This window comes from Hesperophylax consimilis, chromosome 12 (assembly GCF_061612785.1).
Source record: "Hesperophylax consimilis isolate HC1 chromosome 12, BYU_Hcon_1.0, whole genome shotgun sequence".
Lineage (NCBI taxonomy): Eukaryota > Metazoa > Arthropoda > Insecta > Trichoptera > Limnephilidae > Hesperophylax > Hesperophylax consimilis.
Window position 1 is genome coordinate 5,154,139 of NC_142847.1, and position 71,167 is coordinate 5,225,305.

The following is a 71,167-nucleotide window of genomic DNA, read 5'->3' on the forward strand; positions in this document are numbered from 1 at the left end:
ATAACAATACCCTTCATGTTTCTAACTAACTAGTACTGCGGCTGATTAGCCTTATTACTATCACCACATTCTTAACTGGATAAAAAACCTCATAGCGGCTAGTACGACTCACCCATGACCATAAATAAACCACTCTCCAGGGGGGTATAACTCCGAGAAAAAAGTGGGTCAGAAAAAAAGACACGGTAAATCTCTATGGCTGTGTATCTGTGACTTATATTTTCCACAAACCAGTGCGAACTTCATGCATGTTTATAAGCCGCTGTCAAAACATGAAAATGTCAAAAAATGTTAAGTGCGATGTGAAAGGATGTACAGACAATACATCGATTCGACATCGGTTTCCGAGTTTTAAGGAGTACCCTAGTCTTTTTCGCAAATGGTCAATACGGATTGATAGATTAGAATTTATTACGAAGTACCAAAATCTTCTTTGTTTTTCATTTTTCTGTTAAAAGCAGAGAAATATCAAAATTCGTTACTGTAGTAAAAAACATGGGTAAAATTCGGTTTATGGGAGTCACTCGAATAACCGAAATTGAACTTGATTTAGACTAATTTAGGGCTGGGGAATCCGAATCTGTAAGAATTAGGTGGGGGTCGGCACTATTAACTGAGTTATAGGGTTTTGAAATTTCGTATGCGATACATAGAAACCATGTTTTATTTATCAATTATGACATAAGAAAATCAAATTAGTGACGATTTATTAGTCTCACATTTCAGAAGTGCCAACCAAAAAATAAAAAGTGTTGCCATATAATAATAATATTTTTTTACAAAATAGGTTAGGTTTTTAGTTTGGGTTAGAGTAGGCAGAAGAACATGGGAAAAATGAATTAGAATTAAATCACAAACCAGTCTATACAAACCTAGCGTAGCCCACAAACTATTTGAAAACTGGGATGTAACTCTAAAGGGGACGCGAGCAGGCGTTATTAAAGGGGCAATTTTTTGTGACAAGAAATAACATGGAAAAAAGGTATTAGAATTAAATCACAAACCAGTCTATACAAACCTAGCGTAGCCCACAAACTATTTGAAAACTGGGATGTAACTCTAAAGGGGACGCGAGCAGGCGTTATTAAAGGGGCAATTTTTTGTAACAGGAAATAACATGGAAAAAAGGTATTAGAATCAAATCACAAACCAGTCTATACAAACCTAGCGTAGCCCACAAACTACTTGAAAACTGGGATATAACTCTAAAGGGGACGCGAGTGGGCGTTATTAAAGGGTCATTTTTTTGTTATAGAAAATCACAGTTAGGTTAGGTTATATATATTGCTAAGATATGGTATAACCGGAATCGAACCAGGTAATTAGTTGGCTAAGCTCAGTAAAAAGGTAGGCAGATGAAACTCGTGTGCTATCAGGGGTAGGCAGTTCCTTTAATCATCAGCTCGTCCATCGGTTAGGAGGTCGGACAGGTTAACACACAATAATTACACAAGAGTAGAAAGGCACAAGGTATATTAACCATCTCGAGAAATTACAGGGTTGACATAGATCTCTCTACTCTCTTCTCTAAATTGACGACGACCGGATGAAGCGTGGATTCTACATGAAGTTACAAGAATTGAACACAAGAAAGGGGATAGGTTGAAAGCTTACGATTCGCCTTGAGATGTGGTATGGTACATCATGTTGACCAGGTCTTCCCGCGCTCAGAGGCCACGGGACTGTTGAGGTGATGATATGCACTCGGGATTTTACACGGAAACGGGACTCCATTGAGTTTAGTTCGAGCCGAGATAATAATCATGATTGGAAATTGATAGCGAAATGCATCTAGTTAGGAAACTGGAACGAGATCGCGTAATTATGCAAGTCATGTTCGCGAGTAGTTTTTGCCTTCGCAAGCGACAATGCTGCTATGACCAAGGTCGGTTCTGGACTGGGGAAGCGCGGCGGGGTCGGCCCGTGTTGAGCTGCGAGCACCCTGGGTGGTCCGTGCCGATCACGTGGTGCTGTGTTGAACACGCCGCGACTAGCTGTGAGGGGAAAGTGAGGCTAGTGTGCATCCTTTTTATAGGGTGACTTGTATTACGTAACACATTCCCCCTCCGCCAGTAAAAGGCGACGTGGTAATGAAGCTTTAGGCGCTAAAAATCCTCTTCACCTTGTCGTGAGGGAAGTAGAGAGAGAAAAAAAACAGTGTTGATTTACAAAAAAAACAAAGAAGAAAAAATACATGGTTATGCAATGGTGAAAAGACAACATACAGGGTTATGCAGTGATGAAAAGGCAAACATACAAGGTTATGCAGTGATGACAAGAACAACATACAAGGTTATGCAGTGATGAAAAGACAAACATACAAGGTTATGTAGTGATGAAAAGACAAACATACAAGGTTATGCAGTGATGAAAAGACAACAACCTGACTCTAAAATTTCATTGGTCTGTAAGCTAAGTTTGAAGAGCGTAGTTTTCGTTGAGTACCAAGTAGACGTAATTTCACTGAAGTTATTAAAGTTACACTTTCACTGTAACTTGACCCATTTGAGATTGCACTCAAGTATCACTAGGGCCATAGAAATTGAACTGTGCTTCTTGGTTGTGGTTGAGAGATGGTGATGCTGAGGGCCAGAAGTATCCGGGTTCTGTTGTTGTACCAGCGTGAATTCCATTATGCTGATGTGGTGGGGCAGTGGTTGTCAAGGTGAAATGAAGTTGGTAATAACATGGAGTAATACCAGTAAGTTGATTGATGCGTGTGATGGCTATTATGTTGAGTTTGCGCAATGGCAAGTGGTTGATTGGTACAAATGGCAAGTGGTTGATTGCACAAATGGCAAGTGGTTGATTGCACAAATGGCAAGTGGTTGATTGCACAAATGGCAAGTGGTTGATTGCACAAATGGCAAGTGGTTGATTGCACAAATGGCAAGTGGTTGATTGCACAAACGGCAAGTGGTTGATTGCACAATCGGCAAGTAGTTGATTGCACAATGGCAAGTGGTTGATTGCACAAACGGCAAGTAGTTGATTGCACAATGGCAAGTGGTTGATTTGTACAAACGGCAGGTAGTTGATTTGCAGGAACATAGCTAACCTTGAGCTGGCATGCTCTGAGGTTGGTTCTTTTTTAATGTGTTTTGAATGATGAGACAACTTGATTTGCAACTGCACGCACGACTCACACCTAATTTGGGTGCGGTCGGGTGTTTTTGGTACGCAGAGATTGGAGAGAAGTGAGTGATGGAAGTGAAGGCGGCAAAGAAGTGAAGCTCAGCTTGCAGGTGATGAGGAGGGCTGCTGGTCTTCTTTTTAATCCGGGAATTGGTTATTATTAGAGCCAAAATTCTTGAAGTTTACCTGCCTGGTAGACCAATGATGAAAAAAACGTTTGGAGAGAAACAAATTGTGTTCAAGAGAAAAGACAAAAAGACAAAAAAAAACGTTGTTGGTTAGAGAGGAGAGAGTAGAGAGAGATCTAATATGCTGATTATACCATGAGTATCCCGAGATTGGGGAGACAAAAACTATCACGACTGGCGTGAGGTTACCTATTTGATTTACAAGGTATAGGTAGGTGGTTGTACCGTAGTAACACCAAGTTTCTGAAAGAAGTTGGCCTTCCATGGCCGGTGTTAGCGCTTGAGCGATAACAACTTACGACTTTCAAAATTACAAGAAATGTGTTGATTACCTAGGAATGGGGTGAAAAAAGGAAGTTTTTTGAAGCAAATTTCATGGATAAAGATTGTCTTATAGACAGACGATACGCTATGTGCGTAGGGTACACCTTCCAGATTCATGAAATTAACCTCAAAGATAATGAGGGATGAGAAAAAAAGCGTTGAGCGAGAAGGTCTGCTGGTGATGGAGCTGATTCTCCGTTCGATCTCTTTCAGAGAACGAAATGTGGTCAACCAGCAGGTTTCCTAGCTTCTTACAAATGTACATGAGTTTGATGGAAGGGTGAAGGATGGAGGGTTTGAGCAGTGAAAATTGATAGTGACTGAGCTAATTCTCAATTCGATCTCTATGTGAGGACGAAATATATCAACCAGCAAATTTCCTAACTCTTTACACATATACATGAATTTGATGAAAAGGTGAAGGAGAATACACAGTAATAACAATCTAATCTTTCACGTGTATTTGGTGAAAGATTAGGGGTCGTTTTTAATCTTCTACAGTTTGTGAGAACATGACAGACCCTTGCTCAAGCTTCACAAACCTGGGAGTTTTTCTTATTCGTCTCCCGGACAACGATTTAGGTGGTTTTGTGTCACTGTCTCGATTAACTCCCACGACACGATACCTCATAACCAACAGTGAAGCTGATGGCTAGTCCATGGTCAATGGATAGTGGATGGTTCTTGGGTCCGCTTGACAAGAAGTCCACAGGTATCAGTTAGCGTAAAAATTTGCTGAATGCACAGCTTCATGTTTGTTTGAAGAGAACAAAAATTCTCACTACAGTGAAGGACATTTCCCTCAGTGTCATGAGTTATACAAAAGGGTCCCAATTAAGGGCGACAAGTCAGGGTAAAATGATCTACGTCCGGTAGAACAAGTACATAGTGTCAACTTATTTAAAGAAAACAACAACAAGATATTGTATCGTTCGCACGAATCATGGTAAATATTATAACGTTTCCACGTCTCGTGTAGAAATTGAACGAATTACGAAAGAACCCTAGTATTGAAAGGACGGTACAACATAGATATTTATAACCATTTATGGAACAAATTATCTCTTTGGCCACAGTGTATGTGAGCCAGTAAAAAAAGTAATTATAACGAACTTCTCGTATCATGGTAGATATTGTAACATTCTCATGTATAATGTTAGATTTTATAACGATCCCTCGTCTCATGGTGGATATTGTAACATTCTCATGTATCATGAAAATAACATATCGTCGTTCAATAATAAAAAAATAATACCATTTCAATACCGGAAAAAAGATACATACACAATGTCAAAAACAATCAAGTAGTGGCTATTGGTATTATCAAAAAGACGATGGCATAACCTTTGGTTGGGTTTATGCGTTTAGTAGGCAATAATACAAGACATATGCCTAAAGATGTCTTATACAAGACACACAATATAGCAAAAGAGACCTAATCGGTTTTACTTACTCTTTGCTTACAAAAAAGGTTTGTAGTGGTTTATTTAAGACCTTTTAGGGTTTTACTTACTTAAAATGACCAAACAAAAACGGGAAACACACTTGGTGTTGCCAAAATTGCCACGAACACGAATGTTGTGAACTTTATGTTACAAATTGATACAAGAGGCACCTAGAGACACAGGATGACTTAATTATAAGTGACCTGGCTCGGTGTATTTGACAAGGCAAATTAATGCTATTTAAGTCAGAATATAGTACATAATATAACAAATTGGGGTCAGAAAGTTGAGATCTTAAGATTTTACATACTCAATGTGACCGAAAGGTGTTATGTATGATACATTGTTATTGATGAGGAGGGCAAAACGGCGTTTGTTCTCCTTTACAACAACCTTTTTCAGAATTGACGTGTCAATATCAAATTCTGAAAAAACAACAGATTAGAGCAAATGGGAATGTTGAGCGCCATTCAATTTTTTAGACAAAACTGAAAAAACTTTAAAAAAGGTAATTGTAACTTTTATTTGTTACACCTATGTAAACTTGAATCAAATGACGATACCAAACTGGAATTTACACACGCATTATGATTACAAGTTACAGGGGTAGAAAATTCACCTCAATTGGGTGTATGTTGCAAAGGGTCATTGTTTTATGTACGATGGAGCCCAATGGAACAAATGTGACGAACAAATGTGAAAGAACAATGTGAAAAAAAACAATGTGAATAACAGAGAACATGAGAGAATTAAAAAAAAAATTACATACAATGTTGTACGTGACTTTTTGTGGTAGTTATGACAAAAAATAGTTATGTATTTAGTGTCGTAAGTGTCAGAATGGTGACGACTAACAATTAATGTCCAGGGACGCGACTCCGGGAGCATCAATTGTTTGGGAGGCGTAAAAAGTCTCTTGACTGGAATGATCAGTTTCAGAGAAGAATACGTACAAAATATGAGTACAATTTATATACATTACATGGTGAGGTGTGACAAAGAAACTAAAATAACAAAAGGTTTATACAAAAGAGCATAGTAGTACATGTATGGGTGAGAAATGATTAAAAAAAACCACAGTTGACACTTCTGTGTTTTTAGAAAAATGAGAAGGTTACCTTGCAGAGGTCGAAATGCGAGTTTTTATATGAAACTAACGCGATAAGTCATGCTGTTTGTCTGCACGAGGGCCAAATCTCGTGGGACAAAGGTAGAGCCAAAAGTTTGTTAGTTAAGAGTGTAGTGACCTAGTGAAGGTGGTGTCCATTGTGTCCACACTTCCTAGTTTGACAATATCTTTCACGTGGTAGTTACCGATGTGTTTACCAGAGGCGTCCGATAGGGTATATACTACATCTGAGATTTTTCTCAGCACTTTTGCTTTAACAAAGCGAGGAGCTAGTTTTGCCGAGAAGTACAATGCACCTTGTGAGTGTGTGTTGTTGCGTCTCCAAACTGTGTCGTTTTCCTTAAAGGTGACATGTTTTCTGCGTAAATTGTGTCTGTTTGTGTCAGCAATTATACTGCCGGGTTGAAATTGCAGCCCTTTTATGTATTTCCTGTTGTAAAATGCTGCGTACTTAATCAGGACGTTTTTGGTTTTGTTGAAAGGAGAAATATTCCTGTCTTTTAATTCCTTTTCTAAACTTTGTGTACTTTGAGAGCAGATGTTGGCTATTATGCCTAAGGTGTTGTTTTGAGGATTCATTTTGTGGAAGTTGATTTAGACTTTGTGAGAAGAAAAAGAATTGTCTGAGTGTGTGGCTGGTTGTTTTTCAAAAAAAAATACCAGGGGTTTGCTTGTGGTGGTAGGTGAAGAATTTTGTGAAATTTTTCAAAGTCCCAGTATGGAAAAAAAATGGCCAGTGGTTTCCTTATGTTTTTAATGGAAAAGTCCCTGAGATGTGCGTTTTTGAAAAATTTCCGAAAAAAATTTCAAAGTTCTAATTTTGGAAAAAAAAATGGCCAGCGGTTTCCTTGCAATTTTAGTGGAAAAGTCCCTGAGATGTGCGTTTTTGAAAAATTTCCGAAAAAAAATTTCAAAGTCCTAGATGAGTGAAGAAAATTTTTGAAAAAAATTTCAAAGTCTTTGATTTGTGAAAACAAAACGGCCAGGGGTTTCCTTGCAATTTTGGTGGGAAAGTCCCTGAGATTGTGTGTTTTTGAAAAAATTTCCTAAAAAATTTCAAAGTCCTTGATGAGTGAAGAAAATTTTTGAAAAAATTTTTCCAAGTCTTTGATTTGTGAAAACAAAACGGCCAGGGGTTTCCTTGCAATTTTGGTGGGAAAGTCCCTGAGATTGTGTGTTTTTGAAAAAATTTCCTAAAAAATTTCAAAGTCCTTGGTTTCGAAGAAAAAATTTTGAAAAAATTTCTTCCGAAAAAAAACAAAAATTCAAAGTGCAGATTTCGAGAGAGTATTGTTTGTTTTTTCAACAATTATTGGAGGGTTTGTTTGTGATTCGTGACCAATTGTCTGAATTTAAGCAGAACCAGTGTTTGGTTATTTACTCGTAAAATTCCCTTTCACTGGACAAACGACTGGCTCATTTGCGCAGAAGTGCCGAACGTCAGGGACTTACGTCAATCGCGAATCTCAATTATATGTAAAGGGTGAGTCGGCTTTCAAGACTTTTCTTTCAAAAAGGATACTCTACCCACCTTTATTACATATAAAGCGGAATTATCAAATGGCAGAAAGGTTTAAGTTTTCTTGGTTGTGTATTTTGCAGAACGAGCTGGCTGATGGTTCCACGAACAAGAAATTTATTTTGTATCATGTACAAGATTTGAAACTGTTGAATTGTATTTTATTGTAGCTCATTCTCTCTAATAGTTGCACTTGGAAAGTAAACCATTGTGGTTTTGGATCACTATGTGATGTTTGAGATGTCCGAAAAGAAGTAAACGTTGATTGCGCACTTTGTGATAGAATACCGGTACTTAAAATTTTGTCGAGTGACGATTCGTAAAACTTGTAATTTAACACCGAATAGTTTTAATGTGACACGGTTGTTTTAGATTTGACGCGATGGTTTGTAGAACAGCTATGATTTATTGGAAGAAAACATTGTTATACAAAGGTTAATACAAAACAAGGCATGAAAACAGAGTGAAGGAGTACAAGATTATTTCCAATTTGACCTCCCGATGGACGATTAATTAACCAAAGAAAACCCACGTTTTTGCGCCAGTGCTAAGATATGGTACCCGGAATCGAACCAGGTAATTAGTTGGCTAAGCTCAGTAAAAAGGTAGGCAGATGAAACTCGTATGCTATCAGGGGTAGGCAGTTCCTTTAATCATCAGCTCGTCCATCGGTTAGGAGGTCGGACAGGTTAACACACAATAATTACACAAGAGTAGAAAGGCACAAGGTATATTAATCATCTCGAGAAATTACAGGGTTGACATAGATCTCTCTACTCTCTTCTCTAAATTGACGACGACCGGATGAAGCGTGGATTCTACATGAAGTTACAAGAATTGAACACAAGAAAGGGGATAGGTTGAAAGCTTACGATTCGCCTTGAGATGTGGTATGGTACATCATGTTGACCAGGTCTTCCCGCGCTCAGAGGCCACGGGACTGTTGAGGTGATGATATGCACTCGGGATTTTACACGGAAACGGGACTCCATTGAGTTTAGTTCGAGCCGAGATAATAATCATGATTGGAAATTGATAGCGAAATGCATCTAGTTAGGAAACTGGAACGAGATCGCGTAATTATGCAAGTCATGTTCGCGAGTAGTTTTTGCCTTCGCAAGCGACAATGCTGCTATGACCAAGGTCGGTTCTGGACTGGGGAAGCGCGGCGGGGTCGGCCCGTGTTGAGCTGCGAGCACCCTGGGTGGTCCGTGCCGATCACGTGGTGCTGTGTTGAACACGCCGCGACTAGCTGTGAGGGGAAAGTGAGGCTAGTGTGCATCCTTTTTATAGGGTGACTTGTATTACGTAACAATATATAAATTTAATATTTACAAGATTTTAAATAATAAACTACAAATCTGGCAAATGATATTTAATTTTCTGAATTTTCCATGCATTGATATTATTATTATATGGCAACACTTTTTATTTTTTGACTGGCACTTCTGAAATGTGAGACTAATAAATCGTCACTAATTTGATTTTCTTATGTCATAATTGATAAATAAAACATGGTTTCTATGTATCGCGTACGAAATTTCAAAACCCTATAACTCAGTTAATAGTGCCGACCCCCACCTAATTCTTACAGATTCGGATTCCCCAGCCCTAAATTAGTCTAAATCAAGTTCAATTTCGGTTATTCGAGTGACTCCCATAAACCGAACTTTTTCCAAAAACATTTCATATTTGATAATCTTATAAATGTTCTTCCTTTATTTAAAGGATTTTAAGTCATTTTAGTTTATTTTTACGACAGGTTGATTGTTCATCTCAGAACAAGATTTTAGGCTAGTGAGTGGGATTGGCTCCGAATGAGAATTATATTGTCTATGGTTACGCCTTTTTTATAGTTTCTATCCTAGTCGATGGTGAGTATGTTTAGTAGTGACGTATATTTTTCAGTTACAGACTTTTATCTATGGCAAACATTAGGACCCATGGGCTCAGTACTAAAAACCCGAAGATATTGATCTAGTGAGTGGTTCATTTATGCAACTCTCCCATGACTCACCTCTAGTCATACATAAATAAACCACTCTCTAGATCGATATCTTCGGGCTTTTTGTATGGCGCCATTTTGTCACCCCCTTAACCACAGACGACCACAGATAAAACGGTCGTTTGGTCCAGACAGGTAAATATATCGTGGACCATAAATAAATCTCAAGGCCATTTAAAAAAAGTGTAACCATAAACAATATAACTACACCCAGCGAACATCGTTCATTCAATAGCCCACAAAAATTATATTTTAAAAATAAAAATATTGGAATGCAGGAAAAGGAAAATAAAAAAACCCACAGCTATGCACACATAAAAATACTTTTTATTTTCAAAAAGACAATGGACAGTAATACAAAACAGGGTCAGTTTAACCGATGTATTGAGCATTGATTTATCATTGAAGTAGAAGATAAAACTAATATATCTAAACAAAACATGAAACAGAACAAGACACAGAAAAAAAAATAACGGTCTCAACTAGGAATCGAACCCAGTCTTACTGCAACAACTTAATAGGATTTAATTTGACCTTGCACAAAAATACAAGAATATATACACAAAATACATATTCAACAAATTTAAGTGTTCATTATTATTGCCACAGCACTAGAAGTTATTCAAATTCTCCTGCAAGGGTTTCATATAATTTCCACAGCTTTGTCGTCAGCAAACATCATGGAAAATGCTGGTTAAATCTGAATACTTACATGATGCAATTCTGGAAAGGTTTAAATGACCTTGTATGATGTAATCGTGGCTTTTTTAGCAGTTTTAGCATCCTAAAGGGATGTGGACACGGTCAAGCGGCTTGATCGCAAGCACGTAGTTTTTTTGTCTATTGTTGTCTATTGTTGTCTATTATTGTCTATGCTTAGCGGCTTGACAGCCCGCATCAAGCCTCTCCGTCAAGCATGGCCACGCCTTCCTGTGATTTCGTGGTGGTCTATGTATATGTACTTCTATGCCTTCCTGTCATTTCGTGACTCGCGGCAAAATGGAATCTGTCAAAGACAAAGCGTTCTTGGCTCTTACGTTAGCTTTATGTTTGAATAAAATAATAAAAAGAAACGAATTTGGTGTCAAGAATGGTACAAGTTAAGGTACCGCTTTACCCATGAGCATTTGCAAAGTGTATTACAGGCTACAGCTATTTTTTGTATGAATATCTTGTGCGGTATTCATACAAAAAATATGTTTTCTCCATTGAAAATTCAGAAAATTATTTATTCTACAGTTTGATTATTAATGACCTTGAAAACCGCTGTCATAATTATTAAAAAATACTAAAATACTTCCAGAATTTTTAAATTAGATGGATTTCTACAAATTGAACACAAAAACAATAACTAAGTACATATTTTATAACAATTTTATTCAATTTATATCATGGTTTATGATACGTGATATTTATTTGTCTATTGTCGTTTGTCTATTCCCCCAAAAATATAAATTCGCATCAAGCCTCGCCGCAAGCACGTAGAATTGCGCAATGCTTGCAAGCCAGCTTCGGTACACGGTCAAAATGCTTGACACAAAGTGCCATAGACAATAAACTACGTGCTTGCGATCAAGCCGCTTGACCGTGTCCAAGTCCCATAATACGTGGTATTGTATCGCGTCGGAATACGGGTATCAAAGAACGAGAGGTTAGTACCTGTATTTTACAACGGTTTCGGGTCCTTCTTTCAATTGGTGGAGATAGACCGGATAACACACTTTAACACAACACGGCATTAATTTATCACCTTGAAGAATTCTAGCACGTAACATTATTTTTAGATGGGGGAAGAAAATTCAAAATATTTACGTAAAAACTTCAACTGACTTTTCAACTTACGAAATGGCGTCTTGGAAATTACCGTTAATTTTTATCGGAGCATAAAGCATGCTTAGCTTCTCTTTCTGTTACACAAGTCGCTATGGTAGAGAGCGAGAGATCAAACTACAATCTTTGCTCTAAGCCAATGAGATCTGAGCTTTCAGCCACAACAGCTTTGTCTATAAGAATTTGGGTATTGAATAACTCCTCCCATCAGGGTTACAAGGTCATGCGGGAGTTATACGCCCCTGCCTCTAGTGCCTCTAGTTCATAAAGAATTTTGTTTGATAAAAAATATAAAACATTGTCTATGGATTTTTTAAATACTGTTTGCAACTGTTTGTGTCTGTGGATTATTAAAAGTCTATGAAATGTAGAGCCGAACCGTTTTCTTCAAATATTTGAATGTTTTTGACAGCTTTTGTGATTGTCGAGAGTTGGTTTTCATTGTTTTGTTGAGTTTTTATAGTACAAGATTTTCAACGTACTTAATAAGATTAATTGAACTGTAAATAAATATATTTATATCGCTTGTCGTCGAGTGGTTTTGACTTCAGGTATTATTCTGTGTGGTTTATAAAGTACATTCTTACGAACATCCTTCGAATATTTTATACTTTCTAATTTTCATGTCATCACTGTCACTACGTCAACAATCAACTTTATTTTGGCAACAATGTATCCTTCCTGAAACAAAGCAGCAAATTAGCTACCTAAACAAAGCAGCAAAATAGTTTTCGATGGTCATTTACAAAACTGTCAAAACCCCAATCGCTATAGAAATCCATGAAAAATGTTGCAACAACCGCCAATCTTCTTAAATCTGGAATGATTTACTGGAGAATCTTATTTAAAAATGAATACGATTAAGTAATTTAAAACCTGTGTTGCTCAATTAATTTTAGAAAAAAATCTTAACTCATCAAAGAACACAATATAATATATGTTGTAGACAATTAATAATTTTCTTCTTTGTAAAATCGTAGTATACAGATATACAAGCTATTAAGGTTGGTACGCTTATAGTAATATATTTTTCTTTTAGAATAATACATGCAATATGGATGACAAACGGAATTTTAAAATGCTCCAACCTCCAAAAGCTCGAAGATCGATAGAGATGACCAATCAAATTAGGGAAAAACATTTGAATGATACTTTGGAAAAAACTCCTTGCCCTAAAGCCACATCCACAGTGGAACGAAGAGGTCGTGAGAGGTACCTACTTTATATTAAAAAAAAATATCACAATTTTATATCAATTGGTTTATCTAAATTAGTTTATTGCTTTTTTTACATTAGCTGCACACAGGAGGCCCTGAGGAAAATAAATTCCCTCAGGGCCCATGTCATCTCTGAGGATGCTGTGTGGAGGGTATGTTTAATGAAAGGAAAGAGAGGAAGATCTGCGAAGGAAAAAGGTGTGAGGGGTGGGTAGGAATCTGGGGCTCATAGCGGTTCAAGGTGTGGGTCGAGAGAGTCCTGCTGGATAGGTAAAAATATCTTCTTCAACCAGTATCTCTGAATCCGGTCTGCCACACAGTAGGTGGACAAACTCATCCGCTGCCAAGACCCAGATCATGGGTGGCCAACCTTTTCAGCAGCCGGGCCAGATTTTAGAAACTATACTTTTGTACTTACTTTTACAAGTAATGGTATACCGAAAGGAATTACGATATGGGGTATTGCGGTATTGCTCACTCGGTGCTGAATTCCCCACAGTAATTTTTTGAATCAATGGGGGAGTTTGTTTGTTTTGAGGAGGGGTTGTTAGAGAATTTCTAAGAAAAGTAATTCCCCACAAAAATTTCTGGATGCATTTCCGATGTATGATTCCGCACACAGATTTTTCAAAAATCCATTGGATAGGGTGGCTAGAGAATTCCCTGTCGAAAACTTCCCCACATATGTCCTCTGGTGGTGGCTTTGCGGATAATCCGTATTTCGGTTATAGAAATACTCTTCTCAGCGTCTTGCGGCTGGCGAGTATTGAGTATACTAAGCGCAAGACGTCCCAGACTTGAAAGACTCGCAGTACTCGCAAGAAGTGGAAGTCTGATAGTTGAATCAATGTACTGAGATACTTCCATATACGAGATATGATACGAACGTTGGAATGTTTTTTTGGTGGTGTTATGTACACTAAAAGAATAGAAATGTGTCCATATGTTCCGCGTGCCACAAGTAGACACCCAGCGGGCCGCGGGTGGCCACCCTTGACCTAGACAATCCTCTCGCTAAGTCACCAAACGTAGCGAACCACTTGGGAAGACCTATGTCAGAGGTGTTGATTATCTGCCAGTGTTGTTTGATCACTCCAACGCATCGGTGATCTTCCACTGCTTCTCTTGCGTTCCACTTTGCCGGTGACTATTGAGTCTCTTCAGGTTTGTGTTCTCGATTTGGCAAGCAACGCGTTCAAAGTATCTTAGGATACACAGTAGGCAGTCAATGGAATCCTGAGTATTTTTCTCCAGCATCACATTTCGAGGGCGACTATCCGCTTCTTTCCTTCACTGGCTCTAAGGACGGGTTGTTTCGCAGAATTTGAACAATTCATCAAATTTCAATGTTGATTTTCAAGTTCTGTGAAGGTTCTATTCAATTTCTGTTATTATATACAAACGTCAATACTTCCTACTCCTAAATGTAAAAAAACAATAGGACAGTTCAACCATGAATATCTCGGAGTTAAATTTTTTAACTCATTACCAGAAAAAATTAGAAACATGATGCAAATATAAACGAATTCAAAAGCCACCTTAAAAAGTATTCCGAACAGTTGAACTGAATCATATCAAATATAAACCAATATAACAACACCCCCCATACACACAAGCCCTGCTTATTTATGGGGGTACATCAAATACTTATATTATATTATATAATTAATAACTGTACTATATTGTGTAATGTAATTTGTGTATCTTTTTTTACTAATAAAAAAAAAAATACCATTATTGGCCAGTTGTTTTACAAAACTGAAATGACGAAAAAAACTTGAATAGGACCTTCACAGAATTTGAAAATCAAATTGAAATTTGATAATTTCTTTGTTCTTAGGACGGGCTGTTTCACAGAATTTGAACAATTCTTCAATTTACAATGTTAATTTTCAAGTTCTGTTAAAGATTTTGTCAAGTTCTGTTATTATTTCAGTTTTGTCAAGCAATTGGCCTATAATGATATTTACAAATAAATAAATAACAGAACTTGTGATAAGACTTGAATAACCCGAAAATGAATGTTGGAATTTGTCGAATTGTTCAAATTCTGTGCAACCCGTCCTAAGTCTCCATGTTTCTACACCGCATAAGTGTATCATCTTGGTGGTCTTCATTATGCCTCCTGTCATTTCATATTATCTTTTGTTTTTTTTTTTGTGTAGTTATCCCTAAACTGACCATGTCTTTTTTAAAATAAACTTTAATTTTTTCGCTAAGTACATATATAATTTTTGCCTAGTCGTAGGAACCAAACTCGTCTGTTATGTGAGTTTTTTTATTTTATTTTAGCCTGGTGGATCCATACTATGCTCAGAATGAAGAAATTTTAAACAGAGATGCAGCCCGTAGTTTTACAGGAGCAAGTATTGAATCCTCTTTGGGACTTTTGGATATTAAACGTACGTTCATAAATATTTGAAAAATCTTGTTACTTACATACAAAGAAATCTATTTTTATCAAATTTTTGTCCTACAAAGAATAAAACACTTTTTGTGATATACCTCAAGTAAATTATTTTATTATCGCTGTGTACGCCAGAAGAAGATGTTAACTTTGTATTTTTCAGGTTTGGAATGTGACTTTAGCCAAACGCAAAATAAAACACGTGAAATGAAATCGGTAAGCGGATTTTTAACAATTTTAAGTCACCCTAATTTAAGTTTTAATTCATTTCACCAAATGTTATTGACTAATCAAACTACCCCCGAAGTTATAGCACTTTACCCCCGAACACCCTGTATAGGTCCAGTTTCTCTTCCTGGGAATAATACAGCGGATCGCTTATGAGTGTTACATATAAAAAATAAACTCATTGATTTAAATTTCAATTATGGATGTGTACTAATCTATATAAATAAAAATTTAAATGTTCGTTTGTTCAAAATCTTAAATAAATAAAAATGTAAATGTTCGGTAAGTTTTTAGATTTTCACGGCCAAAAGCATTTTTGTTGTTTGTTTTTGGGGTGTTATGCCGTGTTGCGCTAACTCCTTCTTTAGCCGACGTTTCGGACAGCGTTGCAGTGTCCATCATCAGGGCAGATCCGGTAGATCCGAAGATGTGTCACATCTTCGGATATAGGCATAACACCCCAAAAACAAACAACAAAAATGTAAATGTTCAATGTTCAAAATCTTAAATCTCCGAAAGTTCTTCTCCGATTGCTTTTAAATTTTGACACATTCGAATATGCATGTGTTTTTATATACCTATATTATATAAATGTTACCTATGACAGGTAAAAACATGCTCTTTTGAAAATTAGCGCCATCTGTTGAACAAACATCCTTAATTGCACATAACATTTAAACTGGCCATCTGTCGGACGTTAAAGCAACACGCGCTATTGTTTTTCTATCTGCACAGACAGACTGAACCACAGCAAGGCGTGGCGAGGTGCAGCTAGTCAATAATATATATAAATACCTCCCCAAGGCCCCATTCTATCTTTTCAATACTAAACATTACATTCCTTCAACTTTTATAGTGAATACCTCACAAGAGTCCCAACTGCTCCCGTCTGGAGCCAGTGAGACTATGGCATCCCCAATTGGGGGATGTTGTGAGGCTGAAGGTAAGTGGGGAAGGGAAAGAGGAAGGTGGGGAAGTACCTGGCTATTCAGATCTAGTCACTAAACACGGCTAAAGCCATTTGGAGCAACGTTTCAATTCTGAATGGTGGTCTTACACCAGGGCGATACTGGTAGTATCTTCCACTCTGGAACGTGCAGCAAATATACTATATATTATTTTTAATTAATTAATTGTGAAATAACACAAATTAATCAAATAAAATTTATTTGCGCACGCCGGGTTCGAACCCGCGACCTTCGGAATGGCAGTCCAATGCGTTACCACTGGACTATGCCGGCCGTCAACTAATAAAATTGTCACATTAATTACAGCTTTCATTCAATCCACGCGAGATTTCCGGAAGATCGACATACCTCCCCCCATTAAATGAAGATTCCAAAGAGAACTCCATTCCTTCATTCTCCAAAATGTCTCTCGGGAATGCAAGAAAGTCCACATCCACTTTGGAAGACGTTCTACGGGATGCCAAGATCCAGAGTCAGGCTGTTGATGACTTTCTGAAGACCAGCGATGACCCGACTGTGAACAGTATTCGCATGTCGCTGGAGTCCTTCAAACACAGCATCGGCAATAACAGGGATGTTGGTAGACCTTCTTCCTCTAAAAACGATTCTTGGGGATATAAACCCCAGGATTTCGGAGCCAACAACGCAAACTCTCCGGGGATGAGGGATTCCATGTTCACGCCAGCAAACAAAGTAAAATAAAAATTTGTCCCCTTTTTTTTTTCACTTTGATGACTTTCTGAATGCATCATGTTCATTTTCAAATCTTTTCAGTACCTAAGCTGTGCACTAAAATGCAGCTTTGCGTTCATGTTTATTTGGAAATCAAAAGTAGTTAATGAGACTATTATTTTGTGTTTTTTTTTTTAGATGGACTTGTCAAGAGAAGAACTTTCTTGGATGAAAGAGCACGGAGCACTTCCTTGTTATCAGCAGTCGACAACCATAGACACTGATTCTGATAAAACCTCTTCTAAGAAATTTTTGTCTCCATTTAACGAAACAGCCAATGATTTTCAAAGCTTGAGGTAGGTGTTTTTACTTTCTGTCTATGCTTTTTATTTTTTCATAATATGTTCTTCTTATGAACGTTTTCCCCCTTGCGTTTACAAATATTGTCTTTATTTAAAAAAATTTTAGGTCGGATGTAACAACTACTGCCAATGCTAGTAAAGTTTCCGTGGGCAATTATTTTAAGAGAAGGAGCGAGAATATTAACCAAATGCTACCGGCACTTAGCCCGAAGAAAACGGAGCCCTATCCACCCTTGTTTGTTCCAGGTTTGATGTCCATTTTATTGTTTATTTGCACTGGATAGAAAATACGCACTAGAAATGCCTTTAACTTAGCCCATCTAGCGCCTTGTCTTTCTTACACTGCCTAACTCTCTGTATCGCCATTCTATTTGATGCAAATGAAATTTCAATTTTTTATTCTGTGTTTATTTATAATATATATTGTGTTTGTTTCAATTCGATGTTATTTTATCAATCTATTTATTTCCACCAAAAATTTTATTTTACAATCTGAATGTAAGTTTTGATTACCAAACTAATCTATTATTTCAAATTGAATATCATGATTATTGTTAAAATAAAATGTCTTGAACTGGGAACAACACAAATCTAATTACGTAACACCGTTTACAGGCAATGAGACCAGTCCTCGTCCACCTCAAGCGAAAGCGAAACCAAAGGCCCTCGCTAAAGCCGGTGAAACATTCAGTAAGTCTCACACTGCAACCAAAGAGCTGCCGTTCCTGACGCTCAGCGATGACTCGGAGTTATCGGACTACAGGCTGAATGAGCAAGAGTCGCACATGGACTTGGCGGTGCTGTCCCACGTCAATAATATGTACACCCTGCCGGCTAAAGAGTCCAACGTGTGCAGAGACCTCACTAATATTATAACCATTGATGATTCGCTGAATAGTACACCTTTCAGTCTTACTCAAATCAGGAAATTTATGGGTAAGTTCACAGGTGTCTAAATTTCCTCTCAAGTCATCCATCTGATCTGTAAGTTAATAGAGTAACAATTAGTTTTCAAATTCTATTATTTCAGGTAAACTTGATACAGAGAGACCTTCAATACTTTTGGACAATATGCTTGCTATGAACAAGAAAAAGAATGTCAAGTCAGATTACCACAAACCCATGTTTGGCGAGAAAAGTACTATTGACATTCCTCCTTTTAAGCCTAGCAAAATCACCAGTCCAACATTACGCGATAATAGTTCTTTTGGCTGCGTATCAAACATATTTCACAGCACAAGACACGGAGAAGAAAATGATCTTCAAACTCCTGTGAATAAAAATGGAAGAGCTCCTTCAAAAATTTCACCTGTTAGCACTATTAAGCGTTCTCCTCGAACCAACAAGGTTTCACCATCGTTTAGAGATACCAAGTCTCCGACATCAAAGAAGTCTTCGAATGCCGGCTCAGCACGAACGCTTTCGTCTTTTACCACACCGAATAACACCGGTGACAATAATTCAGGTTCTGTCTCTACTTTGAAGAACCACGGCAAATCAAATTCTGGCAGTAGCGGTCTAACGGAAAGCTCGATCAAAAGTATGAATACTGTTGTTCATGTCAAACCGCATAGCAATTTGGTTCCCATTGATGAAAATCGATCAGAAAAAAAGAATAGAAAGAGTCAAAATAATAGTCAAGATATTAATCCTAGAGATAACCGTTCTCCATCGATTGGAAGGTATTCCGTGAATGCTTTGACTCCCTCGGATTCAAGCAAAGAGATATTCAACTGTATGTCTCCTGCCTCCAATAATGAGGTTTCCAATAATTCCATAACTCCCAAGAGCAGCGGTCGTCCTAAAAGATTGTTTGATCAGTATAAGTATTTGAATTCAAAGGATGATGGGCAAGGCTGGATTTCTCCAGCCCAAACAACTAGGAGCAATGATATTAGTAAGTTGTATAATTTGTTTGTTTACCAAAAACACTTAAAACGGGTTTTTTCGGAGAATTTTAACAATTCTTCAAATTTAAAAGTTAATTTTCAAGTTCTGTAATTATTTCAGTTCTGTCAAGAAACTAGCCTTTAATGATATAATAACAGAACTTGAATAGGACTTTCACAGAACCACAAAATGAACGTTGAAATTAGATGAATTGTTCAAATTCTCCGAAACAACTGCAAGTTGCAATTCAGCCAGATAGACATTTTCAGATTTCTAATTGGAAATTTCTGGCATCTTTCTGCATCTTTTTCCAAAGAAAGTTATGAGAGAGTGTATGTATAAAAAAAAAAATATATATATATATAAATAATTCAACTATAATTCAACTGTAACATGAAAACATATAAAATGCAACTTACTAAACTGATAACTTAATTTTTTATTTTGTGAAATAATCCTATCATCTTAGTTTATTTTATTGTTTTTATTATAATCACGCGAAAACTGTATTACTACTAACTTTCTTTAATTGTTTTATAACATTTTGTAATTCCTTGTTTATGTTTATTTTTGTATATTTCTTTTTCATTTATAAATATATTGCATGGGTGCAAATGTTCAATCAACAACCAGAATTAATGGAACATTATTGGTCTAATATTGTAAATAATTGCTGTTTATGCTAAATATATAAATGACTGTTTCCTAAATAAAATAAAATAAAATTTATGTATGTATATTATGTATTACAAAACTGGGTTAGAATCAGCTATTTAAATTTAGCATCGGCGATCAAAAAGAAAGGAAACCGAAGGGGGAGTTTGAAAGGTAGATTATTGGCGAGAATATGATAATTATTCTAATAGTAATTCATAATTCCAGAATGTTAGGTGGCTAAGGTTAGGTTAGGTTGGGTCGGGTCGGGTCGGGTCGGGTCGGGTCGGGTCGGGTCGGGTCGGGTCGGGTCGGATCGGATCGGGTCGGATCGGGTCAGGTCAGGTCAGGTCAGGTCAGGTTAGGTTAGGGAAGGTTAAGAATATACTCAACATTTTTATAATAATTCCGGAATATGGTGAGGTTAGGTTAGGAACACACAGAGGAGGTTAGTGCAATCCCACAAATGTAAGTTTCTGTTACACCAATTACAATTTACTATCCTTTTTTGTTTCAATTTAGGTAAAGAGTGTATTGCTGGCCAAACACCATTTAGAGCCAATCACAGCGATATCTCTCATGGTTTTAGCTCCTCGACGAATGTAGAGTACGGGCAAGCTAACCAGTCGGGAGCTGCAGATCATACTCTCAATGTGCCTTCTCCAGGTTAGTTTCACTACTTTTACCATCTTATATTATAACACTTGGGGCGGGAAGGGTGGTTTTTCCTTTCACTCTGGTCCTACTTGAATGGCGGAAAAGGCATTGCTGTATGATAATTTTATATAAATATTTAATGTCAATCTATTTGTAAGGGTCACAAATATATGTATTTAAAAATATAAACCAAGTCCCCATCTTCAAATTCTTGTCTTTTGCGTGGATGAATATTTTATCAAAAGAAAACTATTTTCTAATACGTTCTTACACTTATTGCACCGGAAATGCGGAAGTGTTTTTGTTTTTTTTTGTAATAATATGTACGAAAATTAAAAAAAAATTGTTAATGTAATAAAATACATACATTTTTTACACATAAAACATCACTAAATGGCCCAACACTGACTTTATCTTCAGTTTATGGAGTCGTATTACAAAAGTAAGCTTATATTTCAAACAATAATTTTATTATTTTACAAGCAATAATTATTCGCCTGAAACACTCATCCACATTGAAAAATCTCCTGATAAGAGATACATGACGCCAACGGGACTCGAACCCGTGTCCCTTCGATTTCCGGTCGACAGCTCTTACCACTGAGCTATGTCGGCTTATCTCTTACCCGCGAAATGATTCAATATATACTAGTGTTTCATTCAACAATTGAATGTATCGCCCGAATAACGTTGCAAACAACAAAAACAAGATTTTTCAGAAACAAGAAAAAACGTTTTTTAAATGATTTTTTATTAGAAAACATCCAATTTTTACAATAAGTTTTACATTACTTAGACATAAACAAGGGTACATGTGAAAAAATATTTTAAAAAACCATTAAAATAAAGGAAATAATCGACATAAAACAAAAAAAAAAGTGGAATAACGTTGCTTAAGCTGCCACTTGCAACGTTTTTCCACTGTAGTGCATACATTTACTGAGCCGGTAGGTTTTCATAAAAGCTTCTGTTGATTTCTGGTAAGTATTTGACAAAGCTGACAGCTTTGTCTTTTTGATACATTTTCGGGTACTATTCTTCGTTTTGGCTCCAGCACTTCAATACAGCTTTGCAAAAAAAGGCTCTGCTCATTGTATGTTTTAGTGTAAAAAAGGTCAAAAAGTTCCTTTTTTTATGCAACGTCATAGTTTTACAATCTGGGTATCGACATTTACACATAAAGTCCTGTAAAAAACAGTTAAATCAATATTATCAACAACAGTAAGACGTCAAAAAAAACATGTCAATAAGAAATAAATAAAAACATATTGAATAACTTGACAATGGACAAGGAATTGTTTATCTCTCAGATAGAAATATGTCAGTGTTGAAAATATATAATATAATGAAGTGGATACTTTGTTTAAAAATATTTGATAATGTAAATAATAAACAAAGTACTTAAGAAATTTGTACTAAAACACCAAACAAAACTTATTTACATAAGAAATATAAGTGTAACGTTATTCCACTAACCTGTGTTGGGGGTGATTTGCCGCTAACCGCTTTGCCTTTACGACTTGTATAAGGTTTACCCGAATTTCTTAATGCCTTCTGTTTATTATCATTCCAGTTTTCAAAAGAAATTTTACGTTTTTTCCCTTTATTCATATTATTTAACATACGCGGAGACACCGAAACTACCTGCTGTACAGACGGCATGTCGGCTCGCGCAACGTTATTCCACTGAGACTGGCTCCCCAGCGCACTTTGGATGCTACTAAAAGAGGTAGATAGATTTTTTTTTCATGATGTGAAAGAGTAGGATAGATAGGTGTACACATAAAGAATATTATTCCACCAAAAAATCACTTTACGATTTTTTGTTGTTTGCAACGTTATTCGGGCGATGCATTCAATTACTGCTTGTTACATTTTTTCACCTGAAAACAACCAACTTTATTTTATATGAGAAAGGCATTGTAAGTGCTAACTCTCTCACTAGATGGCGTCGAGACAAATTGTCTACATTTTTAGGTGAAATACTTGAACTTGTCAAATATTAATTATTATTATTATTATTATTTTTTTTGGTAAACTAATGTTTTAAGACAAGATTTTTTATGCATAGCACTTGGCATTGGCATTGGCGTCATGTATCTTTTATCAGGAGATTTTCAATGTGGATGAGTGTTTCAGGCAAATAATTATTGCTTGTAAAATAATTGTTACCCTTTGTGCTATGCATAAAAAATCTTGTCATAAACATTAGTTTACCAAAAAAAAAAAATAATAATAATTAATAATTTTATAGTTGGGGTGTGGTGAGTACTATGTAAAATAAATTATATAAATTAAACTTTGTGTTATTTTCAAAGGTTATTTTTAAGGTGTTCTCGAATGGGATCCTTGTTTTCGCCCGCATGAAATGTATTCATGTACATGAATAGGTCTGTCAAGAGATAGTAATTTCAAATTATTATTACGTTTTAGGTGATTGGATTGTTGCAGAGTCCAAAGAAGAAGATGTTTGTGTTGGTGAGTTGATATTTACATGCATATTTGAAATACAGTGAAATCTCGATCGGTTGTTACTCCAATAATCGTTTTCCCGCGTGTGTCCATTATTTCTACCAGTCCCAAATTAATTTCATACATCACTAAAATAGGTTGCAAAATACTTCCATGCATCTTCGAACAAATTTCATTCACCGATGAGCGACACTTTTTATGATCGTGCTCGTCGCTTACTCACTGGTCAGCGTTTCGTATACCATTCATGCTGAATTTTTTTGAGATGCAATTTTAACCTTTATGCTTAAAAACTGTATAGAGAACAAAGTCAGAATCGCTTGCGCTAATAACACTGTTGTTGCTACTTTTTATTTTGTAAATTATTATTTGTGGACGTCAAAATTCATTTACCTTCATCGGCGTCTTAAAAATGAAAATATTTTAATTTTCAATGGTTCAAGATAAAGATACGCAGTTTTTGTACGATTTTACTTTTTTTTAAAATTTTAATTTGTTCATTCGATCACTGCCGGCAGCCGCTTCTGACATTCGTTGTCATTAGACATTCAAATACGCGCGCGTGTAGTTATCTTTTTTATTTTCTAGCTTTTGAGCGTTTCAAACTTAGAAATGAACAGTCCGGTGAAAAAGTGCATCTTCTTCAGAAAAATTGAAAATTGACGAAGATGTTGAAAAAATCCTGCTGAAAATCGTGTTGATGTAGGCAAGCGCATTTAGGTATCATTGTAATTTTTATTTGAACACATACATTTTATCTGTGTTTTAAAAAAAAAAATTAAACAATTAAGATTAAATGTAGATCTTTTCTATAATCGTGCATCCATTTTTTCCCGCATTCGTACAATAGGACCCTTCAAAAACGAGAGGTAGAGGTTTCACTCTACATAATTTATTTATTTAATAAATTATTTATTTGTTTTCTCTTTTAGGTGTGTCGCATGACTTAAACATAAAACTATCCTCCATCAGTTCGCGTTGGATATCTGTAGAATTTGGAGTCAATTCTGTGTACGTGGATGGTCAACTTCACCAGGGCGACATATCTGATGTCATAATGCTACAAGCTCCCGTCGCTAAGATATTACTCAAAGCCGACTCTCAGAACATTTGCACGCTAAAAGCCACGGCGCTGATTCCAGACAAGGATTTCAACATCAATATCAACATCAATTTAGTTGACGTCGTAACTAAATCGGAATCTAGCGTGGAACATGATATTAAAATATATTCAAAACGTCCGAAGTTGATTGTAATGTTAGCAAATGCAAAAGAGGACTTCTCTCCGGGAAAAGGAAATAACTTAGGTTTAGAATTCCCGGCAATTCCCGAGGAATGTGATATGTGTCTGCCTATGATATTCTGTAACGATTCTCCAATTGATTTGTCCGTATCTCTCGACATTAAGTGCGAGTGTAAAAACATGTTCGCAATTGGAGGCATTACAATTATTTCCAGAAAGGATATAAATCTAGTTTTAACTTCACCTGTTAGACTGATGCATCTAAAGAATTATGGTCTGAAGCAGATCGAAGAGAAAACGCTGAAGAATTTTTCAGTCTCCAATAAAGAGCTTTTTACGATTCCCAGCGATAAGTCAACGTGCTTCAAAGTTTTGATTTACTTCAAAGCACCTCACCTGGAAGATGAAAACCGTGAGTAAAATTTGTTATTTCCGACTTTAACTCTAAATTGAATTTCTCTCGGTATTTGAACCTGCGAATTCTGGATTCATAGTCGAGGAACTTATCCACTCACGAAGGTTTCTTCCTTATTGGGACCTTCAGGGAACCAAGGAGGAGTGGAGAGGAGAAATGAGACCTGGGAATACACATTGTGGAACCAGAAGACATAGCCACATATCCAATAACAACCCTGGTGAACTTTATAAAAGGGACCGCGTGACTGTTAAAGGAATGAGGTAAAATGGGAGATATTACAATGGGCCTATGACCTAAGTGCTCACGGGAACTACGTGTAAACCGTCTCCGCTCTATAAAAAAAAAAAAAAAATAACCACTCAACCACGGAGGTCATCATGCCAATGAATGCACAAAATGTAACTCTTACAATGACAATAATATGAATAGTCATAAAGAAATGAATTACATATTGTCATCTCCTCAGGCCTCAGGCATATTATGTCTGAAGGTCGGAATATTTCCTAATAATGGAATATTTCTGAACATATCCGAAAACTGTTTTTGAAAGGTGATGAAATACACTTTCAAAGTTTGTTGTTTGAAATAAATTTTTTTTGAAATATTAAAATTTTTAATGCAAACATAAAAAATTTACATAATGGCTCACGGTTTTTTGTAACTAAAATTACTCATTACAGTAATTTTTTTTTCAAATTGCATTTGGAACCTTTAGTATCATAAAGGTGCACATTTTAATTCTTCTGTGGTTAACTTCTAGATTTGAATATAAAGCGTTGTGTTTTTTCTTTCTAACATCGTTTAGATCATATTTCTCACCATGACAGTAAGGGAGACAAAAGGATTTCTGTGAGACCATATTAGTTGTTCTCAAAAGTGAACAAATTAGCCTGAAGTTTTAACCCTTAAATGCATACTGTTGCAAAACTGCAACATACCCTTCAAACCACCTTTAACTCTTTGGTGTATACTTAATGCATGCCGTTTAAGAATTATCAAGTTCACGGTAATATATTTTATCGAGTGGCATCACCTTTTTTTTCTTTCGCGAATGTCAAATGTCACTTTTTCTTTAAAAAGTGAAGATTCTCGAAAATTGGTTGGAGTTTAGAATTACAGTTTTGTTTTGCTGTTATTATTTTGATTTTCTTAGGTAAGTAGATACAATAATATAATACTTATATGTAATAACTCGTATTTTTCCGGTACACTTATTAGTTTTGAGATTTTTTTTTAGGTTTTTTATTTTTTTTTCATACGTAAATTGTTCATATTAATTTTTATTAAATACATGGTGTTGTAAACCTGCAACAATTTTTTTTTAATCGGATATCATTAAAAAATTACAATTTTTTTTTTTTTTTTTTATATTTCCTTGCATATGCATGTAAATATCTACAAAATATTTTTTTTTCCAGAAAAAATAATAAATCATGCATTTAAGGGGTAATAGGTGACAGTATAATATTATTATGTATAATGGTTCCCATGTAACATTGTAGGTCAAAGTCTCCAGATTGAACAGTTTGAGGCGGCCCTGAACATATCGCTGGTTTCCAACTCCCAGAGGAACCCCTTCATTCACATCGACACCTACCCGTTGCTGGCCAGCGTTGGTGTTTGGAAACTTATGCTGCGGAACAAAGATAAATCCAACGTTTTAATGGTCAAACAGGGTAAAGATATCTTCAATTATTATATACTAGCTATACCCCGCCACACGTTACTGTGTAGTCTAGTCTCAGTCTATTTTTTCAGATAGAGAAACAATAGCATGTTCTGCTTTTACGTCTAACAGATGACACTGTTTTACAAAAAGAGATTGTTTGTCCAAGAGATGGCCCTGTTTTTACCTGTCACAGGTGACATATATATAATATTGGTATATAAAAACACACGCATATTCAAATGCAACGTTGTGTCTTTAAGAAAAACACTGGTTCGAGTGAATATTTTGTCAGAGTTCAGAAATGGAAGAATATGATTCGACAACAATTCTAAGGAAATTTAATATTTAATCTACTTGTTATTTTTAACACCATCTTAGCAGGATAATAGCATAGAAAAGTGTTTCTGGTATTTTTAAATTTAGGTACATATCATAGAAGCCAGTTGTTATGCTACATATGCATACGCGAGCCAAACTGCCGAGCTGAACCTCAACTTATGGGAAAGGAACGAAGCAACTGCAAATGGTGTGAAATGCCGCTTGCAGTTGCTTCGTTCCTTTCCCGTAATTCGTCGCTCGGTTCGCATTTCGGTTAGCATATTTATTAATACCATTAGATATTAAATCAATATAAAAACTATGTGGAAGAAGTGCGCCCTTTTAGCATTTAAAAGAAAGATTGTTTATGTAATTTTTCCTGTCTCAAATTCGCATGTAAAACTTTTTTTTTTGTGTGAATACCGAGTCCCAGCTCCTTCCAACCATCTAGAGATAATTAGACTATGGTACCCCCAATTGGGGTATGTTGTGAGCCTGAAGGTAATAGAGAGGGGAAGAGGAAAGTGCGGAAGCCATTTCAAGCGACGTTTCAATTATAAATGGTGATCTTACACCTGAACAATACTGAGAGTTATTCCACCCTGGAACGTGCCGCAAATATACTTTATATTATTTTAAATGAATAAATTGTGAAATAATACAAATTAATAATATTAAAATAACCTCGCATTTGAATCTACTTTAATTTGTTTTAAAATCAATGTTACCATAGTAATGAAAAAGTTTAGTTCAATTTTATGAAATTTCTGGAATTTTTCTACTAAATTTAGTTTCTTCTATTTCCAGGTTGCTCCGAAGACTTTGAGATGTTCAATGCCGGCAACATCCCCATGCACCTGAAGCTGTTCATGTCCGAGTACTACGAGGGGGACGAGTCGCCCTGCAACATGGTGCCCTGTGACAACCCCATGTTCACCATAGACAAGCCCACCCTCAGCATGGAGCCGGGCTGCGGCACCAAAGTCAGGATTGGATATCCGGCCGGGGATTTGGCCAATCTGAGCCTACGGAGGTCGGTAACCTTAACTATACTTACATTTACTTTCCAAGTATTAAATTGTTATTCCAGCAATTTTGTTGAACTACAATGCTCTTTAAAATGATCTGAATAAGCTTAAATTTTCAGACAGTATATAGTTATATCTATATAAAATTCTAATTGACGCTTGGAACTGCAGTCCATTTTAAATTTATTTTTTATTTTTATCAATAATCTCCTTTAAAAATAGATTTTTTTTTATTTGCTGCAAACGAAAACGAAATATAGTGCATTCTCACAATTTAAAAAAATATTATTTTTCAATATGGTTGTATAATCAAGAAATGCCCAGATTCCTCAAATTTTCCCCACAAAAAACCAAATGCTTGAAAATCTTGGAAACACAAAAAAAATTTCTCCCAGCAAAAAACCAAATTAATTATAGATTTCATTACCATACTAACACATTATCTATTTAATAATTATACAGTACAGCTACTTCATTTTATTTAAAATTATTAAGAGTTACCCCACAATGCATGTACTTTGGTTTATTTGGGATAAGAATACATTTTTAATTTACATTTATTTTTGTTGGAATTGAAGATATTTACTTCAGAGTATTGTGACTTTTATACTTATGTTAATAGCACACGTTGTGCCGTAAACTTTTAAATAAATAAATTCTTGAAAATTTTGGAAATTCCCCGCATTTTCCACACAAAAAGTACTCCCTGCAAAAACCAAATTCTTGAAAATTTTGGAAATTCCCCGCATTTTCCCCACACAAAAGGTTTCCCCGCAAAAAACAAATTCTTGGAAATTCCTCGCAAAAAAGTTCACCCCACAAAAACCCAAATTCTTGAAAATCTTGGAAATACCCCGCAATGTAGGAAATTCTCCACAAAGTGGCAACCCTGATGTCGATGTTAACCATAGATATATTACTCAAGTATACTTGTTATGATGAAACTGCAGACTCAGCCGTACCAACCAAAAGGTGTGTTTTATTCGTTTTTAAATTATGATTATAAATTATAAATTCTACATTAATAAATACAAAATATAATTGCTGGGGCAGTTCAGTTCCATACAAAAAAAAACTTTTTTTTTAGTATGCCTATCTAAAAGCTTCCAAAAATTGCATTAGTAATAGCAGAGAATCTGTGCAATAAGTGAAGCGGAATAATGATTCAAACCTGCACATAATATTATTACGTAACACTTTTTGGAGAAATATAATATAGCCAACAATTAATAACACTCGAGCGATGGAGTATTTACAAAAAAAGCCTTTTAATAAAATTCATCACTAAATGGTCCACCACTGACTGTAACATCAGTTTATGGAGTCCTATTACAAAAGTAGGCTTTAATTTCGGACAGTAACTTTATAGGTGCGGTAACAATGTAAAAAATTTCATTCATATCATGTATTATTTTTAAAGGTATAGCTGTTTAAAACAAAATCCATTTTCTCCGACGGGACCCTTGTTTTCGCCCGCATGAACGCTTTATTTAAATAAAACAGGACATAAGTTTTTAAATTTTGTAGATAAATTTATTCACTGACAATGAACCCGTCTGTTTTTACTAGTTAACACTTTCATAACTTGAAATTCTATATCTTTATTCTTATCACAATTCTAAGTAAAGAGAATACTCTTTATGGACTGTGTAATTACAAAACCGTTTAAAAAAAGACAGTTTGAAAGTAGAATTGCCTGTATTATAATGCAAGGTGTGTGTTTAAAGGTCGCTGGTTTTTGACAACCCGTTTTCCACTGAAGTGATGCACGTTGTTGGAGTTCCTGGTTCCAGGAGCGGTTCTCAGCAGTCCACCTACAGCATGGACAGTGCCGTCTCCCATTCACAGGTATACCAACTGTTTAATATTGAGACAGCTTTATAAGATTACTGTTTCTTATTCCTTGCTTCCTCAATATTGACATCTTTCAACTACTCCTTTCCCTCGCAAGAGCCTACTGATAATCAAGATAGATGACAAAATATACTTTGTGGCTTTCACTCTATTGCCACTATTTCATTTGAATTATTGTCATTCTCGAGAATGGTTGATCCATCTCATCGCTAATCAAATTCTCGTATTGCATCACGGTATAATAGCATCATGGATTTGTGTCAAACATCGATTAAAAATTACTAATATAGTTTAATCTGTTGAAGTCCGGAATATAAAACAGAAAAATTATTTTTAAGCCAAGCGCCATTCATAAAATCTAATTGCCATTCGTAAGTGGAATCTAAAGTTTTATTAGCCCAAGCGAAATTGATTTGGTTTTTCATACATTTTTCAAAGCATTAACCCGTCATATCCCGGGACCGCATATGTGAGTGCGGCACATTATCTACGAATTTAAAAAAAAAAAAAAAATTTATGTGTGATTTTGACCGTTATGTATAAGGAATTTGTATGAAGAACAAGGTCCCAATCGCTTGGGCTATTCTCGTTCTTTACGCAGCAAATACCGGAATGACTTCTAGCTTTTCAGATTTTTTACAAAGAATTTTTCTGTGGAATGCCAACAAAATATTTGCCGCGTTTTTAGTGTCAAAGCGTCTTCTTTCATTATTTTTGATATAAATTGATTGTGGAAATAATAGATTTGAGGTATCATCAGAAAGATAGTTTTATCTACATTATTTTGATGTAATTTTTATAATATTTCACCCAAGAAAAGTGATGAAAATTAACTTCGTAAGAAATGTCAAAATTTTTACGTCATAATGAATAATTATATTTTTAGCATTATTTATTTACAGGTTTATTGTACAAAATAATATTATTAGTAACAACAGTTGTATAAACTACAGAAATCTGGAAGAATTGTTATCATATACTTATAAAATGCGACACAAAAAAAATTTAAGTGGACACTTGACGTTTGATTTTGGAATTTGAGCCTTTGGAAATTGAGCTTGGAATTTCCTGGGACACCACAGGTTAAGATCAAAATCGCATTGCAAATTTTTCTAATAAGGATAATACTAGAATGCTCCAATGTTCTCCGGAGACCCATCAGCAGTCCACGGGTTAAATTAGTTCACACCCAAAAAGTCTCAACCGGTGAACGAAGTGGCACAAGCTCCTTAGGTTCTTCGCCCCTTCTTCCAATTTCCAATGTGGTCAATACACGCCAAGTGGTCCTGTACACGTAGGGGGCTTAATAAATTAAAATGGCAAAAACCACATTGTTTATACAATTATTTATACACGTGCATGTTTTATTCTAACCTTTATCTTTTTCAGGAATTTTCCGTGAAATCTTCAAAGAAAGAACTATCGTGGGGATCTTTGAAAGTAGGTGATGCCAATGTTCAAGATGTGACTTTTAAGAATCAATCTGTCAATCGGAAATTGAGAGTCATAGCTACTATCACAGGAGAGGGATTCAAGGTTTCATACATTTAGATATTTTTATCCATACTTCTTAGAAAGTTACATAAATATATTTTCCACATTACTTTTTCCTGAAGCACCCTGTTTTTAAATAAACTCACAGTATACAATACAAAAATTATATGTTCAGGGTGTTAAGGGACATACATATTTGAATTACTTTAACCAGTAAACCATAAATTTCTTCCACACCACTATTGTCACCGAAGGCCAAAATTTCATTTACATTCTTTAACTCCAAATAATATCAGGAATCACTGGTTAAAGTAAGTCATGTACATCCCTTAACAGCCTGTGTTAGATACTATTAGTATTGCCCTGATAAAAAACCACCATTCAGAATCGAAAGGTTGCTTAAAATGGCTTTAGCCATGCTTAGTGACCAAATCTGAATAGCCAGGTACTTACTAAAAATTCTCTTCCATATCTCTTCCTCCCATCTCCCTCCAGCCTCACAGTCCCACTAACTCCATACAGTTGTGAGCAGTTGATGCAGTATTCATATTAATAAACTGTATACATATATATTATTTTAATAATACGGTATCCTTTATAAGAAGCTTCAAAAGGTGTGCAATTACATAAATGATGATATTATGTATTTGATGTGCAGTTCTCCGGGGAAAACGGTGTAGAGAACTCTCTGATGTTCTCGCTGCAGCCCCAGGAGTGCCGGAGCATCCACGTACAGTTCCGCCCCGCCCGTCCCGGGGGCCACGCGGGGGCCCTGAGGATCACTCACCGGACCAAGGAGAGGGAGGGGGCCAGACTGCTGCACAAGGTATGTATATTATTTTATATTCACCCGTCCAATACATAGATGTTTAACAATTTATAGTGCAAACATCTGTGGAATGTGTGACGAATGTGTCACCCTTAATCAGAAGATGGTTTACTAGTAGTTCTGTGAACAGTAGACATTGCGCCCAAAAAAAGTATGATTCCACTTTCCTCTTATTTAATACAGCAAAACCTAAATTTTCTGTGAAATCTTAAGATTTGTAAGTAGGTACTTAAATGCTTATCAACCTACTTAATTATAAAACAAGTATTTTGTTTTTTCAAATAAGGAATTATACAATTTATTCAAAGTGATGAAAATTCTTTTTTCAAACTTTCTTCAGGCAGGTAGGTACCATAATATTTAAATATTGAAAAAAAAAAAAAAGAAGCAAACAAGAAAGTCCAAAGCGATACGACGATTTCACATTTGATCCTTACTGAACCATTAACGGCTACTGTCTTGAACCGAAAACGGTAGAGTTAAAACAGGACTTTGCTACGCTCAATCAATTAAATAATTATTATATTAATTTAACAAAACGATTAAAGAGATAACGTTTAGATATCGGATATACGTTGGGAGGGTGGTAAGAGAAATTTTGGTCCCAGCCGGGATAGGAACATTGTCAATTTTTACCGGAGGGTCTATTAAAATTGTTTACAATTTGGAATATTGTAGTGAAATTTTTTGGTATTCACGCAATAATAAACTGTATGTGCTGGTGATAGAAGTAACATTTGTATAATTTGCATTCCGATGAACTGGGCATGTTTAAAATTATGTATTGCAAATTTTTGTAGCATTTTCGTGTGATCCACGCAAATATTGATCGATTAAAGTCAGTTTGTACTTACAAATTATAATATTCAATCGATTGCTATTATGGCCTCCGTGGTCGAGGGGTAAGTCTCACGGCTAGCAATCTGAAGGTCGCGGGTTCGAATCCCGGCGTGCGCAAGTAAATTTTATTTGATGAATTTAAAATTTAGATTGCAAGATACTTTTAGTATCGCCCTGGTGTAAGACCACCATTCAGAATTGAACAGTTGCTTGAAATGGCTTTAGCTGTATTTGGTGATCAGATCTGAATAGCCGGGTATTCCCCCACTCTTCCCCATCTCCTTCCCCTCCTCATTACTTCAGCCTCGTAACATACCCCAATTATTGGGATGCCATAATCTCACTGGCTCCAGACAGTTGGGAGCTGTTTAGACTCTTGTGCTGTCACAACTTAACCTCAATTCATTTCAAAATGAATTTATTCATTATGAACGAACGAAAGCCAGCAGAACGCACAATCTTAAAAAACAAATTTAACATTGATTCACTAACGGAATTCTATAATTTCCATAGGTGTTGCTCCATGGTATGGGTGGGCGCTCTGCCCTGGTCTTCCGTGATGGGGTGTTCAAGCACGGGGGTGCCCAGGGGCTCCCTCTGGGCTCCCTAAACGAGCCAGGGGAGTTCAAAGACATCCACTTCAGTATCTGGAACAAGGGGGCCGCTCCAGCTTTTGTACTCATCAATTTGGACCTAAAGTGTAAGCATTTCTAAATAATAATTTCATAAATCTATATAAATAAAAATCTTAAATCTCCTTTTCTTCGTCGATCGATAACTTCTTCACAGATTGCTTTGAAATTTTGACACAACTTTGCATTTGAATACGCATGTGTTTTTACAGGTTTTGTTACAGGTAAAAACATGCAATTTTTTTAAAACAACTCAATTTGTTGGACGTAAAAGCAACACGCGCTATTGTTTCTCTATCTGCACAGACTGAGGCCACAGAAAATAAATTATCAATAATGATCTTGTATTACTTTATTTCCTAGTTAATCTTATTAGTCAATCTTATTTCTCATAATCTTATTAGTTAACCTTATTACTCAAAAACTTATTAGTTAATCTTATTTCTCAAAATGTTATTTATCATAATCTTATTTCTCAAAATCTTATTTCTCATAATCTTATTAGTTAATCTTATTTCTCATTTTAAAGAAGTGAGTTGTCTACATTATTTCAAATGTACTTAACATAAACATTTTGTAACTTTATTTGTTTTATAAATCAATACCATGTACTTTTTTACCATTGTTACAATGTTCAACAAATACCTAGTTGACACAACTGTATTACTTAAATTTATAAATACTTCATGTAAAAGCCCACTGCGGCGTAAATATAATACATACCCACAGTAATACTTGCTTAGCCCATTCCAGTTTATTGTCTACGTAAGTTCAATACCAATAATTTTTAACAGTGCTTTAAGTTGAAAAGCACAAGCCGCCTTGATTGGTGGTTTCATATTTTGAAATTGACCAATAGCTGCTTGTATTCGGTTTAAGTCGATACCGCGAATGAACCATCCCCAGTAAATAAGCATGCAAGAGAGAATATGTCCGTCGCTAGTTTTTTTCCCTCCTAAACATTTTTACAAACAGAATTTCTGCGGTATCGGACCTACACCGACATTATTATGTTTTCGTGCTTAAATAATTTTTACATGGGATGGGTAATAAAATAACTTTCGCCCAGGGCCGACCCTAAGCCAAATGGCGCCTGGCGCTAATAAAAACCCCAAGGGCACTGTGTTAGGTATTATCAGCCTTGGCTCCTTAGCTCCTTGGCAAGTCAGCGCCTGCACAGGACTGGCCCTGCTTTCTCCCAAATCAATGAAAGACTATCCCTCTTTTAAATTTGTTCAGTGAATATTTCGATCTAATGATTTGTACATGTATAGTGGAAGGATGAAGAAGTGTCAGAAGCGTATAATACATGTAAGTTGATGGAAGAAGTCGAGGATACCCTAGGAAAACGCGAGACAATCTAGTGAATTGGGTACTTGATGTCAAGATCCAAAATCACATTGGAGCATTATATTTATGTGTAAATAGCTTTGTCCAGATAGTCAACACAACACACGAGAGCTATTCTCAACCAGTAAATAAATAATTATGTTTTAAGTTACTTGCTACTTTGGAATAGCTCATGTGCGAGCCTCTCGGTATCTAGACGAAGCTACAGAAGACAGGATTGTTAGGTGTACCATTCTCTCTGTCTGTGGAGAAAAGGTTAATTATTGTGTTTGTGTATTATTTGTTAATTCAGGGAAGTACAGGAACCTGGCGGGCGAGGTGGAGGTGATCCCGCGACGCGAGGTGGTGGGCGCGGGTGCCCTGCAGCGCTGCGTGGTGCGCGTACCCCGCCGTGCCCTGCTGCTGGCGAGGGGCCGCCCTGGGGACACTGAGACGCTGGCCGGACTCACCTTCCTGCATGGGGACGAATCTACGAGGCTCAGGATTAAGAGGTATGTATTAGTCAACACCCCAACCCTCTCTCAATGATGAAGTTTTAGATAGAATTAACAATATCAACACAATGCAGTTATGTAACTAACTATGACCTTTTGTTTTAGCAGTCTGGGCATCAAATGAATACAAGGTTGTAACAGTTTATACATTGTTAATGATATTATGCGTGATTTGTAGTGGTGTTTTTCTACTAGACATATTTGTTGAGCTGCATTTTTTATGAAGATTTTTTCGGCATTGTAGGGCAGCGCCCCACTTAACTGAAAACACCTGAAAATTTTGGAAAAAAAATCATGCAAAAAATTGAATCCCTTAAACCAGGGGCCCTGTGGAAAGCGGCGTCCCTTGCGATTGCAACTTGCACAGCTCAAAGTTTTCTGGTTAAAAAAAGAGCTTAGAATATTGTAAATCTTTATTAATGAATGGTGGCTCCCTCATCAGGCTCAAGAGCTCCTCTTTTCTGATAGAGGATACACGTCCAAGAATACCCTTAAGGTTAAACGCAACGCTCGTTGTATTCTACGTGTTCACAGATGGCGTTAATTAATTAATTTTGTTTAAATACGCTTTTGCAAGGTATTGCTTTACAGTATTAAGACAAATTATTTGTTTGCGCCCTCATACGCAATATGAATATGAATAAATAGTTTTGTCCATATAAAAACTCAATTCTATCGAGAAAGGCATACAAATACAATATTGGATTGAATCATCGGCACAGACATAGGAATTAATAGACGAGAAGATAATGGCGAGGGGTAAAATCAACTGTTGAAGAACGAAGGGGGTTAAGCTGACTGTGATTCGTCAATAAATCAATCTGACAGTAAATAGGCATCTCGCATTATAATATCACCATTTAGTTCTTAAAAGTAAAATCTGCCTTTGAATGAATAGACATTTTTACATGGGAGCGCAAATTACTCGCCACGTTATGAACTAATTTGCGAAGTCCAAATTCGGCAAAGTAAATTTCTTCTGTTTGCAGAGTCGTAGTTAGTTTCAGAGTATTTAGTTAAGACACTTTTATAAATGTTCATAATTTACTTCCCAGCAACCCACCAGCTTTGTGTTTCGCGTCCAGACGTTTCTCGATGTGATAGTAACAACTGATTCATATTATACGATGTGAATATGCTTAAAATAAAGTAAAATAATGCTTATATATGGAATGTAATACGACAATTGGGTTTATTCTCTTTTTCACATCTATTTTTACAAGTTTTCATAGTACAAGTCAACATTTTGCCGTGTTATTTCGTAAAATGAACCGATGATGCCTCGACCATAGTTCGCACAAGAATGATGACGTCACGTTTTCAAATTTCACTTGAGGCCATATGCGAGCCCAGCCGGCTCAATGGAACCGGTATGGGGAGTGGGGATAATACGCTTTTAATCACTTAGGGCAGGTCTACTAATATTTGAGTCGTGTAATTTCTATACCCGCTATATCAACTTTCATTGATTTGGAGAAAACCGCAAAAAACTGTCACATATTTTTTTTTTTTTTTTTTTTTTTTTTTTTAATTTATTCACATTTAAACCCGCTAAACTACTTATGTAGTTTGTCAGCAGGGACATAGAGACAACATTTATACATTCATAAGATACAATTTGAACGGTACATAATTACATAAATTGGTTACATTGCAGAAAAGTTTAAATAGCAGCATAAAAGCCTTATATAATAAGCAAGTAAAAATAAATGTATGAACAAATTAGTATTATCAACAAGTACATCAATAGTTTCATAAATAGAGTTAGGTAGTCAGGTATTATAAAATAATTGTTTTTCCATTTTCTAAGAATATGAATTCCATTTCAGGGGCATCAGTATAGATCATTATTATCCAATAACCATTTCCTTAGATTATATTTAACATTAGCAGTATACATGTTATTATTTTTAATTGTCATTGGTAATAAGTTAAACATTTTGGGTACTATATAGTTTAAAGTTCTTTCACCATATTTATTAGTACATTTCGGAACTACCAGTCCTTCATTTTGAGTGAATCTTGTGTTATGTTTATGGCAAACTCTTTCCCTATACAATGAATCAGACAATATAACATGTTGACTTACAATATTATAAAACAATAATCCTCTGACAGGTAAAATATTCAGAGACTTGTATATTAATTTAATGTTACTTCTGTGTTGATTGTCATATTTATGGATTAACAATTTTATAATGGAGTTTTGTAATGTTTGTATATAGCTTATATTAGTTTTACAAGAATGTCCCCAAGAAGTAATTCCATAACGTATAGTGGATTCAGCCAGAGATAAGTAGATTAACTTTAAAGTACTCATAGGCACGAAATATTTTATTTTATAAATCCTACCCACAATAGCTCGTAGACGTTTACAAACATTAGCAATTTGTACATCCCATTTCATGTAGCAGTCAATAGTAACACCCAAATATACATAACTTTTGACAAAATCAATGGTTTCACATGAACAGGGCTGTGCAACATTTTTATGTATGCAGTCAAATGTGTGTGTATATAATGAAGGAATTACATTACATCTGGCGTGTGGAGATCTGATGTGCATAATTTTAGTTTTTTTGGCGTTTATATGTTCTTATGTTTATATGTTTATCTCTAGCGTACATAAGTAAATGCATTACAATTTTTTATATAATGAATTGGAGTAATAAAATTTCGAAAAGCATTTATTTTTCTATATATGTCAAGCAATAATTAAGTTATTTCGATAAATAAAATGGATATAGCGGATTTTGATACTCACTTCGTGATTTTGATAGTCAACTGAGCCGACATGGCGGGTTTAGAAACTCACGCGTAGATCATTTTGTAACACGAGCGTGGCGTCAGAGCGGCGGTCATATTGTATTTTGGCAAAATAACTGCTTGTGATTCGTTGAATCCGATATAGCGGGTTTTGATAGTAACTTTCTGTATGATATAGCGGATTTGGTTTCTCACTCGCAGTTTAAACATGGTTTTTGGTCCCGAAAAGGAGGGTTTTGAAACTCAATTTTAGGCTCCTTTTGTTGCTCGCAAAAATGTGAACAAGATGTCATACTCAGATCATTTTGTCAAAAAATCGGATATAGCGGGTATAGAAATTATAGGATTCATTTATATGTCTATGATCATCGGTAAAATATTGTATTTGTGTGCCTTTCTCGAAAGAATTAAGTCTTTAAACGAACAAAACTATTGATTCATATTCATATTGCGTATATACGGGCGCAAACAAATGATTTGTCTTAATACTGTAAAGCAATACCTTGCAAAAGCGTATTTAAACAAAATTAATTAATTAACGCCATCTGTGAACACGTAGAATACAACGAGCGTTGCGTTTAACCTTAACCTCTTTAAACGCTAGCATATCTAACTCATATTTAAATCACAATAAAGATTTCAAAAAAAATAATTTTTTTATTAAATAATAACTTGTGTTTGGTTGATCCTAGAATATGTTGGGAGAACTTCAAAGATAAGAAGACCAAGGACGCCTGGAATGAGGAGAGCCAGGGCAAGCTGAACAGCCTCTGCGCCCACTTCCCCAATGAAGACCCCTCCGTTGGAAATATCAACAACTTCAAAGAATCTGTTGTGAGTAATAATAATAATAATAATATTTGGATAGTTTATGTAGCGCCGTTTTTGTGAAAAATCACCGTAAGGGCGCTGTACAAATATATTTATTAAATAATTGATACTAGAACTACTGACTTAAAACTAGTGACTTACATCTAAGACATATCTAGTGACTACGACTGAGGCCTATAACTACTATCTTAATGACATATATTTACATATATAGAAACTTACATCTAGCATTAATTTTAGCAATCTAATTTTACTAGGACCAGAAGAAGAAAGAAGTTCTATAATAGTAGGTTCTATAATTTTAGAACATGAGTGCAAAATGCGCCCAATGGATTAACTGGAATATCTTAAATGAATGAATGAAATTAATCATCGATCTTTACTGCATTTGGATGATTCATCTGCCAACAATTCAACCGATTGACGTGTTATGTTTCCACTGATATTGTCCATTGTCCATTGGTAGGCAAGTCAATAGCATTTTTACTTTATCATAAGTGAACGAAATCGCTATAGAATTTATTTGTGTGCATCACAGACATAGGAATTAATAGAGAGAAGATAATGGCGAGGGGTAAAATCAACTGTTGAAGAACGAAGGGCGTAAGGCTGACTGTGATTCGTCAATAAATCAATCTGACAGTAAATAGGCATCTCGCATTATAATATCACCATTTACTTCTTAAAAGTAAAATCTGCTATTGAATGAATAGACATTTTTACATGGGAGCGCAAATTACTCGCCACGTTATGAACAAATTTGCGAAGTCCAAATTCGGCAAAAAAATTCGGTTGTATTTTCAGAGTCGAATATTTCGTTTAAGTATTTAGTTAAGACACTTTTATAAATGTTCATAATTTACTTCCCAGCAACCAACCAGCTTTGTGTTTCGCGTCCAGACCTTTCTCGATGTGATAGTATAATATGTTTCTAAAACTGATCTATATTATACGATGTGAATATGCTTAAAATAAAGTAAAATAATGCTTATATATGGAATGTAATACGACAATTGGGTTTATTCTCTTTTTCACATCTATTTTTACAAGTTTTCATAGTACAAGTCAACATTTTGCCGTGTTATTTCGTAAAATGAACCGATGATGCCTCGACCATAGTTCGCACAAGAATGATGACGTCACGTTTTCAAATTTCACTTGGGGCCATACGCCAGCACAGCCGGTTCCAATGGAACCGGTATGGGGAGTGGGGATAATACGCTTTTAATCACTTAGGGCAGGTCTACTAATATTCATATGTCTATGGTGTGCATCAACAATTACGGTATAACAAAAAGGAAAAAAAAAAAAAATTTGAATAGAATGACGGATTTACAGAAAATCATTTCTCCGAAAATTGTGCCACACTGTTAACTTTTGGATTTTGCTGTTTTTCTTTGCGGTACCAAAGTGTTTTAACCATCTTCCCTTGCCACCATAATGCAGTGGGGTAGATATAGGTCCCCCCAGCTAACTTCACCATCCTAAACAACATAAATATAATGTACTACCCAATAAGCGTTTCATTTCTTTAATACGTGTGAGGGAGATGTATCACAATGATTACATTTTTCCTTTGGGGGAAGCAGACACATGTACATCCTTTGTTTCATTTTCAACAGCTCTTTCTCACACACTATTATTTCTTAAGAAGTTTTCCAAGGGACCGGAACAAAGAAACTGCTTGGGCGGGGGAAAAACAAACATATATATGTGGGATAAATTGGGCCATTTTTCACATTCTGTCTTCAAACTTTTTAAACATGAAATCTTCTGAAGCGGGTTTCATTGTACAGTAGAACCTCGTTAATTAGAAATCCACGGGACATCGAAAATCAAATTTCGAATTAACGAATTCCCACGTAATTCGAAATTTTATGAAAAAAAAATATGCCGTAAATCGTTTTTCTCGGCCGCCTCTTCAAATCCGGGTGGTATTTTAGTTGTAAATTCGTATTAATACCAATTATTTCTTTATTTTCGCGGCCGATTACTGTAGCGGCGGGCCCTTTAAATTCAGATATTCGCAATAAATTCGTAAAAATGCTATATATTTACGCGTAAATCGAGATTTGCTGCCGATTTCGGTCGCGGCCTACCCTTTAAATTGAGATATTCGTAAAAATACTAGAGAGATTTTGCGGTAATTTCCGTCGCGGCCGGCCCTTTATTTCAAATATATGAATTTAAATTCGTAAAAATACAATATATTTCCGCGTAAAACTAGAATTCGCGGCCGTATTCCGTCGCGGCCGGCTCTTTAAATTCAGATATTCGAAATAAATTCCAAAAAATACGATATATTTCCGTGTAAATCGAGAATGCGCGGCCGATTTCTGCCGCGGCCAACCTTTAAATTCAGATATTTGATGTAAATTCGTAAAAATAAGAGATATTTCCGCGTAAATCGAATTTTATCGTCAGTTTTTCGTCGCGGCCGGCCTTTTAAGTTCAGATATTTGAAGTAAATTCGTAAAAATATGTCATAATTCGTCGTGAATCGAAATTTTTCGGCCGATTACCTTCGCGCCGTATTTTTTAACTCGGATATTCGAAGTAAATTTAGTAAAAATACGATATATTTCCCCGTAAATTGAAATTTCGCGTCCGATTTCCGTCGCGACGGGCCCTTTAAAATTCAGATATTCAAAATAAATTCGTAAAAATACGATATATTTACGCGTAAATCGAGATTTCGCGGCCGATTTCCGTCGCAGCGGGCCATTTAATTCAAATATTCGAAATAAATTCGTAAATATACGATACATTTACGCGTAAATCGAAATATCGCAGCCGAGTTTCGTCGCGGCTGACCCTTTAAATTCAGATATTTGGTGTAAACTCGTAAAACTACGACATATTTCCGCGTAAAACGTATTTTCTCGGCACTCCAAACTCAGATATTCGAAATAAATTTGAAAAAGTACGACATTCCAGTGTAAATCGATTCAGATTTACAAAATAAAAATACTAATTAGGACGATGTATAATCACGTAAAAATACATTTTTCGGCGTTTTTCCGCCACGGCTGACTTTTAGATTCAGATTTACGAAATATTATGATTTATTTTCGCAAAAATCAAATTTTTTCGAATTACACCAACAAATATTCGTGCGCGGACAAAAATAAATTTCGAATTACGAATTAACGAATTTCGAATTAAAACAATTTTTGTATGAAAAAATTTTTCTGAGGAATTTTTTTTGGCGAAAATTTTGAATTACGCGTTTTTTCGAATTATCGGGGTTCGAATTAACGGGGTTCTACTCTATTAACATTATTTAGGGAGTACGAAAGAGCTGCAGTATTATTGTGATAACGAATGTACTTTTATGTTTTATTTGTGCCGCTGCCGTGCAGTAGCAGTGGGAATTATAAAAGCGCCAGTAGTTGAAAGCCTGCTGCTTATGAAATCCCTAACCTTCCCGTGTTTGCTGATTCTGTGCACTTTGTTCACCAGGACACCCTCAAGAAGCTCCTGGACGAGCTCCAACAGAAAGAGGTGATGGTGACCTACGATGTGGACCTGGATGTCACCGCCGCCCGACTGTCGACTGAGCTGGACGAGACCCTGCAGTTCCACTCCATGTGCGCCGACAACACGGTCGCCACCATAGCTTCCAATTACCACTGATTAACTACTGATCGTGGAATTTACTTTCCCTCGTGCATACTCAGATTGAACTACCGAATCCTACTTGATTATTCAAGCACCACGATTTGAAGCCAACATTCGTCCCTATTCGTCATCATGAATGTGTATGTCCGAATGGCTCACAACTGACTGTTGAGTGAAGTTATTCAAAGTGTGACACCATATTTCGATTCTACAGTACTTAATTATGCAGTATTTAAGTTTATTTTTAAAGCCACGACACAAAATTTTATTTCTTTCATATCATATTTAATTCCACTAACTTTAGTTTTATGTTGAATAAGTCAATAATAAATAGTTTTAAATTAAATGTTCTGTTATGAATACATATATTTATGGATTAATTGATTAAAGTTTAGTCTGTAAGGAAAGCGGCAATAAACAGGAACTTGTTGAGGTTAGGTGTTCAATTCTGCAAAAATAACAAAAGAAAAAATAATTCACAAGCCACTGCAGTGAAACTCGCTTAAGAACTTCCCACATAAGAATATTTCACGGTTAAGAGATTTTCACACTTAGGAAGTTTTCACGCTTTAGAAGTTTTCACGCTTATGAGGTTTTCACACATAGGAAGTTTTAACACTTAAGAAGTTTTCACACTTAAGAAGTTTTAACACTTAGAAATTTTCACACTTAAGAAGTTTTCACGCTTAGGAAGTTTTCACACTTATGAGGTTTTTTACACTTAGGAAGTTTTCACGCTTAGGAAGTTTTCACACTTAAGAAATTTTCATTGCTAAGAAGCTTTGTTTTTCGGTCCCTTGAAATTCCATACAAAAACAGCAAAAATCGATTTTTTTTCCTCATAAGAAGTTTTAAAGTTCTGCGGTGAATCCACCACAACTGAAAACTAGTAGCGAAATATACCTGAAAATGTCCCTTTTTTCCGAAAGTCATAAACTTTATCACTTTGCTATAATTGTCTGCTTCCCATTTAAGAGGTTTCAGAAATTCGGCAGTAAAACCATTACAGACCGAAACTAGCATCACAACATAGAAACCTAAAATGAACCTTTTTTCAACAGTCATAAAATTCAACATTGTTGAAGCAGATGCAGTTGGCAGCTCCAGATTTTTGTGTTTGCTGTGATCGAAAAAATTCAAAAGAAGAAAAGATGTTGTTGTAGCTGGAAAGAATAAAATATTTTAAATTCATTCTTCCAAAACTTCTTAAGAGAGTTTCACTGTGTATAGTTTGCTCATTGATTTCAAAATCTATATTCATATTATGTAGAATTAAATCCGCAAGTAAATTAAATATTCATTTTGTAAGACTACATAAATATTGGCTTGACTAGGCATGAAAAGGTCGGGAATAGAAATTAACTGAATGAATAAATTAAGGGAAGAATTGCAGCATATTATTTATATTGTATTTTAATTCATTTGTATTCTTGTGTGTGATCACTTACAATCATTCCATTTATCAAATTTGTTCCTTGTTAGATCTAAGATTTTTCATGTGAAATTATGGTACCAGAACAGTGGCAAATCGGAACATTTTTGAAAAGTGATATAAAGTCATGAAAATTAATGGAAAAAAATTGGTCAATTAGGTTAGGTTGAAAGTGGTTAAGGCGAAGTTTAATGCTAAATAACTATTTTGATTAATCTTTATAACGAATTGGTGTACATTATGAATACCAAAAAATATGCTTTAGATAAATTGAAGGTTTTTCTATCTTTTCGCTTGAGTAGAATACAAATAAAAAAATAAATTACTCAATAAAAAATATAAATGTAAACTATTAAAAAAAAAAAAAATTCAATAGAAATGTATGAACTCGCAAAGGAAACAATAGCTAAGATTATCTGTGACAGTTTCACTTGATTAACTTTTTTGCTTTCTTAAAAATTATTTACAAAATAAAGTTTTGTGCTTGAAATCGTACGTTTCTAGACTCCGTTTGTCAAGCGGTTTTAATGCCTATTACCTAAAATATAAGGTATATCAAGAATATACTCATTTTTGGCATGTAGCTTCCTCTTAAGGCAAAAAAAATGTAACCACTTTTAATGATTTTATATCACCTTTCAAAAGTATTCTGATTTGTCATGGAACTGAAATTATTACTCTGTGATTTTATTTGCATTATGTATAAATGTTCATTTTATTTTGGTGTGGTACTATGTTAAAATTTAGTGTCTTATTAAATATATTTTACACACATGTAAAAAGTTTTTTAATTATTTTTTTTACATAACTCCCCGAGGAAAATAATTTCCCTCAAGGCCTTTGTCATCTTTGGGGATGCTATTTGTGAAGGGTCTGTTTGAGGAATGGAGGGAGTGAACCTGGGTCTTTAGACCCTTGTTGTGGAAGGAGGAAACGCAGAGGCCAGAAACATATTGCAAATAATAATATTACAAAAAAATACATTTTTAAAAAATAATTTTCTCAATTCTAAATTGATGATACATAATAGTAATATATTTTTATTTTATTTTTTTATTATTTTAATATAGATCATATGGTTTACATTAATACATACATATTTTGCAAAATATAATATTAAGGTTCATAATTGGTCATGTATACCTTATCAGAAAAGAGGAGCTCTTGTGCCTGATAAGGGAGCCACGATTCGTACTTAGATTCAATGTTATAATATTATGTTATGTGTAAAATATATAATAATATATACAGGGTGTCCGGGGGTAAAGTGCAGTAACTTCGTGGGGGGATTCTACATGATCGTAGGAGTAAAAAAGATAAATAACTTTTTCCGAAATTCCAATTTTTTCTTTTTCATACAAAAAGACATACCTGCTAAAAAGCCATAGTGTAGGTGCAAACTTACCCGATAAATTCGCAAGTGTGAACGTGGCAACGTTGCATATTTGTGAGTGGCGCGTATCCATGGAAACCGCATGTGAATTGTAAACAATAACAACACAGAGTTCGCCGTATGTTTTGATATTTTACCAAATTCAAAAAGAGAACTGCACTAAAATCACGTTACACTTTTTATTAATTAATAACTAATTGAACACTTAACTAATTTCATCGCTTTTTACTAATTAAAAATATTTTCAAAATGTCCACCTTCTGCTTGTAGGCAAGTATGTAAACGTACAGTAATATTATTTATAATTCGTACATTGTGGCGTATTTCATCTGCGGCTTCGTGAATACGTAACCGGAGATCTTCGACGTTATTTACTTCTTTGGCGTAAACTTTATCTTTCATCGCACCCCAAAAGAAAAAATCTAACGGAGTCAAGTCTGGAGAACGCGCAGGCCATGGCGAAGTACTCCCTCGTCCAATCCAACGATCTGGGAATTGTTCGTCTAGGTAGCGAAGAACGGCAAGTCCGAAATGTGGTGGAGCTCCATCCTGTTGAAACCACATTTCACGTCTTCTATTTAAATCAACTTCTTCCAAAAGAACGGGAAGGTCATTCTTCAAGAAATCCAGGTAATTTATTGAATTAAGCCTAGGTGGCAACACATGCGGTCCTATAATTTGATTGTTAATAATTCCAGCCCAAACGTTAACGGAGAATTGAACTTGATGGTGCAACTGCCTTACGGAGCGCGGGTTTTCTTCTGCCCATTCATGCAAGTTATGCAGGTTTATCACACCAGTTCTGTTGAACTGGGCCTCGTCCATCCAAAAGATGTTCCCAATGAAGTTCGGGTTATTAAGTTGCTTACGAAGTAGCCACTGACAATATGCAATCCTTGATACGGGGTCACGTTCCAGAAGGCCTTGCACGCACCGATAATGGAACGGGTGCATTCCGTACGTCTTGAAGAGATCCCAGATAGAACTCTTAGGGACACCAGTCATTGCGGAAATTCTACAAAGCGACAATGTAGGATCATTTACAATTGTAGCCATGATGAAGTCTTCGTCCGCTATTGGTAAATTAATAGCATTGTTCTTTCGGGGTCTTCGGCCAATTCCTTGTTCGCGAATAAGTGCATGCGTTTGAACAAAAACACGAGCGTTGGGCACATTACGATTCGGAAAACGACGTGCATATTCCCGGCGCGCCACTTCGGAATTTCCACTATGTAGTCCATAAAAATAATTAATATCTGCCCGTTCTTCGTTGGTAAAGCGAGGCATTGTCACAATAATTCAATATTAAAATTACGCACAAAAGAAACACATTTTTAACAGTTAGGTTACTCTTAAACTAAATAAAACTCGATGTTTAAGGACAACACGCACCGAATAAAGATGTACTTTTTAGTAAGACTTAAACACTAGATAAAGACACTAAATTAACAAGTTTTTATTTAAATGAGACTTTTAACACTAGATAAATTAAATTTTCAAAGTTGTTTACTCCGCGCGTCAAATTAGGTGACACATTACATTCAAAGCACAGACGTTTGTTTACTGAATTACGATTTACTAATAGCGGGGGTGCAGGAGGGGGTGCGGAGGACAGTTTACCAGTTGACCGACTGAATTCGGGTGCCGGGGGTAGCGGGTATTAGTTACCGGGGGGGCGCGGGATGTAGATTTGGCAACGACGAAAAAAATAATGCCGTCTACGCACGTCGGAGAAATTTTTCGTTATTAGCTTAAAAGTACACCTAAAAGTTGGATTTTCAGAAAAAGTTATTTATCTTTTTTACTCCTACGATCACGTAGAATTACCTCCCGAAGTTACTGCACTTTACCACCGGACACCCTGTATATATATTTTTTAATATAAGTTTTTTTGGAAAAAAAGTTTGATTTTATTTATTTGTTCTTGTTGGTTCGTAATACAGCGCAATTCGGAAGGGAGATTATTGTAGTTTTTTATGGCTTGGTAAATATAATGGTTTTGCATTTGAGTTGTTTTAAAGATTGGCGTAATAAATTGATTTCCATTTCTCATCAGTTTGTAAAATTCTTGATATTCTGTGTTATTTTTTTCTTTACACATTTTTATAATGGAAGTTTGCTTAAATATATCATCAATATTTGGTACTGGAAACAATTTAAAAAGCAATTTTGTTGGGAAAGTAGAGGTTTTTTTAAGTATTATGTGTACAGTTACTTTTGTTTAAAACAATTGGAAATCTGGATTTTTCTAAATATTCTTTATTAATACATATATTGACTATACACTCGTTCTACCTATAGAAACTAACAATAATAATATTAAAGACCTATAGAAACCATTACAACCACTTGAACAAATTACAACCACTTACAGCCACCATTATTATAGACAGCCCTGAATTACTCAGCATGATTGTCTTCCGTATTATACAAACTAGAACTACTCGATACAAATTATTTTTAATTGCAAGAATAGGCTCCGCCACAGGTACACTTCGGAGTGGCTGTTACCTTACTTTTGGAATTTACTTTTCTGCACGGCGGACTGTTGTGGTGCGTGGTACCGCCGCTCCGAAGTGTACATGTGGCGTAGCCTATAATTAGGACTAAGTTATTTACTTGCTTGTAGCTAGATTGCATGCAGTTGGAAATACTTTCTCAGAAATAGTAGATGTGTTCAACTGCACTAGTTGAATATAGTTACAATAATAACACAGGCCTGCAAATTGACACTTTTTGATGGTTTTTTTCACCGTAATGGGTGAATCGTATGTATTTTGGTGCGCTGAGTCCAAATATGCCCTCAGTTTTTCTCCAGCACGTAGGGATTTTCCGCAAAATGAAAATGAAAGTTATGCAAAACTCGCAGTACATATAGGTAAAAATTCATTTTGAAATGAAAAATAAATATATATTACTAGTGGTTTATTTACATTTTTAAATACAATTTGATAAAAATAATATGTATATACAATAAGGATTTATAATTTTCTAATTTATCTACATCTTTTTCCCTCAAAACTCCGTTTTGAGCTTTTCCGTTTGTGTGGGATGTCTGGAAGTTTTCAATGAAGCATCCAACAGTAGTCTCCCATCATATTCACATCCCATCGTCCTTGGTACCTCCGTTCCATTTCTTTGATGTCTTGGTGGAACCTCTCGCCTTGATCTTCACTTACGGCACCAAGGTTATCTGGGAAATAATTCAAATGGGAGTTCAAAAAGTGAAGTTTCAAGCTCATGGAGCACCCCAAGGTTTTAAAACATTTCAACATTTTATTTACAATTTATTCATAATCCGGGTCCTTATTGTTCCCCAAAAACTTAGTCACAACTTCTTTAAATGATATCCACGCCTCTTTCTCAGCTTTTTTCATCACCTTTTCAAACTGATTGTCTTTCATTAGTTGTCGAATTTCCGGAACAACAAAAACACCCTCCTTTAACTTTGCCTCAGACAGTCCCGGGAATTTCTTTTCAAGGTACTTGAACGTTTCGCCATCTTTTGGCAATGCCTTGACAAACTGCTTCATCAGTCCAAGCTTGATGTGAAGTGGGGGTAAAAGCACTTTTTTGGGATCAACCAAAGACTCAAAGTGAACATTTTTTTCTCCAACCTTCAAAGTTCTCGTTGGCCACACTTTTTGTCTCCAGTGCTGTGCTTTTGCCCGGCTATCCCACTCACATAGGAAACAGGGAATTTCGTATAGCCACCTTGTTGTCCAAGCACCATAGAGATGACTTTGAGAATCACCACAGATAGGCCATCCAAAATCCTTATATTTCAATTTATTTAGTATAAAAGCCATGTTGTCATACTTTTCTTTTAGATGCACAGAGTGCCCCACGGATACAGAAGCGTATTTATTGCCGTTGTGTAGCAAAACTGCTTTTAAACTTATTTTTGATGAGTCAATAAAAAGCCTCCAATCATCTGACACATGTTGAATGTTAAACATCGACATCGACTTGGGAACATCAGAACAATATACAAGTTCGCCATCTTGAGAAAAATTTGGCTCAAATACTGGGAAAATCCAGGTTTTACCATCTTAGTCACTAAGCAAGACACCTTTCTACTGGGTTTCCATGATTCATACGCTGACTAATACTGTTAAATATACTAATTTCTATCATATTTCATAGTTTCTGATATAAAACTATAAAGCCGAATAGGAAAAACAACTTTTTTCGGCATATTCATAAATGTACGCCTTAAGGTAGGCGATCCCGCAGAAAAATGCATTTTGCGGAAAATGCTTACGTGCTGGAAAAAAACTGGTGGCATTTCTGAACTCAGCGCACTAAAATACATAAGAATCACCCGTTATTTTAAAGAAAGCAATTTGGTCGCAGGCCTGTGTAATTAATGTTAGAATACTTCTTCATGGGCATTTTAGCAATATATAATTTTAATAGCAAATAATGTTACTTCATGATTGCTGTTCCACTAAATTATTTGGTGTATCACATGTTTGTAAAAGCCCGTATGGGCGATAATATAAATAAGTTTTCATCGAAAAGTAATAAAACTGTTCAAAAACAGTTTTGATGTCTTTATAAGAAACTTAAAATTTGCAATGCATTTCAAGTTGTAATACAAACAAAATGTAAATGCCAGATCAGGAGAGGCTGGTTTGGGGAGATCCTTTGACCTCTTCAACTATTCTCTCGACCCATCGCCATCGCCTTGCGCCGTGTGGGAGGGATATATTCATATGTCCGTCACTCCTGGACACATAGATTCCTAGATTCCTAACCAACCTTCATACCTTTTACCTTCCCAGAACTTCCCCTCTGTTCTTTCCTTAAAAAAAACTACCCACACAACATCCCAAAAGATGACATAGACCCTGATGGAAATTATTTTCCTCAGATTAGATCCATTTGCGTGGCTATTGCCGCATTGTCTTGGGTGGCTGTACCTACTGTTCGTTCGCTAAATTGCCTTTGTAAGTCGCCCCCCTGATTCCTTCCGCGCCGCGCCCAACACATCGCCAGCGGCGACGACGTCACTGAGAGCAGATTAACTTTTAATTGAATTGTTCATTACTATTTGGTGTCATTTTAAACTCCACCATGTAGGCCATTAATAACATATATTAAGTGTTATGAACCGCATGTAATTTTTAAAATTTGAAAAGTTACTTTTCTTTTAAACAATAAAAAGATTTTTATTCATATCATTTTCCTTTATTTTTATCAAATAACAAAAGTGTTCAAAAAACAGTTTTAACATACTTAAAATTTGGAATGCTTTTCAAGTCATAATACAAACAAAAAGTAAATATTAACTTGGAATGCCTTAATTGGAAATTTGTAAACAATCTTACCCTATTTATAAAAATACATATTTTAACAAAAGCACCTATAAATACATCCTACATCACTTTCAAACTTGATTCAACCTACTTTCATAGCAATCCCATAAGACATCTCGATACTCTTTAGCAGCAGACTCCGGATTCTTGGCTTTGATGATTCCTCTTCCGACCACTGCAATATCTGCATCATTGTCCACGATGATGTCTTGGGGGCGGAGATAGTTCTGGCCGAGGGTGTCTGTGGACTTCTGGAGCTGGACTCCGGGAGTCAGCTGAATCAGGCCCGGAGACTTGACCACTCCTCGTTTCTGGCAGACGATTCCAGCCACCAGGTCGGCCTCCTGCTTCGCCATGTCCATGGTGGCCTCCGTGTATTGTGGCGTTATCAAGTTACCCTGAAAATGAGAAATTATTTTTATGGTAATAGAAAAAGAAAAATTCATTAGTAAATAATCTATTGACCGTATTACATTCGGGCTGTCTAGTGCTACGGATATCTATTTGTTTAATTGTTTCAATAGCTAAGTTGTCTCTAGCGCTATGGATACCTATTTGTTTAATTGTTTCAATAGCTAAGTTGTCTCTAGCGCTATGGATACCTATTTGTTTAATTGTTTCAATAGCTAAGTTGTCTCTAGCGCTACGGACACCTATTTGTTTAATTGTTTCAATAGCTAAGTTGTCTCTAGCGCTACGGATGCCTATTTGTTTAATTATTTCAATAGCTATATTGTCTCTGGCGCTACGGACACCTATTTGTTTAATTGTTTCAATAGCTAAGTTGTCTCTAGCTCTACGGACACCTATTTGTTGAATTGTTTCAATAGCTATGTTGTCTCTAGCGCTAGGATGTCTATTTGTTTAATTGTTTCAATAACTAAGTTTTGACCGTTGAGCAGCGTACATTTGTTATTATATATTTATGTTTTCCATAAAACGGTTATGCATCAATATATTACAGAGAAGATTACAAATTTGAGGTAAATTTAAGTATAAGAAATCTGGGAGGCAGTTTTACTATTTTGCGTCAAAAGATAGTTGCTGAACTGTTTGTAAGTGAAGTTGAAAATATCGATGGTCAATGCAGAATCATTAAGCAGTCATTCTGATGATTGGCGCGTTCTGATAGGCAGTAGTATATTCTGATATACGAGTATACTTGTAAGGCACATAAAAGCTAACTTCTTTCAATGTAGGTGGATTAAGTATAGTTCCAGAGATGAGATTAAAAAAGGTTCACTTGTCTTTCTCTGTACTATATACTTACTATGTTTTATTTTGTTTATTATTATTTCTATTATTTCACTAGTAGCATCTCCACCTAGTAACAACTAAACCTTGATTTACGCTGTGAACATTTTAAATTGGAGTGTTAATACTTACGCACATCCCAATCGTAATTTCATTAATATATTAAAATCTTTAATACTCTGTTAATGCTTCAAACAATAAATAAATAAATTACATAAGTCACCTCTGAGCTCATTTCGGCTACCAAGAATATCCCCAAAGGTTTCTCTCCCAGGACACTGCGGATGCCTTTAATACCACCAGATCCAGGCACAGAATGCACTGTCACCAGATCCGCCCACGATGAAACCTTGTGAACGCCGGCCGAGAACTGCAGAGCCACCGTGTTCCCAATATCTCCGTACTTCCTATCTTCCATCAACAATACATTCTGTTTGGCAGCCAGAGAAGTCAGTTGGGTTATGAATCCCTCATTGAAATCTTCCACCATGTCAATATGCAACTTGAACAGGCAGATATAAGGTCCTGTCTTTTCCAGCAAACTCAAGATTTCCCAAGTAGTTTTGACGTCAGCAGCAATGCACAGATTCGTCTTCTTATCTTCCATGAGTTTGAACAACCTCTTGGCGACGGGATTTTCAGCGTGTTGGACTCTTTTGGCGTATGTCAACACTGCTCTATCATCGTCCTTTATACAAGGGGCTAAAATGAGATAATAAATTTATATGAGAAATACTGCACTGAGAACGTAAATATTTTAAAACAAATGATCAGGCTGACATACTTATAAACCGACCACATACTTTTAGTAAAAGATTTAGAAATATTGTAGACATGTTTAAACATTCCGTATTAGTAATGAAATTAAATCTTTATAATTACTTTTCTGAAATGTAGGAGTTTACCATTCCGTAGTGAATCTACATTTTTTTATATGTTTCCTTATTTTTCAATTTCGACGGTCCAGAAGAACAATGTTGGATGTGCAAAATTTGTATTTTTGCAGTGTTTGGTTTCTTCATTTTTACTGTATTTGAGATCAAAAAATATAGTGTTGTTTGATATTTTGCTTTAACTCCTACTTATTTAATTGCTTTAAGCAGCTCTACTGCAAAATACAAATTTTCACATCCGAAATTGTTCTTTGGGACCGTCAATTTATTTCATTGTATAAATTATTTTATATTTTTGATTGCTAATTTTAAAGAAATGAATTTCACAAGCTTTATGTTTTGTAACCTTATTTATTTTATAAACCAATACTATGTGCTTGCGTACCTTTGTTACTTTGTACAACAAATAGTTAACACAACTGTATCACTTAATAAATTTTGCAAGAGTTAATAATAATAATGCATTTACTTGATACATGCATTTTAAATATTATATAAAATGAAAATAATAACATACCAATTGTCGTTCGGGAAGATTTTAAGTAATCTTTAACCTGTTCTGAAATGGCTGCTGTAACTAGTCCCTCTTTCAATAAAATATTCATTAGTTTGGACATGGTGATGAGGGCTGATACTTCTATTCCTCGTTTTCTCAAGTTTTCCAATCCGCCTTGCTCGCGATCGAGAATAATTACGGCTTGATCAACTAAAAGACCCTCATTCCTCAGATCCGCTTCAGTCTCTAGAATACTGGAACCAGTTGTAACAACGTCTTCGATTATAACACAGCGTTGATTTGGTTTGAACTGTCCCTCGATCAGTTTCTTTGTTCCATAAGCTTTAGCCTCTTTCCTCCTTATCAACATAGGCTTCTTTGTTTTGATGGACAAGATGGTGGCAATTGGAAGAGCGGTGTACGGAACACCACATAATTGATCACATATGAACGCTTGGGGCACAAGTTCCATTAAAAGATCGCAAACGGTTTCCTGTAAGGGAAATAATCTGGGTTATCATGATGAATGAATTGCGAGATCCAACTTACATCATGAAAAGGCAATACATATTTAACATAACCTTAAACTGTTGAAACTAAAGTTCTTACCATTATTGTAGGATGGCTGACGATAACGCGGAGATCAAAATATACAGGTGAACGCAAACCACTCTTCATTTGAAAGTCGCCAAATTTAACAGCTTCAATGTTAAATAATTGAACTGCCAAATTCGAAATTCTTTGATCAAAGTTATCCATGTTTACTTATTTATATTATATGTAAAAGTATTTTTCTCAAGTCGCGGGGACACGTGCTACTATTAATACTATATGTATATTACTTAAGCACGTGCCTTCGTAAACAGTGAGCAAACAAAAGTAAAAAGTGCAATACTGCAATAGTTTAGTTGCTCACTATCAGTCGGTTTAAAATTGAAAACCGTGAAAGTAGAGCAAAAAATGAAAAAACCGCTTGTCAAAATAAAGTACCACGGCTCGGTAGGTAAAGCATTTTCCGTTCTTTTCTACTCCTCGTTCACAGATGATATAGGAGAAGGTAAAACAGAATACGATATTACCGATTATTCTCAGTTTCTACTTATGGAGAGTGGTATATTTATGACTTATGGTTTCTAAATACAAATACATTAAAAATACCTAGGTATCATGGACCGTGATTGGTTTATTTATAAAATGGTTTATTATAAATGTTTTATTTATAAATTGGTTTATTTCTAAAATGCCGACGGAGCAATTCGATAACAATTTAAAGCCGTAGGGTGAGGGCATAAATATACCACTCTCGGTGAGGAGAATTATGGATATGCCAAACACTAATTTTTTTAATGACATATCCCATTCCCTGTGATACCAAACTCTCCAAAAAATCATAAGTTGAAATAACTGTATTATCAACATAAAATAAGAATTCATTATGCACCACTTTGCATACAAATTAGTTGAGAACATAAATGAACCTACACCGTTGAGAAGTAGTCATACAAGATGGCTGCCAGGCAATTTCCCCTGACGGTAAATTTGGCTTCAATGCCATTCATTGAAAATTGCACTAATGCTCTGTCCAGGGCTTTTCAGGTACATTCTAGGTATAAATATATTAAATTTCAGATATGTAATTATAATTATCTATTTTAAACATTCCGTGAGTGGTTAATTTATGATTATATTCAATTATACCAGTGAATGGATAGACATATGACACAAATGCAAATGGTGGCAGAAGTCGGGGACGCCCGAGGAAGACATGGCACGATCAAGTGAATCAGATAGATGAGTCGGGCCATGTCAAGAATCAGAATAATAGAAGAGTATGTATGAGGCAAGAAGTGTGTGCCAAGACCGAGTTTTTTGGCGTTACGTCCTCTCTTCCTACCCCTTTTGAAACGGCGTGATTGTTATTTAACTATGGGTAGACATAGGCAATTGGATGGACGTGTTATTATAATAAATTCTTCCCCGTTTCGTCGATTTATTTTTTTATGATGTAGTATCCCTTCTATTGTTTATAAATAAACCATTGATTACAAATAAACCATTTGGCATAGTGGTATAGAGTATAGAGAATTTGAATCCTGGGGGAAATGAGTGCCATCTATGAATGTATAGAAGTATTAAATTTGATCCACGTTGTCCGTGTAAATTCACGTATCCGACAAACGTCAAAATCGGTCAAAATGGTTAACAGCTTGTCATTTTGACATAGCAAGGCTCAAAATCTCAAATAATTACTAAAACTCAAGTGTTAATATATTTAAATCGGTGGAGACGAATAGTCTCATCATTCCCTTAACATGGTTGTGGCTACAGAAGAAATTTTGATGGAGACCACAGAAAAGGAAAATATTGTTCCCGACGTTGTGGAAGACAACACCATTCCGAAAGTCTTTACTTTGGAAAGTATCCTTTTCTAAAACTATTTAGATATTGTGTTTATGAGTGGCAAATATCTTAAATAATAAGTAATATTTGCTATTTAATTTGAGGTTATGCAATTGTGCCAGTAAAAAACATTGATTAAATCAATATGTTGTCATCAAATGTTAAAATTGTTTTCACTTAACAAAAATAAATAATAACGGCAAATATTTGTCTAACTGACGCACTTTTAGGCACAGATTATGGAAATTACACTTTGGTTCAACAATTACTACAATAAACAACCATTTGCATATACAAAATAGGTAATTGAGTTCTTAGTTTGGGTTAATTAAGTAATTTATGCGTTTTTAGATTGAAACAAGTGTCACTCCAAACAAAAATTCCAAAATTGCGGCAAAAAGATTTTTTTATAAGGTAAATTTTGAACTTTGAATAAAAAGGGAATTATAATGCAACTTTTACCATCTACCCTGATGTAAATTGTTGTTTCTTGTTATACTTAAGCTGAAACGAAGTGTAATTTCCATAATCTGTGCCTATTGAAAGTGCGGCGGTTACGGAAATATTTACCTATTTAACAAATTAAACACTACAGTTTAATTAATAGTGAAAGAGGCACCCAATTATGATAAAATTGTATGGTGTTTTGATAACCTTAACAAATGTTTTTTTCTTAACTCATCATTCAGTTTTAAGGCTAATAAAGGATGCCCAACAGCAGCATGGTTTACGTCACGGAGACTATCAACGTTACAGAGGCTACTGCACAAGACGCATTCGAAGGTTGCGTAAATTGCTTAAGTTACCACAGGTACCTACACATATTAATAATATTTACATATTAATACAAAAGTTTAGATCTAATGCTGCTTTTTGTACTTTAGTTTTATAAAACTGCCATAATATTGATTCAAGATTTTCACCGCCAAAGTATTACTCCTTCTTTAGCCAACTTTCGATTATGTAAACTCGGCCACCCTGACAAATCGGCAATTGCCGAGCATATAATTGAAACCGGCCATTACTTTAGATTTGTTCCTGAAATCCTGGAAAGACCCAAAACACATAGAGCAGGCCTAATTACGGAGGAAATTGAAATTTATAAAGATTCCAATAATATTGATAGAGACAACGGGTCTAAGCACAATAGTTCTTGGTATCTGATAATTGACGGCTACACCAAAACTATTACCATATTACCAGCTCTTAGAGGATTGGAGTTGGCAACACGGTATCACATCTACATACATAAGCACACACTGTCTTTACACAATCTGCCCCGATGATGGACACTATAATGCTGTCTGAAACATTGGCTAAAGATGGAGGTAGCGCAACACGGTATAATACCCCAAAAATAAATCACTATAATGCCATAATATTATTCTAATATATACTTACTGGGATCTGTTGTTTGAACTGTAGTACTCTACAGATTTCACTACCGAAAATCGCAAATTATCATTGAAAGTTTACAGTATGCTCAGTTCTGCTTTATGGTAGCATGACTACCATAAGGCAGATAGAGCACAACATTAAACGAAATAAAGGTTGAAATAAATTACCATAGCACCTTACGAGCATTACAATCCGTTCATTGTCAGTTTTTCGGATGAATACAAAAGGATTGCAGTGTGCGCGGTGCTCGAAAATGTCACGGTGTGGTTGGTGCTTGTTTCTTGAGTGCGATGTGTATCTTAAAAGATCCTGAATAAGTACAAAGTGCATTTGTTGAAATTGAACAGTTACATTGTTGTAAAGTGAATGTAATCATTACAGGGAGACAGGAGGCACTACAAGAAACGCGATGTGACCTCGGCCCTGCTGGTGGGCTCTAAGGCGGACGAGCGTCTGCTACATGCGCCGCTGGCACAGGCCGAGCGCTGCTGGGCGTACGCCATGCAGCTGCGCCAGGAGGCCAACACGGAGCCCCGCAAGCGCTACCGCCTCGTGGCCAGGCTGCGCAAGGCTTGCGGGTATGCCCTGCAGCTACAGGAGTTGTGTGACGTAAGTGTCTCGTGGAATCGTGAGAGCAATTAAAATGCATCTACGTTCAAAAGCAACTTTTAATTTTTCCCTTGCCAAATTTAACCTTCCCCTTACCAAATTAACTTTTCCCTTACCAAATTTAACCTTCCCCTTACCAAATTCTAAAACTTCCGTCGTCATCATACTATTTAAGCTACATACATATATTTTGGACACATTTCCATGTGGAAAATATGTTTTATTTTTAGTAGATATCACAATTGATATCTGCCTGTATATGCTTAAACATAAAATATGGATAGTAAAATCATTTATCTATTTAAGTTAAACCCACCACGTAGACAATATCATACATGATAAGGTGCCATTTTTATTTTTGTCTTTAACTAACCTCGTAGAGGTAATATCCAAAGACAAAATCAATTATCCAAATTTATAAAGATAATATCATCAAAAACTTTGAAACCCACCTATCAAAAAGATATCAATACAATATGAACATACTAAAATGTAATACCAAACAAATGCAAAATAACTATACCTATTTAGGAATAAAGTATTTCAACAACCTTCCGATTAAAAAACTTAAACTATAACTGAAGTTATACTTCAAGAATAATTAACTAAATAATTTCCTGTTTTTCCCTTTATTTATATTTATTATCAGTCTATATTCATCTCCACTGTATTTAGATGTTACTAATTACTCTCTTAATTGCTCAATAATTAGTATGTAACAGAATCCTATATATGTACAACTACACATATAGATAATCCAGAAGTTTCAATTTTTCCTATTATATATATTTACTTAGCTATTGCATAATGTTATTCTATTTTCCTTATAATTAGTGTAACTCGCTCACCAAGCACAAGAACCAGTTTCTTCTTTGGTGAGATTGTGATTATAAATATATTTTGTAACCATATGTACTAATAAAACATCACCGTACCCACTTATATATGTATAAATAAAAAAAATAATAAATGAATGTTTAAAGTCGACACTGCAATTGCTTCGGTCCCCAGGGGTTAAACTGTTGAACACGAGAATCGATTTCTCTAACGAGATGGGTAGTATTGTTGAAAGCAAATAGTTTGTAAATGGCCTTAAGAACCGCAGGTATTTATCTTTTTTATCAATTATAAACTAGCTGTTGCTGTGGCTCAGTCTCTCTGTGCAGACAGAGATACGTCAAACAGATGGCGCTGTTTTTAAAAAATAGCCTTTTTTCCCTGTCACAGGTGACATCTATATAAAACAGGTATATAAAAACACGCATATTCGAATTCAACGTTGTGTCAAAAATTTAAAGCAGTCTTTGAAGAACTTTCGGAGATTTAAGATTTTGAATGAACGAACATGTACATTATTTATTATTTATTTATATAAATTTAAAATACAGTTATCCGTCATATAATTACATTACTCATTTTTTTTACCGTTCAATGCTGTGGGAAAGAAACTGTACATATCACGTCGTGCAAGCCTGCTGGTATTATGTTCTTGTCAATAGCAACATGCAAATGAAATAAAGTTTTTGCTGTTGTTTTTAATTGAAAAAATATTATTGTCATTAACTTTCTTCTTTCCAAATAAGAATCCAATCAAGCTTTAAATTGGTTTATATTAGTAGCATCGATGCCATATTGTGACACAAGTTTGTTCCATGCATCCACTACTCTATTTTCATGAAAGTGTTTTATAGGATTGAATGCAAATTTTTTTTTTAAATATTAGATCAAATGTCAAATAAGCTCTAGAATCACTGACTAAAGTCTCGGGTATGTCCTGATGGATTCTGTAAATATTGTTTATATTTTAATACTGAAATCAAACATCATGTGTGACATTTTACTTGTGTTTGCAAATCTTTTACAGTTTTGCTTATTTATCATTATCTCTTTGAATTCCAGACCCACCATTGTGACGCTCGCTCCAAGCTGGAGGCGCAGGCCTACGTGTCCTGGATGCACGGCTCACTGCACTTTGAGCTGCAGATGTGGAAGCCGGCCGCTGAGAACCTCAAGAAGGCGCAAGTGGTCTACGAGAAACTCCTCGCGACGCTCTCCGAAGATGAACAACTGATCTACAGACAGAAGGTAGGCCACAATCACGCTACTATTTTTTTAAACTTTGAAACAGAGCGGTATCTCCTTTTGTTCACCTTATTCCCTTGACAGTAGTCCAGTCCCTTTAACCCTCTGATAGGCAATGTACTTTTACCCCTTTGGATTGGCAATGTGGCCTGCCTTGGCCATATAAGAGGTGTGGGCTATTAAACTAGTTTTAGATAAAGGCAGGTGTGCATATAGTGTGTATGAACGTGTCAATATGTTGTATATACACGGTGTCCGGAAACTCGTAGTACAAGCGGGAAACTGGAGAATCTACACCACATGGGGAACCCAAAAAAACATAAAGTTTTTTGATTTGAGCATTTTCAAAAAAAAAAAAAAAACAAAAAAAAATATTTTTCGGCTATTTTAGGGTTAAAGTTTTTTCTGGTGTTTAGGGTTGAATAACAGATGTTTTAACCCTGCAGAGCAGAAATATTTTATGATTACACCGGGTTAAATGAAGGGTGATTTCAAAATAATGCTTCAAATCCGAGTTTCTTCATTTGTTTTACTTTCAAATAGTTTTAATTAGTTGGATACTTTGATCTTCAGTAATATATTACATATTATGTTATGTAATTAATATATTATGTGACGAACAATCAGGATTCCGTAATAATAACTCTTGTGAAGCTGCAATAAACATTGTGATTGATACATGGAAGAAAGAAACAGATAATAAAAAAATCACCATTGCAGCATTCTTAGATTTTAAAAGAGCATTCGAAACGATAGAAAGGAAAAAACTTTTGGAAAAATTAGAAGATATAGGTCTTTCTGAAGTAGCTCTAAATCTTTTCAAAGAATATCTCCATGAAAGAAAACAGGTAACAAAAGTGGAAAGCTCAGAATCAGAACCGATAGAAAACAACCTCGGTGTTCCACAAGGGTCGGTATTAGGTCCAATTCTATTCATTATTTACATTAATGATATAATTAAAACCATAAAACATTGCAAAATTAGATTATTTGCAGACGATACATTAATCTATATTTCATGTAAAGAGTACATAGATGCAATCAATAAATTAAATGAAGACCTACAAAATATAGCGAAATGGCTGAAATTAAACAAATTAAAACTGAATGTCAACAAAACAAAATATATAAAAATAGGCAACAAAACGCATAACACAGAGTTAAAATTGACAATTAATGACGAAAAAATTGAAAAAGTAAATGAAATTAAGTACCTAGGTGTGATACTAGATTCAAAACTAACTTTCGCAGCAAATTTTGAATATGTGCTAAAGAAGGTATCTAAAAAAGTCAATTTTCTTAGAAGATTAAGAAATAAACTAAATGGAAACACTACAGAGCTGATTTATAAAACTATAGTTGCTCCACATTTAGATTATTGCTCTACTATGTTGTATTTGGCCAATGAAGGAAACTTGAACAAGCTAGATGTTATACAGAATAGAGCTATGAGATGTATACTAGGAAAAGGAAAATACGCAAGCATAGATCAAATGAGAGAACAGCTAAATTGGATTTCTATAAAAAAGAGACTATTATATAATGTGTTAATTTTTGTACATAAAATCATGAACAACCAAATGCCAAAATATTTTAAGGATGAAATTGTTTTTAATAGAGATGTTCATAATTACGAAACCAGAAATGTAAATAGGATTAGATTGCCACATATGAAAAAAACAAAATCACAGAACTGCCTAATGTACAAAGGACTAAAAATGTATGATGAAATGCCTGAAAGTCTGAAGAATGAATGTATTTAAAAATAAATGTTATATTTACTGTAAAAATATGTAAAATTACAAAATGAAATATGATCTTGTTTATATTAGTTTATATTCAAATGTATAAACTAACTCAATAAATAATAAAAAAAAAAATAATTTATAAGAATTTGATTAAAAAAAAAAAAAAAAAAAAAAAAAATCAACTTCAAACTCGATTTACTCGATAACGAAAGCTCAAATAAAAAAAAAATATACTACAAAATCGACTCCAAATGTGATGTAGATTCACCAGTTTCCCGCTTGTACTACGAGTTTCCGGACACCCTGTATAACGGGACAAACACCCTGTTTGCGCAAACATTACCAATGATGGCAAGTCCTTTTTCTATCAGAATTCTGGCCAAGTCGAGTGTCATAGAAAAGTTATCGCAGTATATTGTTTGGCCAGTATAGCGATACTTGTCAACTAAATCCAACACCACTCGTGCACTTTGATTCACTTCACGATCAGCATCTGGAATTTTTTCCGTGTAAATTTGACCTCTGAGCGAGTAGTTGGTATCCGAATGGCAGACCCACCAGACCTTGATGCCATATGATATGGACTGTCCAGTATATTGATACCGCTTGCTAAAAAGTTAACAGAAAAAAAAAAGAAAATCACTTTTGAAAATCTAAATGGGCTGGCGAGGCCACATTACCCATCAGAGGGTTGATAAAGTTTACATTGCTCGTTTGGTAACATTTCTATAATGTGGCTTCGAGGTATCTGAGCTTTCCTATCAAGGCGGAACATTGGCACAGTAGTTGAATCAATGTTAAGTTCAATAACTTAATGTGATTGTGAAATTAGTATCCAAATCTTCATAATTTCTTACTAATGAGTTAACTTTAACATAAATTATTTGTTGTTTCTGCCATTTGTAGATTGATGAGCTGGCTCCTAGCTTGAGATACTGCGCGTATAACATCGGTGATGAAACTGCCATTGATGACTTGCTGCAGATGAGAGGAACGGGAATGCTGGACAACTTGGACACGCTACTAGCCCAAGCCAGGTTATTTCTGTTGCGCAATCTGTCATGAAATAATTATTATATGTCTTGTGAGATATCAGATACATATAAGATTACATACAGGGTGTATCGACACGTACCCGGCAAACTTTAACCAGCTATTCCTTAGCACATTTGGAGTAAAAAATGTTATGGGCACTTTGCTGTCCGGTAACATTTTTTTTTAATAAAAAATTTACTATTCATATTTTCACCACATGTCACCACTGTTTTATCCTTTGTCAAAGTTTGAAAACCCACCTGGCAATATTTTATTCGAGTTTCGTTGAATATTATCCGTACATACCTACATTAGCGCGTTTTTACGATCACAACGAAATGGCATGGCACCATTCGTCTCACTTTTAGCTATTATTATTTAGTGTGTATGAAAGAGCGAACACGCTTTTTGACACACTTGCTAATAACGGCTGTTGAACACGAGAAATAATGCCAATGACAGTGACGGAGTGTGGGTTTTTTTATCATTTTTTGTTTTTAATTGAAAAAAAATGTTACCGGACAGCAAAGTGCCCATAACATTTTTTACTCCAAATGTGCTAAGGAAAAGCTGGTTAAAGTTTGTCGGGTACGTGCCGATACACCCTGTATATTATCTATTTGTACCATTTTAGGACTTTCTCTGATTTTGCCTTCTTAACGTTCCAGGGAAAGCCGTGCCGGTACGATGCAGGATGTAGAATGGCGCGGTCGTCGAATCGCCGTCCGCCCAGAAAGAACACGTCTCTTCCTTCTGACCCTCCAGGACCTAGATAAGACCTTGGAGAAGGCGTCCAATCACCAGGCCAAGATTCAGCTCATTGAAAATGCACTCATGGACTGCAAAGACGTCATTCTAGCTATCAAAGACGAGATGAAGGGAGATCCTAAACTTCGCTCAGCCTCTGGAGCACCCTTACCAGGTGTACAGAACTTACTTTCATACATGAACTACATCAGACTCAGTAGAACAATTCAGCGTAACCAGCTTCTCATTGATCAAGCTAAAGAAGCCATCGAAAAGAAAACCCCAATCGACGGAAAGAAAGTTCGTCCGCATGATCTAACTCGTCTGTACGAAATTATTCTTCAAAACGTCAATGAATTACAAACACTAACTGGGTTTGAAGAAGATACTTCGTACCAATCTGAAATCGAAACACTGGCGCGAACATTCAAGGCATTTAGATGTTTCTATATTTCTCAAGTATTGGTCACTCTCAAGAGATGGAGCGAGGCCATGGCTCTGTACGACCGTGCCAATACTTACTCAAAGGAAGCTCTGGCTAGAAAGCTACAGGACAAGAAGTTGGCCGAGGATCTGTTGGCTCTGCAGAAGAACATTGTAATCGCTAAGGTATCTGCTCACGCTCAGGCTATTCTTGCTGAAGAAGACCCGGAAGCACCGACGACAAGTTCTAAACGTAACAGGAACAAAAAACCCCTCGCCGAAAGGTTAGACGAGTATTATGAAGATCCTCAACTGATATCCAAGAATCCCAATGTGTTCAAGATGCCCCCAGATATGCAGCCCATTCCTTGCAAACCCCTGTTCTTCGATCTGGCCAGCAATTTCGTGGAATTCCCGTCCCTGGAGGACAAGATAGGTAATGAGAAGAAGCAAGGATCTGGCTTGACCGGGTTCGTCAAGGGTTTCCTGGGCTGGGGGGGAAAGTGAGATTCGCCGTATTTATTTATTAAGCTGTTTTTATATCTTCATAAAAACTCTGTGGGGCTCGGTGAGAGTTGAAGTGAGTGAGAAATTAAAATCTATGAATAAACTGGCTTTTTTATTTTCTTACAATTTTGTGCCTGTTTTTATTTTTATGTATCATAACATAACATCTTTGAACGTTTGTGCTCACATGCATTCAGTGGCGGTTTATGAGGTGGAAAGTGGAGGGAAAGTATTATGTAAATCAGGGGTGTCAAATATACGGCCCGCGGGCCGCATGCGGCCCTCGGACCCTATCGATACGGCCCGCGAGCCGTATGCGGCACTCAGGTCCCGTCATTACGGCTCGCTACAACGTGACAATATTATGTCGCGGAGGACAGAACCGCACTCGTTCGTTGTAGATTTTAGATATTCAGAGGACAGTCGATGCCTACGCGTGTTTAAAATTGCAAGCGATTGATTTACAGTGTAATTTCAAGAGACGCGCGCATCGGACGCGGTGCGCCGTGCACCGAGCGTGAGCATAACCTTTTCTCTTACGCCGGCTGGTGGCGCTGGTCTGGTACGACTCGTACTCACGACGCCCCCTGCCCCCCGACCCCGCACCACAAGGGTCGCAGTTGCCAGTCGCCGGCGCAGTCAGATTTAAGCCTTAGCATTGAGCGGTCGCGTCGAGTGTTTATATTACTTACGTACTCATAGTTTGTTGTTCATTCAAGTTCTAATATTGATACGTGGCATAATGTCGCAAAAACGTAAAGTTGATAGTGAGTGCAGAGTTTTTCAGACAAAATGGGAAATCGCATATTTTTTCATGGAATGGAAAGGTAAATCACTTTGTTTGATTTGCAATCAAACAATTGCTGTTTGTAAGGAGTTTTATTTAAAGAGAAATTATGATTCGAATCATAAAGGAAAATTTGAAGGTGACACTGAAAAGATAAGAATGGACAAACTATTATCTTTAAAATCTAACCTTCACGGCCAACAGTCAATATTCACTAAAGCTAAAACTGAAAGCGAAGACGCCTTAAAATCCAGTTTCATTATTGCATTAGAAATCGCCAAGAGATCAAAACCTTTCACTGATGGTGATTTTATTAAAGAATGTATGTTAAAAGTGGCTGATGTTTCATTCCCATCACAAAAATCAACCATTCAAAATATTCCGCTGTCAAGAAACACTGTTGCTTCAAGAATAAGTGATTTATCTCAAAATTTGGATTCCCAGCTGAAGGAAAAAATTAAGGAATTTACACACTTTTCGCTGGCTATTGACGAGAGCACTGATATTATTGATACTGCTCAACTTGCTGTCTTTATACGAGGTATTAATAGTAACTTTGAAATATGTCAAGAACTATTGAAGTGCGTCCCATTGACAGGCACCACTACAGTAAATGATATTTATTCTGCTATTGAGCATTTAATAGTAGAATATGAACTCGGCTGGAATAAATTTTGCAGCATAACTACGGATGGCGCTCCTGCCATGGTTGGCAAACATTCGGGTGTTGTGACTAAATTAAAACAGAAAATATCAGAAAATTTTGTGGGAATTCACTGCATCATTCACCAGGAATCACTCGCATCCAAATATTTAAAAATGGACCATGTCTTGCAACCGGTAATTAAAATAGTAAATTTTATAAGGAGCAGAGGTCTAAATCACAGGCAGTTCAGGCAATTTTTACAAGATTTGGACGAAAAGTATTCCGATGTACCTTATTTCAAGGAAGTTCGTTGGCTCAGTCGAGGGGCAGTTTTGGAAAGATTTTTTGAGTTACGTGACCCTATTCAAGCTTTCATGTTAGAAAAAGGCAAGCCAATTGATTATGACAACGCTGGTGGCTTGATTGTGCATTTTTGGTAGATATGACAAAACACATGAATGACCTCAATATAAAGTTACAGGGTAAAGACTTGATCGTCACTCAAATGTATTCGCATTTACAAGCCTTCGAAACAAAATTAAGACTGTGGGAAATTCACATAAAAAACCAAGCACTCGATCATTTCCCTCGCGTGAAATCATTTGGCACAGTGAACCAGACAAAATTGGATGAGTATTCTCAACTTTTGCTGAATCCGATCACAGAATTTAACAGTCGTTTTGAAGATTTTCGCAAAATGCATAAAATGGAATTCCCACTTTTCAACAATCCATTTACTTTTGATGCTGCACTGGCACCAATTCATTTGCAAATGGAATTGATAGATCTCCAATGCGACAGCATTGTAAAGGATAAATTTAAGGAAGTTAATGTTACTACATTTTATACACAATATTTCAAGAGTTTGAATAACTATCCAAGTATGTGAAATCATGCGGCACGTATCCTGTGTATGTTTGGTAGTACGTATTTATGCGAGCAGATGTTTTCCGTTATGAAAATAAATAAAAACAAACATCGCTCACGGCTTACGGATGAAAATCTCCAATCGATTCTAAAAGTAACTACGACGAATATGACACCCGACATCAATGAACTTGTCAAAAACAAGAGAAGTCAGGTTTCCGGCTCAAGATAATTTACCTTGTTACCCTTCTTTTTAACTTACTGAATTTATAATAAATAGGTATCTAACTAAATAAAGATTTTAACAATTAAGTATGGGTTTTATTTTTTAAATATTGAGTCCGGCCCGCTTACACACGCCAAATGTTATAAACGGCCCTTAAGAATATCCAGTTTGACACCCCTGATGTAAATGTATACCTACAACCTATGCCTGACCAAACCCAGAAAACAAAACAATGCAAGCCACGTCAAACTATATAATAATAATAGTGTGCAAACACAAGATAGACCTCGTCAACTGCAAATTCACTGTACTAAATTAAAAGCCACTGTTCACACATGAAATAACACATGTTTAAGAACAACCTAACCCACAAAAACGAGTTTTGAGAAAATCGCTGTGAAAGTTTTTGAAATGTGTTCTACATTCATATTTGGATTTTTAATGTAAACGTAACGTTTGTTATAATCTATAGATAGATGGCGTAAATTTAATTATTTTATGAAAATACACTTTCTGCATGTTATGCCTTAAAATATTAAGACAAATTAATTCTTTGCGCCTGTACATTTGGAATATGAATATGAATAAATAGTTTTGAACGTTTGTATCTACAACAGCAATTATTAGAATGTGTGCAAAAATTTACTTATCACATAGGTACCTATTTATTTTTATACCCAAATAAAAAATATTTAAAAAATACGTAATGTATGTATGTTGTATAATTTCGTTCATTTGAAATTCACTCGATGAATGAAAACTAATTCTACGAAGTAACTAACTTCCATTGTAAGTAATTTATTGGCAATCAGAAAAATAAAGGACGCCGCCGAATTTGTGTATTTGATATAAAATTCGTATTTCTCTCCCCTAAGCTCTACTACAGCAATTTTTAACCAAGTTGGTTTGAGAGCTCTAAGATTTCAAGATTACCATCTACATAAGTAATAAATCATTTTAGATACATTTTTTGTACATTCGAGGATCCCACCACTTACCCGCCCCGGTATAGGTAACTTATGGTTACCCCTTCAGGGCTCTTGCAAGGACGCTAATTTTTTGTTAAGAACGACTCTACATTTAATAAGAACGAAGCTAAACCTCGAATGTCCCCGCATACGTTGTTAGGGAAGCAGTCTGCGAGTGCTTACTGTGTACAATGTTAGTTTGTTAGTAGAGTACTTGCCTCTGTTTCTATGTTAGTAGAAGGGGAGAAAAATAAATACAAAAATAAAAACACTGGTGTAGACTGTTTGTCTACATAGTATGTGCATAGTAATTTAGAGAAAACAAAAGTATAAACGAAAAACATCTGGTGCTGGTCCGGAGAGGAATAATCCACATTCTTCTCGGCGGTCCCGAGGCGAGTCAGTTGGTGATTGGGTTGATCGGTTACGAAGTCAGGGGACCGCTCCCCTTAGCCGATTTCTCGGTGGTGCCCTGAAGAAAGTGTAACTGGGAGCTGGGGGAGTGGATACCCGAAGACCCTAGGGAGAGATGCGTCGAGTCGTCCGAGGCGGGGAGGAAGATCCCCTAAGGTCGGCTGACCATCCCTCAAACCTGCTACTGTCCTCGGGGGAGGTGCGGTAGGTTTGTGGATATCCTGTTTCCGGTGTCTGTCCGTTGGCCGTATGAGGGGACGAGGTTTAACCACCCCCTTGTGGGGACATTTTTTGTACAGAAGCTCAGCTCAAATTTTCAAATTTTATAAAGATCCAAAAATAGCCAGTGCCCTAGAAAAATAATATCGGGTGATCCAGTGGCAGCCAAGTCACCGGGAAAAAACACCGTGACAGGAATATTGAATACATGAAGTTGGGTTCATTAGTTAGATTTTTTTTCTCATTCATCAATATTTGACTTTGACAAACAATTTTTAATGTGCGACATCTCTCTAGACTTGCAAAAAAGTCAATAGATGTCGCACATTCAAAATAAAAATAGGATATATTTATCAAGACACTACCTTGATTGTATTTGGTTCGAGTTGAATCTTGCGATCATACTGTTAGCAATAATAAAACGCTAAGTAGATGTTTATGATGAAATATATTGGTCTTGTCTCCACGGTATTACATTGATAACTTTGTTTTGTATTGGCTCAGCGTGGCTGTGATAATGGCTTGCAACCCTTGCTCGTCCCATGGGTGGCCGGTAGGTGGAGGGAGAGTTGCTCCCGCCTTAAACCAGCAGCGCCTCTGCCGGCCGTATCGCGAACCACTCGCGAAGTGTAGATCCCTGCTTGGCCGACAGATATGAGAGTGGCGCCTCTGGCGGCAAATTGGTAAACTAAATACTGTGGCGGCAGTATTTGAATGCGCTGCTAACAATACATAAAGATAGCAGCCAATAAAATGTGCACTGAGAAAATGTAGATAATGTTGGCAGTTCTAAATCGAAGTATGATACTTTTTTTTTTTAATATATAATTATTAAGTTCTGCAAGTATTTTTTGGTTTGAAACAGTTTGAAAATGGCCTTGAAAGCCGAAACAGCTGTAACAATAACAAAAACCAAAAAATACTAGCAGAACTTAATAATTATATTATTAAATTTGATTTTAATTATTTTTTTTTAAATTAAATGAAGTTCTACGAATTAAATACAAAAACAATAAATAAAAAAAATTAAGTATGATACGGTTAAATATGACCATTTCCCTGTGATTTAAGCAATTCCCCACGAATTGGCAACCCTGTGTGTCAATGCTAATAATGCCTCGGGTGAGTGGTATTTATGCGCCTCGGCGTCTAAAAAAGGAACCAAGGAACTATTCTGCGACTTATCAAAGATTTTTTATTTTATAAATTTTAAAAGATTACAATTTTTGTGAATTTCTCAACTACCATACTGATTATGCCCGTATTAGGGTAGTCGTACATGATTTATGTACAAAACAAAAAATATATTTTGTAGAACAAATAATAAAACATAAGGGAAAAGGACATGTACTGGTAAAATAAAAATTTTAAAAATACATATTATTATTTTACAAGCAATAATTATTCGCCTGAAACACTCATCCACATTGAAAAATCTCCTGATAAAAGATACATGACGCCAACGGGACTCAACATATTATAGAAACCATATTAGAAATAAAGATATAACTGATTGATAAATGGATATTTTAAAGAAAATAGAAATAAAAATATTAAAAGTAAGATTCAAATACATGCAAAATTATACTAATATTATTTTATATAAGTTTTTTTTCTTTAAAATACCTAGAAATGTACATATTTACTGTCACATTTGAATTTAGCCATATAAAAAAATAAATATATAGTATAATAATGAGTGTTTTATTATCTGTTTTTGTAACAAATAGATATAATGATATCCTCATTGGGATCTCCAGTGCTGAGGATATCATTTACATAAGATTAAAATTTAATAGTATGGATAATATAAAGTAATTATAAATCTGTTGAATAGTTTTTTTTGTGAAATAATTGTAAGTATTTTACAAGGTATTTTTTGTTCAGTCGAGGTTTCGGTTTCAATCTGTATTTGGTGTCAGTATATTTTTTCTGATCTCCCTTTTATTTGAGATTTAAATGTTAAAATATTGTTGTGAGTTTTGAATGAGAGTGGGATTTGGTTGTAGAGTTTAGTACCATAGTATAGGAAGCTTTTTTGCCCAAATGTTCTTTTTTTTGTATGTTTTCGACCCTAAGATCTAGTGTTTCTATATATGTGTTTGTTGTTATTTCTTATGTTTTGTATGTATGAATGTAAAGGAGCATTGTTTAAGAATAGAGTTGTTTTAGGACGGGTTGTTTCGGAGAATTTGAACAATTCATCAAATTTCAACATTCATTTTCGGGTTCTGTGAAAGACTTATTCAAGTTCTGTTTTTATATCATTGTAGGCTAGTTGCTTGACAAAACTGAAATAAAAACAGAACTTGAATAAGTCTTTCACAGAACCCGAAAATGAACGTTGAAATTTGATGAATTGTTCAGATTCTCTGAAACAACCCGTCCTAAGTGATATGATGTTAAGTTTGTTGAAGATTTCGTCAGTGCTAGTTCTTACAGGGACTTTCAGAATTATTTTCATTATGGCTTTTCGGGTGAGTGATTTTAGGATATTGTCATTTGCACTTCCCCATCCGATAATACCGTATTCTAAGAGCGATTGGAAAAGAGTCATGTAGATATTTACTAAAGACATTCCTGGTGGTTTTGAAAAAATAAATTAGTTATTTTATTTTATTAAATAGTTAATAAGCTCTGTCCATTTTAAATTTTGATCAATTTTTACACATAGATAAGCTACATGGTCAATGTTTTCCAATTAGGGACAATTATTGTATGATAGAGTTAATTTTTTTTAAACAGTGTTAGAAACTCATATATTCTTTGAAGAAAGCTCGTCCGTGAGTGGTTTATTTGTGGCTCGTCACCTT

The 71,167-nt window shown here is 35.6% G+C and overlaps 3 protein-coding genes across 3 annotated transcripts; 2 read left to right on the plus strand and 1 right to left on the minus strand.

The window, feature by feature from the left end:
* The first annotated feature begins 11,982 nt into the window (after positions 1-11,982).
* LOC149419037 (uncharacterized) lies at positions 11,983-44,606 on the plus strand. Its single transcript, XM_089637657.1, has 21 exons — positions 11,983-12,126; positions 12,615-12,787; positions 15,085-15,194; positions 15,363-15,415; positions 16,702-17,088; positions 17,266-17,423; positions 17,536-17,675; positions 18,045-18,365; positions 18,460-19,326; positions 20,496-20,639; positions 23,064-23,108; positions 24,035-24,757; positions 26,266-26,439; positions 27,558-27,783; positions 29,506-29,626; positions 31,022-31,168; positions 31,785-31,952; positions 33,309-33,495; positions 35,070-35,268; positions 38,730-38,871; positions 42,331-44,606. The coding sequence occupies exons 2-21, from the start codon at positions 12,630-12,632 to the stop codon at positions 42,502-42,504; spliced, it is 4,644 nt and encodes a 1,547-aa protein (XP_089493783.1). The 5' UTR covers positions 11,983-12,126; positions 12,615-12,629; the 3' UTR covers positions 42,505-44,606.
* A 5,897-nt stretch (positions 44,607-50,503) lies between these two features.
* On the minus strand, positions 50,504-54,258 carry r-l (rudimentary-like). The gene is made up of 4 exons (XM_089637660.1): positions 53,888-54,258; positions 53,300-53,771; positions 52,113-52,591; positions 50,504-51,033 (listed from the first exon to the last, which is right to left on the minus strand). The coding sequence occupies exons 1-4, from the start codon at positions 54,035-54,037 to the stop codon at positions 50,707-50,709; spliced, it is 1,428 nt and encodes a 475-aa protein (XP_089493786.1). The 5' UTR covers positions 54,038-54,258; the 3' UTR covers positions 50,504-50,706.
* Positions 54,259-55,427: 1,169 nt separating this feature from the next.
* Srp68 (signal recognition particle 68) lies at positions 55,428-64,393 on the plus strand. The gene is made up of 6 exons (XM_089637661.1): positions 55,428-55,696; positions 56,368-56,489; positions 57,458-57,685; positions 59,585-59,770; positions 62,422-62,552; positions 63,219-64,393. Exons 1-6 carry the CDS (start codon positions 55,591-55,593, stop codon positions 64,225-64,227), a joined length of 1,782 nt encoding a protein of 593 aa, XP_089493787.1. The 5' UTR covers positions 55,428-55,590; the 3' UTR covers positions 64,228-64,393.
* The last annotated feature ends 6,774 nt before the right edge of the window (positions 64,394-71,167 follow it).

Excerpts from the sequence above, each read along its gene's own strand:
- LOC149419037 (XM_089637657.1), top strand. The coding sequence starts at position 12,630 with ATGGATGACAAACGGAATTTTAAAATGCTCCAACCTCCAAAAGCTCGA. Across the intron at positions 17,424-17,535 it reads AATGATTTTCAAAGCTTGAG|GTCGGATGTAACAACTACTG; the intron begins GTAGGTGTTTTT and ends AAAAAATTTTAG. Across the intron at positions 19,327-20,495 it reads AACTAGGAGCAATGATATTA|GTAAAGAGTGTATTGCTGGC; the intron begins GTAAGTTGTATA and ends GTTTCAATTTAG.
- r-l (XM_089637660.1), bottom strand. The coding sequence starts at position 54,037 with ATGGATAACTTTGATCAAAGAATTTCGAATTTGGCAGTTCAATTATTT. Across the intron at positions 53,772-53,887 it reads TCAGCCATCCTACAATAATG|GAAACCGTTTGCGATCTTTT; the intron begins GTAAGAACTTTA and ends TTTCCCTTACAG. Across the intron at positions 52,592-53,299 it reads ATCTTCCCGAACGACAATTG|CCCCTTGTATAAAGGACGAT; the intron begins GTATGTTATTAT and ends ATCTCATTTTAG.
- Srp68 (XM_089637661.1), top strand. The coding sequence starts at position 55,591 with ATGGTTGTGGCTACAGAAGAAATTTTGATGGAGACCACAGAAAAGGAA. Across the intron at positions 55,697-56,367 it reads GAAAGTCTTTACTTTGGAAA|TTTTAAGGCTAATAAAGGAT; the intron begins GTATCCTTTTCT and ends CTCATCATTCAG. Across the intron at positions 59,771-62,421 it reads AACTGATCTACAGACAGAAG|ATTGATGAGCTGGCTCCTAG; the intron begins GTAGGCCACAAT and ends TGCCATTTGTAG.